We start from the raw sequence: 72,089 nt of genomic DNA, 5'->3' as shown, positions 1-72,089 counted from the left end.
TGTGTACGGGGTGTGTACGGGGTGTGTATGCGGTGTGTACGGGGTATGTACGGGGATTGTACGGGGTGTGTACGGGTGTGTACGCGATGTGTACGGGGTGTTTACGGGGTGTTTATGGTGTGTGTACGGGGTGTGTACGGGGTGCGTACGGGGTGCGTACGGGGTCTGTACGCTGTGTGTACGGGCTGTGTACGGGGTGTGTTCGGGGTGTGTTCATGGTGTGTATGGGGTGTGTACGGGGATTGTACGCGATGTGCACGGGGTGTGCACGGGGTGTGCACGGGGTGTGCATGGGGTGTGCACAGGGTGTGTACGGGTGTGTACGGGGTGTGTACCGGGTGTGTACGAGGTGTGTATGGGGTGTGTACGGGGTGTGTACGGGGTATGAACCGGGTGTATACGGGGTGTGTATGTGGTGTGTACGGGGTGTGTACGGAGTGTGTATTGGGTTTGTACGGAATGTGTACAGGGTGTGTATGGAGTGTGTATAGAGTTTGTGCGGGGTGCGTACGGAGTGTTTATGGGATTTGTATGGGTGTGTACGAGGTGTGTACGAAGTGTGTACGGGGTGTGTACGGGGTGTGTGCAGGGTGTGTGCGGAGTGTGTACGGGGTGTACGGAGTGTGTACGGGGTGTGTACGGAGAGTGTACGGGGTGTGTATGCAGTGTGTACGGGCTGTGTACGTTTGTGTCCGCGGTGTTTACGTGGTGTGTACCGGGTGTGTATGGGGTGTGTATGGGGTGTGTAAGCAGTATGTACGGTGTGTATACGGGGTGTGTACGGAGTCTGTGCGGGGTGCGTACGGCGTGTTTACGAGATGTGTACGGGGTGTGTACGCGGTGTGTACGGGGTGTATACGCGGGGTGTACGCTGTGTGTACGGGGTGTGTACCGGGTGTGTACGAGGTGTGTATGGGGTGTGTACGGGATGTGTACGGGGTGTGTACAGGGTATGTACAGGGTGTGTACAGGGTGTGTATGTGGTGTGTACGGGTTGTGTATGGGGTTTGTACAGGATGTGTGCGGGGTGTGTACGGAGTGTGTACGGGGTGTGTACGGTGTGTGTACAGAGTTTGTGCGGGGTGCGTACGGAGTGTTTAAGGGATTTGTACGGGTGTGTACGGGGTGTGTACGAAGTGTGCACGGGATGTGTACGCGGTGTGTACGGGGTGTGTACGCGATGTGTACGGGGTGTGTACGGGGTGTGTACAGGTCTGTACGCGGTGTGTACGCGATGTGTACGGGGTGTGTACGGGGTGTGTACGGGTGTGTACGCGGTGTGTACGGGGTGTGTACGGATGTGTATGGGTTGCATACGGGGTGTGTACCGGGTATGTACGAGATGTGTACGGGGTGTGTACGCGGTCTGTACGGATGTGTACGGGATGTGCACGGGGTGTGTACGGGATGTGTACGGAGTGTGTACAGGGTGTGTACGCGGTGTGTACGGGGTGTATACGCGGTGTGTACGGGGTGTGTACGCGGTGTGTACCGGGTGTGTACGGTGTGTGTACGTGGTGTGTACCGGGTGTGTACGCGGGGTCTACGGGGTGTGTACGGGGTGTGTACGCGGTGTGTACGCGGTGTGTACAGGGTTTGTACGGGGTGTGTACGGGGTGTGTACGGAGTGTGTACGCGTGGTGTACGGGGTGTGTACGCGGTGTGTACGGGGTGTGTATGGGATGTGTACGCGGTGTGTACAGGGTGTGTACGGAGTGTGTACGGCGTGTACGGGGTGTGTACGGGTTGTGTACTGGTGTGTATGCGATGTGTACGGGGTGTTTACGGGGTGTTTACGGGGTGTGTACGGTGTGTGTATGGGATGTGTACGGGGTATGTACGGGGTGTGGACGGGTGTGTACGCGATGTGTACAGGGTGTTTACAGGGTGTATACGGTGTGTGTACACGATGTGTACGGGGTATGTATGGCGTGTGTACGGGGTGTGTATGAGATGTGTACGGGGTGTGTACGGGGTGTGTACGGAGTGTGTACGAGTTGTGTACGGAGTTTGTGCGGGGTGCGTACGGGGTGTGTATGGGGTGTGTACGAGTTGTGTACGGGATGTGTACATGGGGTCTGCGTGATGTGTACGGGGTGTGTACGCGGCGTGTAAGGGGTGTGTACGCGGTGTGTTCAGGGTGTGTACGCAGTGTGTACGGGTGTACAGAGTGTGTACAGTGTGTGTACGGGGTGTGTACGGAGTGTGTACGTGAGGTGAACGGGGTGTGTACGCAGTGTGTACAGGGTGTGTACGGGATGTGTACACGGAGTGTGTACGGGGTGTGTACGGGGTGTGTACGGATGTGTACGGGGTGCATACGGGGTGTGTACGGGGTATGTACGAGATGTGTATGAGGTGTGTACGCGGTCTGTATGGAATTTGTATGGGGTGCGTACGGGGTGCGTGCGGGCTGCGTACGGGGTGCGTTCGGGGTGTGTACGGGGATTGTGCGCGGTGTGCACAGGATGTGTACAGAGTGTGTACGGGGTGTGTACGCGGTGTGTACGGGGTGTATACGTGGGGTGTACGAGGCGTGTACAGGCTGTGTATGGGGTGTGTACGCGGTGTGTACGGTGTGTGTACGGGGTGTGTACCGGGTGTGTACGGGGTGTGTACGCAGGGTCTACGTGGTGTGTACGGGGTGTGTACACGGTGTGTACGGGGTGTGTACGCGGTGTGTACCGGGTTTGTACGGCGTGTATACGGGTGCACAGAGTGTGTACGGGGTGTGTACGGAGTGTGTACGCGGGGTGTACGGGGTGTGTACTCGGTGTTTACGGGGTGTGTACATAATGTGTACGGGGTATGTACGGGGTGTGGACGGGTGTGTACGCGATGTGTACGGTGTGTTTACGGGGTGTATACGGTGTGTGTACACGATGTGTACGGGGTATGTACGGGGTGTGTACGGGGTGTGTACGAGATGTGTACGGGGTGTGTACGGGGTGTGTACGGGGTGTGTACGGAATGTGTACGAGGTGTGTACGGGATGTGTACAGAGTGTTTGCGAGGTGTGTACAGTGTGTGTACGGGGTGTGTACGGGGTGTGTATGCGGTGTGTACGGGGTATGTACGGGGATTGTACGGGGTGTGTACGGGTGTGTACGCGATGTGTACGGGGTGTTTACGGGGTGTTTATGGTGTGTGTACGGGGTGTGTACGGGGTGTGTACGGGGTGTGTACGGTGTGTGTACGGAGTTTTTACGGTGTGCGTACGGGGTGCGTACGGGGTGCGTACGGGGTCTGTACGCTGTGTGTACGGGCTGTGTACGGGCTGTGTACGGGGTGTGTTCGGGGTGTGTTCATGGTGTGTATGGGGTGTGTACGGGGATTGTACGCGATGTGCACGGGGTGTGCACGGGGTGTGCACGGGGTGTGCACAGGGTGTGTACGGGTGTGTACGCTGTGTGTACGGGGTGTGTACCGGGTGTGTACGAGGTGTATATGTGGTGTGTACGGGGTGTGTACGGGGTATGAACCGGGTGTATACGGGGTGTGTATGTGGTGTGTACGGGGTGTGTACGGGGTGTGTATTGGGTTTGTACGGAATGTGTACAGGGTGTGTATGGAGTGTGTATAGAGTTTGTGCGGGGTGCGTACGGAGTGTTTATGGGATTTGTATGGGTGTGTACGAGGTGTGTACGAAGTGTGTACGGGGTGTGTACGGGGTGTGTACAGGGTGTGTGCAGAGTGTGTACGGGGTGTACGGAGTGTGTACGGGGTGTGTACGGGTGCATACGGGCTGTGTACTGGGTGTGTACGGAGAGTGTACGGGGTGTGTATGCAGTGTGTACGGTGTGTATACGGGGTGTGTACGGAGTTTGTGCGGGGTGCGTACGGCGTGTTTACGAGATGTGTACGGGGTGTGTACGCGGTATGTACGGGGTGTATACGCGGGGTGTACGCTGTGTGTACGGGGTGTGTACCGGGTGTGTACGAGGTGTGTATGGGGTGTGTACGGGATGTGTACGGGGTGTGTACAGGGTATGTACAGGGTGTGTACAGGGTGTGTATGTGGTGTGTACGGGTTGTGTATGGGGTTTGTACAGGATGTGTGCGGGGTGTGTACGGAGTGTGTACGGGGTGTGTACGGTGTGTGTACAGAGTTTGTGCGGGGTGCGTACGGAGTGTTTACGGGATTTGTACGGGTGTGTACGGGGTGTGTACGAAGTGTGCACGGGATGTGTACGCGGTGTGTACGGGGTGTGTACGCGATGTGTACGGGGTGTGTACGGGGTGTGTACAGGTCTGTACGCGGTGTGTACGGGGTGTGTATCGGGTGTGTATGTGGTATATACGGGGTGTGTACGGGTGTGTACGCGGTGTGTACGGGGTGTGTACGGATGTGTATGGGTTGCATACGGGGTGTGTACCGGGTATGTACGAGATGTGTACGGCGTGTGTACGCGGTCTGTACGGATGAGTACGGGATGTGCACGGGGTGTGTACGGGATGTGTACGGAGTGTGTACAGGGTGTGTACGCGGTGTGTACGGGGTGTATATGCGGTGTGTACGGGGTGTGTACCGGGTGTGTACGGTGTGTGTACGTGGTGTGTACCGGGTGTGTACGGCATGTGCCGGGTGTGTACGCGGGGTCTACGGGGTGTGTACGGGGTGTGTACGCGGTGTGTACAGGGTTTGTACGGGGTGTGTACGGGGTGTGTACGGAGTGTGTACGCGGGGTGTACGGGGTGTGTACGCGGTGTGTACGGGGTGTGTATGGGATGTTTACGCAGTGTGTACAGGGTGTGTACGGAGTGTGTACGGCGTGTACGGGGTGTGTACGGGGTGTGTACGGAGTGTGTACGCGGTGTGTACGGGGTGTGTATGGGATGTTTACGCGGTGTGTACAGGGTGTGTACGGAGTGTGTACGGCGTGTACGGGGTGTGTACGGGTTGTGTACTGGTGTGTATGCGATGTGTACGGGGTGTTTACGGGGTGTTTACGGGGTGTGTACGGTGTGTGTATGGGATGTGTACGGGGTATGTACGAGGTGTGGACGGGTGTGTACGCGATGTGTACAGGGTGTTTACAGGGTGTATACGGTGTGTGTACACGATGTGTACGGGGTATGTATGGCGTGTGTACGGGGTGTGTATGAGATGTGTACGGGGTGTGTACGGGGTGTGTACGGAGTGTGTACGAGTTGTGTACGGAGTTTGTGCGGGGTGCGTACGGGGTGTGTATGGGGTGTGTACGGGTTGTGTACGGGATGTGTACACGGGGTCTGCGTGATGTGTACGGGGTGTGTACGCGGCGTGTAAGGGGTGTGTACGCGGTGTGTTCAGGGTGTGTACGCAGTGTGTACGGGTGTACAGAGTGTGTACAGTGTGTGTACGGGGTGTGTACGGAGTGTGTACGTGAGGTGAACGGGGTGTGTACGCAGTGTGTACAGGGTGTGTACGGGATGTGTACACGGAGTGTGTACGGGGTGTGTACGGGGTGTGTACGGGGTGTGTACGGGGTGTGTACGGGTTGTGTACGGGGTGTGTACGGGATGTATACGGGGTGTGTACGGAAATTGTACGGGGTGTGTACGGGTGTGTACGCGATGTGTACGGGGTGTGTACGGAGTTTGTACGGGGTGCATACGGAGTTTGTACGGGGTGCGTACGGGCTGTGTACGGGGTGTATTCGGGGTGTGTACAGAGTGTGTACGGTGTGTCTACGGAGTTTGTGCGGGGTGCGAACGGAGTGTTTACAGGGTGTGTACGGATGTGTACGGGGTGTGTATGGGATGTGTGCGCGGTGTGTACACGGGGTGTATGGGGTGTGTACGGTGTGTGTACAGGGTGGGTACAGATTGTGTTCACGGGGTGTGTACGTGGTGTGTACGCGGTGTGTACGGGGTGTGTACGGGATGTGTACGCGGGGTGTACGGAGTGTGTACACGGTGTGTACAGGGTGTGTATGGAGTGTGTACGGGGTGTACAGAGTGTGTACAGTGTGTGTACGTGGTGTGTACAGGTGTGTACGCGGTGTGTACGGGGTTTGTATCGGGTGTGTACGCGGTGTGTACGGGTTGTGTACGGGTTGTGTAGGCGGTGTGTACGGGATGTGTACGAAGTGTGTACGGGGTGTGTACGGGGATTGTATGCGGTGTGCACGGGGTGTGTACGGATGAGTACGCGGTGTGTACAGGGTATGTACCGGGTGTGCATGGGGTGTGTACGGGGTGTGTACGCGGTGTGTACAGGCTGTGTACAGGGTGTGTACGGGGTGTGTACGCGGTGTGTACGGGGTGTGTACGGTGATTGTACGCGGTGTGTAAAGGGTGTGTACGCGGTGTGTACGGGATGTGTACGGGGTGTGTACGGAGTGTGTACGGGGTGTGTACGGGGTGTGTACGGGGTGTGTACGGTGTGTGTACGGGCTGTGTACGGGATGTGCTCAGGGGGCGTACAAGGTTTATATGGGGATTGTACACGGTGTGCAAGGGGTGTGTGCGGGGTGTGTACGGGGTGTGTATGGATGTGTACGGGGTGCATACGGGGTGTGTACGGGGTGTGTAGGAGATGTGTATGGGGTGTGTACGCGGTCTGTATGGAATTTGTATGGGGTGCGTACGGGGTGCGTGCGGGCTGCGTACGGGGTGCGTTCGGGGTGTGTACGGGGATTGTGCGCGGTGTGCACAGGATGTGTACATAGTGTGTACGGGGTGTGTACGCGGTGTGTACGGGGTGTATACGTGGGGTGTACGAGGTGTGTACAGGCTGTGTATGGGGTGTGTACGCGGTGTGTAGCGGGTGTGTACGGTGTGTGTACGTGGTGTGTACCGGGTGTGTACGGCATGTGCCGGGTGTGTACGGTGTGTGTACACGATGTGTACGGGGTATGTACGGGGTGTGTACGGGGTGTGTACGAGATGTGTACGGGGTGTGTACGGGGTGTGTACGAAGTGTGTACGAGGTGTGTACGGGATGTGTACAGAGTGTTTGCGAGGTGTGTACAGTGTGTGTACGGGGTGTGTGTACGGGGTATGTACGGGGTGTGTACGGGGATTGTACGGGGTGTGTACGGGTGTGTACGCGATGTGTACGGGGTGTTTACGGGGTGTTTATGGTGTGTGTACGGGGTGTGTACGGGGTGTGTACGGGGTGTGTACGGGGTGTGTACGGTGTGTGTACGGAGTTTTTACGGTGTGCGTATGGGGTGCGTACGGGGTCTGTACGCTGTGTGTACGGGCTGTGTACGGGGTGTGTTCGGGGTGTGTTCATGGTGTGTATGGGGTGTGTACGGGGATTGTACGCGATGTGCACAGGGTGTGTACGCTGTGTGTACGGGGTGTGTACCGGGTGTGTACGAGGTGTGTACGGGATGTGTACGGGGTATGTACCGGGTGTGTACGGGGTGTGTACGGTGTGTGTACGGGCTGTGTACGGGATGTGCTCAGGGGGCGTACAGGGTTTATATGGGGATTGTACACGGTGTGCAAGGGGTGTGTACGGGGTGTGTACTGGGTGTGTCCGGGGTGTGTATGCGGTATATACGGGGTGTGTACGGGTGTGTACGCGGTCTGTGCGGGGTGTGTACGGGGTGTGTACGCGGTGTGTACGGATGTGTACGGGGTGTGTACGGATGTGTACGGGGTGCATACGGGGTGTGTACGGGGTATGTACGAGATGTGTATGAGGTGTGTACGCGGTCTGTATGGAATTTGTATGGGGTGCGTACGGGGTGCGTGCGGGCTGCGTACGGGGTGCGTTCGGGGTGTGTACCGGGATTGTGCGCGGTGTGCACAGGATGTGTACAGAGTGTGTACGGGGTGTGTACGCGGTGTGTACGGGGTGTATACGTGGGGTGTACGAGGTGTGTACAGGCTGTGTATGGGGTGTGTACGCGGTGTGTAGCGGGTGTGTACGGTGTGTGTACGTGGTGTGTACCGGGTGTGTACGGGGTGTGTACGCAGGGTCTACGTGGTGTGTACGGGGTGTGTACACGGTGTGTACGGGGTGTGTACGCGGTGTGTACCGGGTTTGTACGGCGTGTATACGGGTGCACAGAGTGTGTACGGGGTGTGTACGGAGTGTGTACGCGGGGTGTACGGGGTGTGTACTCGGTGTGTACGGGGTGTGTATGGGATGTGCACAGGGTGTGTACGGAGTGTGTACGGGGTGTACGGGGTGTGTACTGGTTGTGTACGGGTGTGTATGCGATGTGTACGGGGTGTTTACGGGGTGTGTACGGAATGTGTACGGGGTATGTACGGGGTGTGGACGGGTGTGTACGTGATGTGTACGGTGTGTTTACGGGGTGTATACGGTGTGTGTACACGATGTGTACGGGGTATGTACGGGGTGTGTACGGGGTGTGTACGAGATGTGTACGGGGTGTGTACGAGGTGTGTACGGGATGTGTACAGAGTGTTTGCGAGGTGTGTACAGTGTGTGTACGGGGTGTGTACGGGGTGTGTATGCGGTGTGTACGGGGTATGTACGGGGATTGTACGGGGTGTGTACGGGTGTGTACGCGATGTGTACGGGGTGTTTACGGGGTGTTTATGGTGTGTGTACGGGATGTGTACGGGGTGTGTACGGGGTGTGTACGGGGTGTGTACGGTGTGTGTACGGAGTTTTTACGGTGTGCGTACGGGGTGCGTACGGGGTGCGTACGGGGTCTGTACGCTGTGTGTACGGGCTGTGTACGGGCTGTGTACGGGGTGTGTTCGGGGTGTGTTCATGGTGTGTATGGGGTGTGTACGGGGATTGTACGCGATGTGCACGGGGTGTGCACGGGGTGTGCACAGGGTGTGTACGGGTGTGTACGCTGTGTGTACGGGGTGTGTACCGGGTGTGTACGAGGTGTGTATGGGGTGTGTACGGGGTGTGTACGGGGTATGAACCGGGTGTGTACGGGGTGTGTATTCGGTTTGTACGGAATGTGTACAGGGTGTGTATGGAGTGTGTACAGAGTTTGTGCGGGGTGCGTACGGAGTGTTTATGGGATTTGTATGGGTGTGTACGAGGTGTGTACGGGGTGTGTACGGGGTGTGTACAGGGTGTGTGCAGAGTGTGTACGGTGTGTGTACGGGGTGTGTACGGGTGCATACGGGCTGTGTACTGGGTGTGTACGGAGAGTGTACGGGGTGTGTATGCAGTGTGTACGGGCTGTGTACGTTTGTGTCCGCGGTGTTTACGTGGTGTGTACCGGGTGTGTATGGGGTGTGTAAGCAGTATGTACGGTGTGTATACGGGGTGTGTACGGAGTTTGTGCGGGGTGCGTACGGCGTGTTTATGAGATGTGTACGGGGTGTGTACGCGGTGTGTACGGGGTGTATACGCGGGGTGTACGCTGTGTGTACGGGGTGTGTACCGGGTGTGTACGAGGTGTGTATGGGGTGTGTACGGGATGTGTACGGGGTGTGTACAGGGTATGTACAGGGTGTGTACAGGGTGTGTATGTGGTGTGTACGGGGTGTGTACGGGTTGTGTATGGGGTTTGTACAGGATGTGTGCGGGGTGTGTACGGAGTGTGTACGGGGTGTGTACGGTGTGTGTACAGAGTTTGTGCGGGGTGCGTACGGAGTGTTTACGGGATTTGTACGGGTGTGTACGGGGTGTGTACGAAGTGTGTACGGGATGTATACGGGGTGTGTACAGGGTGTGTGCAGAGTGTGTACGGGGTGTACGGAGTGTGTACGGGGTGTGTACGGGTGCATACGGGCTGTGTACTGGGTGTGTACGGAGAGTGTACGGGGTGTGTATGCAGTGTGTACGGGCTGTGTACGTTTGTGTATGCGGTGTTTACGGGGTGTGTACCGGGTGTGTATGGGGTGTGTATGGGGTGTGTATGCAGTATGTACGGTGTGTATACGGAGTGTATACGGGGTGTGTACGGAGTTTGTGCGGGGTGCGTACGGCGTGTTTACGAGATGTGTACGGGGTGTGTACGGGGTGTGTACGTGGGGTGTATACATGGGGTGTGTACGCGGTGTGTACGCGGTGTGTACCAGGTGTGTGCGGTGTGTACCCGGTGTATACGGCATGTGCCGGGTGTGTACGGGGTGTGTACGCGGTGTCTACGTGGTGTGTACGGGGTGTGTACGGGGTGTGTACGCGGTGTGTGCGGGGTGTGTACGTGGTGTGTACAGGGTTTGTACGGAGTGTGTACGGGTGCACGGAGTGTGTACGGGGTGTGTACGGAGTGTGTACGCGGGGTGTACGGGGTGTGTACAGGGTGTGTATGGGATGTGTACGCGGTGTGTACAGGGTGTGTACAGAGTGTGTACGGTGTGTATGGGGTGTGTACGGGTGTGTACGCGATGTGTACGGGGTATGTACGGGGTGTGTACGGGTGTGGACGGGTGTGTACGCGATGTGTACGGGGTGATTACGGGGTGTATACGGTGTGTGTACACGATGTGTACGGGGTATGTACGGGGTGTGTATGGGGTGTGTACGGGGTGAAACGGGGTGTGTACGGGGTGTGTACAGGGTGTGTACATAGTGTGTACGGGTTGTATGGAGTGTGTACGGGGTGTGTACGGGGTGTGTACGGGATGTTTACTCGGGGTGTATGGGGTGTTTACGAGTTGTGTACGCGGTGTGTACAGGGTGTGTACGGAGTGTGTATGGGGTGTACGGAGTGTGTACGGTGTGTGCACGGGATGTGTACGGGTTGTGTACGGAGTGTGTACGTGATGTGTACACGGTGTGTACAGGGTGTGTACAGAGTGTGTACGGGTTGTACGGAGTGTGTACGGGGTGTGTACGCGGTGTTTACGGGGTGTGTACGGGATGTTTACTCGGGGTGAACGGGGTGTGTACAGGTTGTGCACGCGGTGTGTACAGGATGTGTATGGGGTGTACGGAGTGTGTACGGTGTGTGTACGGGTTGTGTACAGAGTGTGTACGGGGTGTGTACGGGATGTGTACGGGGTGTGTACGGGGATTGTACACGGTGTGCACGGGGTGTGTACGGGGTGTGTACGGGTGTGTACAGGTGTCTACGCGGTATATACGGGCTGTGTACGGGGTGTGTACGGTGTATGTTCGGGGTGTGCTCGGAGTGTGTATGGGGTGTGTACGGGGATTGTACGCAGTGTGTATGCGGTGTATACGGGGTGTGTACGAGTGTGTACGGGGTGTGTACGCGGTGTGTACGGGGTGTGTACGTGGTGTGTATGGGTTGTGTAGGGGTGTGTACACGGTGTGTACGGGGTGTGTACGGAGTGTGTACGGGGTGTGTACGGTATGTGTGCGGAGTTTGTGCGGGGTGCGTACGGAGTGTTTACGGGATGTGTACGGATGTGTATGGGGTTTATACGCGGGGTGTACGGGGTGTGTACGGACTGTGTACGGTGCGTGTATGGGGTGTGTACAGTGTGTGCATGCGGTGTGTACGGGATGTGTACAAGGTGTGTACGGGGTGTGTACGCGGTGTGTATGGGGTGTGTACGGAGTGTGTACGGAGTTTATGCGGGGTATGTACTGGGTGCGTACGGAGTGTTTACGGGATGTGTACAGGTGTGTACGGGGTGTCTACTGGGTGTGTACGGGGTATGTACATTGTGTGTACGGGGTGTGTATGCGGTGTGTACGGGATGTGTACGGGGTGTGTAAGGAGTGTGTACGGAGTTTGTGCGGGGTGCGTACTGGGTGCGTACGGACTGTTTACGGGATGTGTAGGGGTGCGTACGGAGTGTGTACGGGGTGTGTACGGGGTGTGTACGTGGTGTGTACGGGGTGTGTACGCGGGGTGTACGGGGTGTGTACGCAGTGTGTACTGGGTGTGTACGGCGAGTACGTGGTGTGTACGGGGTGTGTACGGGTGAGTACGGGGTGTGTACGGAGAGTGTACGGAGTGTGTACGCGGTGTGTACCGGGCGTGTACGGGGTGTGTACGGATGTGTACGGGGTGTATATGCGGGGTGTACGAGGTGTGTACGGGATGTGTACAGGGTGTGTACGGAGAGTGTACGGGGTGTGTGCGGGATGTGTACGGGATTTGTACGGGTGTGTACGGGGTGTGTACGGGGTGTATACGGGGTGTGTACAGGGTGTGTGCAGAGTGTGTACGGGGTGTACGGAGTGTGTACGGGGTGTGTACGGGTGCATACGGGCTGTGTACTGGGTGTGTACGGAGAGTGTACGGGGTGTGTATGCAGTGTGTACGGGCTGTGTACGTTTGTGTACGCGGTGTTTACGGGGTGTGTACCGGGTGTGTATGGGGTGTGTATGGGGTGTGTATGCAGTATGTACGGTGTGTATACGGAGTGTATACGGGGTGTGTACGGAGTTTGTGCGGGGTGCGTACGGCGTGTTTACGAGATGTGTACGGGGTGTGAACGGAGTGTGTACGGGGTGTGTACGTGGGGTGTATACATGGGGTGTGTACGCGGTGTGTACGCGGTGTGTACCAGGTGTGTGCGGTGTGTACCCGGTGTATACGGCATGTGCCGGGTGTGTACGGGGTGTGTACGCGGGGTCTACGTGGTGTGTACGGGGTGTGTACGCGGTGTGTGTGGGGTGTGTACGTGGTGTGTACAGGGTTTGTACGGAGTGTGTACGGGTGCACGGAGTGTGTACGGGGTGTGTACGGAGTGTGTACGCGGGGTGTACGGGGTGTGTACAGGGTGTGTATGGGATGTGTACGCGGTGTGTACAGGGTGTGTACAGAGTGTGGACGGTTGTGTACGCGATGTGTACGGGGTGATTACGGGGTGTATACGGTGTGTGTACACGATGTGTACGGGGTATGTACGGGGTGTGTATGGGGTGTGTACGGGGTATGTACGGGGTGAAACGGGGTGTGTACGGGGTGTGTACAGGGTGTGTACATAGTGTGTACGGGTTGTATGGAGTGTGTACGGGGTGTGTACGGGGTGTGTACGGGATGTTTACTCGGGGTGTATGGGGTGTTTACGAGTTGTGTACGCGGTGTGTACAGGGTGTGTACGGAGTGTGTATGGGGTGTACGGAGTGTGTACGGTGTGTGCACGGGGTGTGTACGGGATGTGTACGGGTTGTGTACGGAGTGTGTACGTGATGTGTACACGGTGTGTACAGGGTGTGTACAGAGTGTGTACGGGTTGTACGGAGTGAGTACGGGGTGTGTACGCGGTGTTTACGGGGTGTGTACGGGATGTTTACTCGGGGTGAACGGGGTGTGTAGAGGTTGTGCACGCGGTGTGTACAGGATGTGTATGGGGTGTACGGAGTGTGTACGGTGTGTGTACGGGTTGTGTACAGAGTGTGTGCGCGGTGTGTACGGGATGTGTATGGGGTGTGTACGGGGATTGTGCACGGGGTGTGTACGGGGTGTGTACGGGTGTGTACAGGTGTCTACGCGGTATATACGGGCTGTGTACGGGGTGTGTACGGTGTATGTTTGGGGTGTGCTCGGAGTGTGTATGGGGTGTGTACGGGGATTGTACGCAGTGTGTATGCGGTGTATACGGGGTGTGTACGGGGTGTGTACGGGGTGTGTACGGTGTGAGTACTGGGTGTGTACGTGGTGTGTATGGGTTGTGTAGGGGTGTGTACACGGTGTGTACGGGGTGTGTACTGGATGTGTACGGGGTGTGTACGGAGTGTGTACGGGGTGTGTACGGTATGTATGCGGAGTTTGTGCGGGGTGCGTACGGAGTGTTTACGGGATGTGTACGGATGTGTATGGGGTTTATACGCGGGGTGTACGAGGTGTGTACGGGGTGTGTACGGACTGTGTACGGTGCGTGTATGGGGTGTGTACAGTGTGTGCATGCGGTGTGTACGGGATGTGTACAAGGTGTGTACGCGGTGTGTATGGGGTGTGTACGGAGTGTGTACGGAGTTTATGCGGGGTGTGTACTGGGTGCGTACGGAGTGTTTACGGGATGTGTACAGGTGTGTACGGGGTGTCTACTGGGTGTGTACGGGGTATGTACATTGTGTGTACGGGGTGTGTATGCGGTGTGTACGGGATGTGTACGGGGTGTGTAAGGAGTGTGTACGGAGTTTGTGCGGGGTGCGTACTGGGTGCGTACGGACTGTTTACGGGATGTGTAGGGGTGTGTACGGAGTGTGTACGGGGTGTGTACGTGGTGTGTACGGGGTGTGTACGCGGGGTGTACCGGGTGTGTACGGGGTGTGTACGCAGTGTGTACTGGGTGTGTACGGCGAGTACGTGGTGTGTACGGGGTGTGTACGGGTGAGTACGGGGTGTGTACGGAGAGTGTACGGAGTGTGTACGCTGTGTGTATGGGCGGTGTACGCGGTGTGTACCGGGCGTGTACGGGGTGTGTACGGATGTGTACGGGGTGTATACGCGGGGTGTGTACGGGGTGTGTACGGAGAGTGTACGGGGTGTGTGCGGGATGTGTACGGGGTGTGTACGGAGTGTGAACGGGGTGTGTACGCGGGGTGTACGGGGTGTGTACGCGGTGTGTACGCGGTTTGTACCGGGTGTGTACGGCGTGTACGGGGTGTCTACGGGGTGTGTACGGATGTGTACGGGGTGTGTACGGAGTGTGTACGGGGTGTGTGCAGGATGTGTACGGGGTGTGTACGTGGGGTGTACGGGGTGTGTACGCAGTGTGTACCGGGTGTGTACGACGTGTACGGGGTGTGTACGGGGTGTGTACGGAGTTTTTGTGGGGTACATACGGAGTGTTTACGGGATGTGTACGGGTGTGTACGGGGTGTGTACGGGGTGTGTACGTGGTGTGTACGGGGTGTGTACGTGGTGTGTACAGGGAGTGTACGCGGTGTGTACGGGGTGTGTAGGCGTGTGTACGGGGTGGGTACGGAGTGTGTACGGAGTTTTTGTGGGGTACATACGGAGTGTTTACGGGATGTGTACGGGTGTGTACGGGGTGTGTACGGGGTGTGTACGTGGTGTGTACGGGGTGTGTACGTGGTGTGTACAGGGAGTGTACGCGGTGTGTACGGGGTGTGTAGGCGTGTGTACGGGGTGGGTACGGAGTGTGTATGGAGTGTGTACTGAGTGTGTACGAGGTGTGTACGGAGTTTGTGCGGGATGCGTACGGCGTGTTTACGGGATGTGTACGGGGTGTGTACGGGGTGTGTACGTGGTGTGTACCGGGTGTGTACGGGGTGTGTACGGGTTGTGTACGGGATGTGTACGCGGGATCTGCGTGATGTGTACGGGGTGTGTACGCGGCGTGTAAGAGGTGTGTACGCGGTGTGTTCAGGGTGTGTACGCAGTGTGTACGGGTGTACAGAGTGTGTACGGGGTGTGTACGGAGTGTGTACGTGAGGTGAACGGGGTGTGTACGCAGTGTGTACAGGGTGTGTACGGGGTGTGTACGGGGTGTGCACGGGGTGTGTACGGGGTGTGTATGGGTGTGTACGGGATGTATACGGGGTGTGTACGGGAATTGTACGGGGTGTGTACGGGTGTGTACGCGATGTGTACGGGGTGTTTACGGGGTGTTTATGGTGTGTGTACGGGGTGTGTACGGGGTGTGTATGGGGTGTGTACGGGCTGTGTATGGGGTGTGTGCGGGGTGTGTACGCGGTGTGTACGCGGTGTGTACGGGGTGTGTACGCGTTGTGTACGGGGTGTGTACGGGGTGTGTACGGAGTTTGTATGGGGTGCATACGGAGTTTGTACGGGGTGCGTACGGGCTGTGTACGGGGTGTATTCGGGGTGTGTATGGGGTGTGTACTTGATGTGTACGCGGTGTGTACGGGGTGTGTACAGAGTGTGTACGGTGTGTCTACGGAGTTTGTGCGGGGTGCGAACGGAGTGTTTATAGGGTGTGTACGGATGTGTACGGGGTGTGTATGGGATGTGTGCGCGGTGTGTACGCGGGGTGTACGCGGGGTTTGTATGGGGTGTGTACGGTGTGTGTACGGGGTGGGTACAGATTGTGTTCACGGGGTGTGTACGCGGTGTGTACGGGGTGTGTACGGGATGTGTATGAAGGGTGTACGGAGTGTGTACGCAGTGTGTACAGGGTGTGTATGGAGTGTGTACGGGGTGTACAGAGTGTGTACAGTGTGTGTACGGGGTGTGTACAGAGTGTGTGCGCGGTGTGTACGTGGTGTGTACAGGTGTGTACGCGGTGTGTACGGGGTTTGTATCGGGTGTGTACGCGGTGTGTACGGGGTGTGTACGGGTCGTGTACGGAGTGTGCACGGATGTGTACGGGTTGTGTAGGCGGTGTGTACGGGATGTGTACGAAGTGTGTACGGGGTGTGTACGGGGATTGTTTGCGGTGTGCACGGGGTGTGTACGGGTGAGTACGCGGTGTTTACAGGGTATGTACCGGGTGTGTACGGGGTGTGTACAGGGTGTGTACGCGGTGTGTACGGGGTGTGTACCGGGTGTGTACGGGGATTGTACGCGGTGTGTAAAGGGTGTGTACGCGGTGTGTACGGGATGTGTACAAGGTGTGTACGGGGTGTGTACGGGGTGTGTACGGGGTGTGTACGGTGTGTGTACGGGCTGTGTACGGGATGTGCTCGGGGCGTACAAGGTTTATATGGGGATTGTACACGGTGTGCAAGGGGTGTGTACGGGGTGTGTACTGGGTGTGTACGGGGTGTGTATGCGGTATATACGGGGTGTGTACGGGTGTGTACGGGGTGTGTACGCGGTGTGTACGGGGTGTGTACAGATGTGTACGGGGTGCATACGGGGTGTGTACGGGGTGTGTACGGGGTATGTACGAGATGTGTACGGGGTGTGTACGCGGTCTGTATGGAGTTTGTATGGGGTGCGTACGGGGTGCATGCGGGCTGCGTACGGGGTGCGTTCGGGGTGTGTACGGGGATTGTGCGCGGTGTGCACAGGATGTGTACGAGGTGTGTACAGGCTGTGTATGGGGTGTGTACGCGTTGTGTAGCGGGTGTGTACGGTGTGTGTACGTGGTGTGTACCGGGTGTGTACGGCATGTGCCGGGTGTGTACGGGGTGTGTACGCAGGGTCTACGTGGTGTGTACGGAGTGTGTACGGGGTGTGTACGCGGTGTGTACCGGGTTTGTACGGCGTGTATACGGGTGCACGGAGTGTGTACGGTGTGTGTACGGGGTGTGTACGGAGTGTGTACGCGGGGTGTACGGGGTGTGTATGGGATGTGTACGCGGTGTGTACAGGGTGTGTACGGAGTGTGTACGGGGTGTACGGGGTGTGTACTGGTTGTGTACGGGTGTGTATGCGATGTTTACGGGGTGTGTACGGAATGTGTACGGGGTATGTACGGGGTGTGTATGGGTGTGGACGGGTGTGTACGCGATGTGTACGGTGTGTTTACGGGGTGTATACGGTGTGTGTACACGATGTGTACGGGGTATGTACGGGGTGTGTACGGGGTGTGTACGAGATGTGTACGGGGTGTGTACGGAGTGTGTACGAGGTGTGTACTGGATGTGTACAGAGTGTTTGCGAGGTGTGTACAGTGTGTGTACGGGGTGTGTATGCGGTGTGTACGGGGTATGTACGGGGTGTGTACGGGGATTGTACGGGGTGTGTACGGGTGTGTACGCGATGTGTACGGGGTGTTTACAGGGTGTTTATGGTGTGTGTACGGGATGTGTACGGGGTGTGTACGGGGTGTGTACGGTGTGTGTACGGAGTTTTTACGGTGTGCGTACGGGGTGCGTACGGGGTCTGTACGCTGTGTGTACGGGGTGTGTTCGGGGTGTGTACGGGGTGTGTACGGAGTTTGTACGGGGTGCATACGGGTTGTGTACAGGGTGCATACGGGCTGTGTACGGGGTGTGTACAGAGTGTGTACAGTGTGTGTACGGTCTGTCTACGGAGTTTGTGCGGGGTGCGAACGGAGTGTTTACGGGGTGTGTACGGAGTGTGTACGGGTGTGTATGGGGTGTGTACGGGGTGTGTACGCGGTGTGTACGGGGTGTGGACGCGGGGTGTGTACGGGGTGTGTACGCGGGGTGTATGGGGTGTGTACGGGGTGGGTACAGATTGTGTTCACGGGGTGTGTACGGGGTGTGCACGGGATGTGTACGCGGTGTGTACAGGGTGTGTATGGACTGTTTACGGGGTGTACGGAGTGTGTACAGTGTGTGTACGGGGTGTGTACAGAGTGTGTGCGCGGTGTGTATGGGGTGTGTACAGGTGTGTACGCGGTGTGTACGGGGTGTGTATCGGGTGTGTATGTGGTATATACGGGGTGTGTACGGGGTGTGTACGGATGTGTACGGGTTGCATACGGGGTGTGTACGGGGTATGTACGAGATGTGTACGGGATGTGTATGCGGTCTGTACGGGATGTGCACGGGGTGTGTACGGGATGTGTACGGAGTGTGTACAGGGTGTGTACGCTGTGTGTACGGGGTGTATACGCGGGGTGTACGAGGTGTGTACGGGGTGTGTACGGGGTGTGTACGCGGTGTGTACCGGGTGTGTACGGTGTGTGTACGTGGTGTGTACCGGGTGTGTACGGCATGTGCCGGGTGTGTACGGGGTGTGTACGCGGGGTCTACGGGGTGTGTACGGGGTGTGTACGCGGTGTGTACAGGGTTTGTACGGCGTGTGTACGGGTGCACGGAGTGTTTACGGGGTGTGTACGGGGTGTGTACGGGGTGTGTACGCGGTGTGTACGGGGTGTGTATGGGATGTGTACGCGGTGTGTACAGGGTGTGTACGGCGTGTGTACGGCGTGTACGGAGTGTGTACGGGTTGTGTACGGGTGTGTATGCGGTGTGTACGGTGTGTTTACAGGGTGTATACGGTGTGTGTACACGATGTATACGGGGTATGTATGGCGTGTGTACGGGGTGTGTACGAGATGTGTACGGGGTGTGTACGGAGTGTGTACGAGGTGTGTACGGAGTTTGTGCGGGGTGCGTACGGCGTGTTTACGGGATGTGTACGGGGTGTGTACGGGGTGTGTACGTGGTGTGTACGGGGTGTGTATGGGGTGTGTACGGGGTGTGTACGGGGTGTGTACGGGATGTGTACGCGGGGTCTGCGTGATGTGTACGGGGTGTGTATGCAGCGTGTAAAGGGTGTGTACGCGGTGTGTTCAGGGTGTGTACGCAGTGTGTACGGGTGTACAGAGTGTGTACGGTGTGTGTACGGGGTGTGTACGGAGTGTGTACGTGAGGTGAACGGGGTGTGTACGCAGTGTGTACAGGGTGTGTACGGGATGTGTGTACGGGGTGTACGGAGTGTGTACGGGTTGTGTACGGGTTGTGTATGGGTGTGTACGGGATGTATACGGGGTGTGTACGGGAATTGTACGGGGTGTGTACGGGTGTGTACGCGATGTGTACGGGGTGTTTACGGGGTGTTTATGGTGTGTGTACGGGATGTGTACGGGGTGTGTACGGGGTGTGTACGGGCTGTGTACGGGCTGTGTACGGGGTGTGCGCGGGGTGTGTATGCGGGGTGTGTATGCGGGGTGTGTATGGGGTGTGTACGTGGTGTGTACGGGGTGTGTACGGGTTGTGTACGGGTTGTGTACGGGGTGTGTACGGATGTGTACGGGGTGTGTACGGGTTGTGTACGGGTTGTGTACGGGGTGTGTACTCGATGTGTACGGGGTGTGTACAGAGTGTGTACGGTGTGTCTACGGAGTTTGTGCGGGGTGCGAACGGAGTGTTTACAGGGTGTGTACGGATGTGTACGGGGTGTGTATGGGATGTGTGCGCGCTGTGTACGCGGGGTGTGTATGGGGTGTGTACGGTGTGTGTACGCAGTGTGTACAGGGTGTGTATGGAGTGTGTACAGGGTGTGTATGGAGTGTGAACGGGGTGTACAGAGTGTGTACAGTGTGTGTACGGGGTGTGTACAGAGTGTGTGCGCGGTGTGTACGTGGTGTGTACAGGTGTGTACGGGGTTTGTATCGGGTGTATACGCGGTGTGTACGGGGTGTGTACGGGTCGTGTATGGAGTGTGCACGGATGTGTACGGGTTGTGTAGGCGGTGTGTACGGGATGTGTACGAAGTGTGTACGGGGTGTGTACGGGGATTGTATGGGGTGTGTACGAGTGAGTACACGGTGTGTACAGGGTATGTACCGGGTGTGTACGGGGTGTGTATGGGTGTGTACGGGATGTATACGGGAATTGTACGGGGTGTGTACGGGTGTGTACGCGATGTGTACGGGGTGTTTACGGGGTGTTTATGGTGTGTGTACGGGATGTGTACGGGGTGTGTACGGGCTGTGTACGGGCTGTGTACGGGGTGTGCACGGGGTGTGTATGCGGGGTGTGTATGCGGGGTGTGTATGGGGTGTGTACGTGGTGTGTACGGGGTGTGTACGGGTTGTGTACGGGTTGTGTACGGGGTGTGTACGGATGTGTACGGGGTGTGTACGGGTTGTGTACGGGGTATGTACGGATGTGTACGGGGTGTGTACGGAGTTTGTACGGGGTGTATATGGAGTTTGTACGGGCTGTGTACGGGCTGTGTACGGGCTGTGTACGGGGTGTGTACGGGGTGTGTACGGGGTGTGTATGGGGTGTGTACTCGATGTGTACGGGGTGTGTACAGAGTGTGTACGGTGTGTCTACGGAGTTTGTGCGGGGTGCGAACGGAGTGTTTACAGGGTGTGTACGGATGTGTACGGGGTGTGTATGGGATGTGTGCGCGCTGTGTACGCGGGGTGTGTATGGGGTGTGTACGGTGTGTGTACGCAGTGTGTACAGGGTGTGTATGGAGTGTGAACGGGGTGTACAGAGTGTGTACAGTGTGTGTACGGGGTGTGTACAGAGTGTGTGCGCGGTGTGTACAGGTGTGTACGCGGTGTGTACGGGGTTTGTATCGGGTGTGTACGCGGTGTGTACGGGGTGTGTACGGGTCGTGTATGGAGTGTGCACGGATGTGTACGGGTTGTGTAGGCGGTGTGTACGGGATGTGTACGAAGTGTGTACGGGGTGTGTACGGGGATTGTATGCGGTGTGCACGGGGTGTGTACGGGTGAGTACACGGTGTGTACAGGGTATGTACCGGGTGTGTACGGGGTGTGTACGCGGTGTGTACAGGCTGTGTACGGGGTGTGTACGCGATGTGTACGCGGTGTGTACGGGTGTGTACGGGGTGTGTACCGGGTGTGTACGGGGATTGTACGCGGTGTGTAAAGGGTGTGTACGCGGTGTGTACGGGGTGTGTACGGGGTGTGTACGGGGTGTGTACGGGGTGTGTACGGTGTGTGTACGGGCTGTGTACGGGATGTGCTCAGGGAGCGTACACGGTTTATATGGGGATTGTACACAGTGTGCAAGGGGTGTGTACGGGGTGTGTACGGGGTGTGTATGCGGTATATACGGGGTGTGTACGGGTGTGTGCGGGGTGTGTACGGGGTGTGTACGGATGTATACGGGGTGCATACGGGGTGTGTACGGGGTATGTACGAGATGTGTATGGGGTGTGTACGCGGTCTGTATGGAGTTTGTATGGGGTGCGTACGGGCTGCGTACGGGGTGCGTTCGGGGTGTGTACGGGGATTGTGCGCGGTATGCACAGGATGTGTACAGAGTTTGTACGGGGTGTGTATGCGGTGTGTACGTGGGGTGTACGAGGTGTGTACAGGCTGTGTATGGGGTGTACGAGGTGTGTACAGGCTGTGTATGGGGTGTGTACGCGGTGTGTAGCGGGTGTGTACGGTGTGTGTACATGGTGTGTACCGGGTGTGTACGGCATGTGCCGGGTGTGTACGCAGGGTCTACTTGGTGTGTACGGGGTGTGTACGCGGTGTGTACCGGGTTTGTACGGCGTGTATACGGGTGCACGGTGTGTGTACGGGGTGTGTACGGAGTGTGTACGCGGGGTGTACGGGGTGTGTACTCGGTGTGTACGGGGTGTGTATGGTATGTGTACGCGGTGTGTACAGGGTGTGTACTGAGTGTGTACGGGGTGTGTACTTGTTGTGTACGGGTGTGTATGCGATGTGTACGGGGTGTTTACGGGGTGTGTACGGAATGTGTACGGGGTATGTACGGGGTGTGGACGGGTGTGTACGCGATGTGTACGGTGTGTTTACGGGGTGTATACGGTGTGTGTACACAATGTGTACGGGGTGTGTACGAGATGTGTACGGGGTGTGTACGGGATGTGTACAGAGTGTTTGCGAGGTGTGTACAGTGTGTGTACGGGGTGTGTATGCGGTGTGTACGGGGTATGTACGGGGTGTGTACGGGGATTGTACGGGGTGTGTACGGGTGTGTACGCGATGTGTACGGGGTGTTTACGGGGTGTTTATGGTGTGTGTACGGGATGTGTACGGGGTGTGTACGGGGTGTGTACGGTGTGTGTACGGAGTTTTTACGGTGTGCGTACGGGGTGCGTACGGGGTGCGTACGGGGTCTGTACGCTGTGTGTTCGGGCTGTGTACGGGGTGTGTTCGGGGTGTGTTCATGGTGTGTATGGGGTGTGTACGGGGATTGTACGCGATGTGCACGGGGTGTGTACGGGATGTGTACGGGGTGTGTACGGAGTGTGTATGAAGTTTGTGCGGGGTGCGTACTGGGTGCGTACGGAGTGTTTACGGGATGTGTAGGGGTGTGTACGGGGTGTGTACGTGGTGTGTACGCGGGGTGTATGGGATGTGTACGCGGTGTGTACGCGGTGTGTACCGGGTGTGTACGGGGTGTGTACGTGGTGTGTACGGGGTGTCTACGGGGTGTGTAAGGGTATGTACGGGGTGTGTACGGAGTGTGTACGGAGTATGTAAGGGATGTGTACGGGGTGTGTACGCGGGTTGTACGGGGTGTGTACGTGGTGTGTACCGGGTGTGTACGGGGTGTGTACGGGGTGTATACGCGGGGTGTACGAGGTGTGTACGGGATGTGTACAGGGTGTGTACGGAGTATGTACGGTGCGTGTACGGGGCGTGTACGGGGTGTGTACGGGGTGTGTATGCGGTGTGAACGGGATGCGTACGGGGTGTGTACGGGGTGTGTATGCGGTGTGAACTGGATGTGTACGGAGTGTGTACGGTATGTGTGCGGAGTTTGTGCAGGGTGAGTCCGGAGTGTTTACGGGATATGTACGGATGTGTATGGGGTTTATACGTGGGGTGAACGGGTGTGTACGCGGGGTATACGGTGTTTGTGCGGGGTGCGTACAGATTGTTTACGGGATGTGTGCGGATGTGTACGGGGTGTATACGCGGGGTGTACGAGGTGTGTACGGGATGTGTACGGGGTGTGTTCGGGGTGTGTATGCGGTGTGTACGGGATGTGTACGGAGTGTGTATGGGATGTGTGCGCGGTGTGTACAGGGTGTGTACGGGATGTTTACTCGGGGTGGACGGGGTGTGTACAGGTTGTGCACGCGGTGTGTACAGGGTGTGTATGGGGTGTACGGAGTGTGTACGGTGTGTGTACGGGGTGTGTACAGAGTGTGTGCGCGGTTTGTACGGGGTGTGTACGGGTGTGTACGGGGTGTGTACGGGGTGTGTACGGGGATTGTACGCGGTGTGCACGGGGTGTGTACGGGTGTGTACAGGTGTGTACGCGGTGTGCACGGGGTGTGTACGGGGTGTGTACGGTGTATGTTCGGGGTGTGTTCGTAATGTGTATGGGGTGTGTACGGGGATTGTACGCGGTGTGTATGCGGTGTATACGGGGTGTGTACGGGGATTGTACGGGGTGTGTACTGGGTGTGTACGTGGTGTGTACGGGTTGTGTAGGGGTGTGTACGCGGTGTGTACGGGGTGTGAACTGGATGTGTATGGTGTGTGTATGGAGTGTGTACGTGGTGTGTACGGTGTTTGTGCGGGGTGCGCACGGAGTGTTTACGAGATGTGTGCGGATGTGTATGGGGTTTATACGTGCAGTGTACGAGGTATGTACGGGTGTGTACGGGTGTCTACGGGGTGTGTACGGGGTGTACGGGGTGTGTACGTGGTGTGTACGTGGTGTGTACGGAGTGTGTACGGGGTGTGTATGGGGTGTGCACGGGATGTGTACGGGGTGTGTACGGGGTGTGTACGGGGTGTGTACGGGGTGTGTATGCGGTGTGTACGGGATGTGTACGGGGTGTGTACGGAGTTTGTACGAAGTTTGTGCGGGGTGCGTACCGGGTGCGTACAGAGTGTGTACGGGATGTGTAGGGGTGTGTACGGGGTGTGTACGTGGTGTGTACGCGGTGTGTACCGGATGTGTATGGGGTGTGTACGTGGTGTGTACGGGGTGTCTACGGGGTGTGTAAGGGTGTGTACGGAGTGTGTACGGAGTATGTAAGGGATGTGTACTGGGTGTGTACGCGGGTTGTACGGGGTGTGTACGCGGTGTGTACGCGGTGTGTACCGGGTGTGTACGGGGTGTGTACAGGGTGTGTACGGGGTGTATACGCGGGGTGTACGAGGTGTGTATGGGATGTGTACGGGGTGTGTACGGAGTGTGTACGGTGCGTGTACGGTGCGTGTACGGGGTGTGTACGGGATGTGTACGGGGTGTGTATGCGGTGTGAACGGGATGTGTACGGGGTGTGTACGGGGTGTGTATGCGGTGTGAACTGGATGTGTACGGGGTGTGTACGGAGTGTGTACGGGGTGTGTACGGTATGTGTGCGGAGTTTGTGCAGGGTGCGTCCGGAGTGTTTACGGGATGTGTATGGGGTTTATACGTGGTGTGCACGGGGTGTGTACGGGGTGTGTACGTGGTGTGTACGGGGTGTGTACGCGGGGTGTACGGGGTGTGTACCGGGTGTGTACGGCGTGTACAGGATGTGTACGGGATGTGTACGCGGTGTGTACGGGATGTGTACGGGATGTGTACGGGGTGTGTATGCGGTGTGTACGGGATGTGTACGGGGTGTGTACGGGGTGTGTACGGAGTTTGTGCGGGGTGCGTACTGAGTGCGTACAGAGTGTTTACGGGATGTGTAGGAGTGTGTACGTGGTGTGTACGGGGTGTGTACGCGGGGTGTACGGGGTGTGTATGCGGTGGGTACGCGGTGTGTACCGGGTGTGTACGGCATGTACGGGGTGTGTACGTGGTGTCTACGGGTGTGTACGGAATGTGTACGAAGTATGTAAGGGGTGTGTACGCGGGGTGTACGGGGTGTGTACGCGGTGTGTACGGGGTGTGTACGAGGTGTGTAAGGAGTTTGTGCGGCGTGCGTACGGCGTGTTTACGGGATGTGTACGGGGTGTGTACGGGGTGTGTACGGGGTGTGTACGGGGTGTGTATGCGGTGTGTACGGGATGTGTACGGGGTGTGTACGGAGTTTGTACGAAGTTTGTGCGGGGTGCGTACCGGGTGCGTACAGAGTGTGTACGGGATGTGTAGGGGTGTGTACGGGGTGTGTACGTGGTGTGTACGCGGTGTGTACCGGATGTGTATGGGGTGTGTACGTGGTGTGTACGGGGTGTCTACGGGGTGTGTAAGGGTGTGTACGGAGTGTGTACGGAGTATGTAAGGGATGTGTACTGGGTGTGTACGCGGGTTGTACGGGGTGTGTACGCGGTGTGTACGCGGTGTGTACCGGGTGTGTACGGGGTGTGTACAGGGTGTGTACGGGGTGTATACGCGGGGTGTACGAGGTGTGTATGGGATGTGTACGGGGTGTGTACGGAGTGTGTACGGTGCGTGTACGGTGCGTGTACGGGGTGTGTACGGGATGTGTACGGGGTGTGTATGCGGTGTGAACGGGATGTGTACGGGGTGTGTACGGGGTGTGTATGCGGTGTGAACTGGATGTGTACGGGGTGTGTACGGAGTGTGTACGGGGTGTGTACGGTATGTGTGCGGAGTTTGTGCAGGGTGCGTCCGGAGTGTTTATGGGATGTGTATGGGGTTTATACGTGGTGTGCACGGGGTGTGTACGGGGTGTGTACGTGGTGTGTACGGGGTGTGTACGCGGGGTGTACGGGGTGTGTACCGGGTGTGTACGGCGTGTACAGGATGTGTACGGGGTGTGTACGCGGTGTGTACGGGATGTGTACGGGATGTGTACGGGGTGTGTATGCGGTGTGTACGGGATGTGTACGGGGTGTGTACGGGGTGTGTACGGAGTTTGTGCGGGGTGCGTACTGAGTGCGTACAGAGTGTTTACGGGATGTGTAGGAGTGTGTACGTGGTGTGTACGGGGTGTGTACGCGGGGTGTACGGGGTGTGTATGCGGTGGGTACGCGGTGTGTACCGGGTGTGTACGGCATGTACGGGGTGTGTACGTGGTGTCTACGGGTGTGTACGGAATGTGTACGAAGTATGTAAGGGGTGTGTACGCGGGGTGTACGGGGTGTGTACGCGGTGTGTACGGGGTGTGTACGAGGTGTGTACGGAGTTTGTGCGGCGTGCGTACGGCGTGTTTACGGGATGTGTACGGTGTGTGTACGGGGTGTGTACGGGTTGTGTACGGGATGTGTACGCGGGGTCTGCGTGATGTGTACGGGGTGTGCACGCGGTGTGTTCAGGTTGTGTACGCAGTGTGTACGGGTGTACTGAGTGTGTACGGTGTGTGTACGGAGTGTGTACGTGAGGTGAACGGGGTGTGTACACAGTGTGTACAGGGTGTGTACGGATTGTGTACGGGTGTGTACGGGATGTACACGGGGATTGTACGGGGTGTGTACGGGTGTGTACGGGGTGTTTACGGGGTGTTTATGGTGTGTGTACGGGGCTGTGTACGGGGTGTGTACGGAGTTTGTACGGGGTGCATACGGGTTGTGTACGGGGTGCATACGGGCTGTGTACGGGGTGCGTTCGGGGTGTGTACAGTGTGTGTACGGTGTGTGTACGGTGTGTCTACGGAGTTTGTGCGGGGTGCGAACGGAGTGTTTACAGGGTGTGTACGGGGTGTGTACGGAGTGTGTACGGGTATGTACGGGGTGTGTACGGAGTGTGTACGGAGTGTGTACGGGGTGTGTACGGGGTGTGGACGCGGGGTGTGTACGGGGTGTGTACGCGGGGTGTATGGGGTGTGTACGGTGTGTGTACGGGGTGGGTACAGATTGTGTTCACGGGGTGTGCACGGGGTGTGTACGCGGTGTGTACGGGGTGTGCACGGGATGTGTACGCGGTGTGTACAGGGTGTGTATGGACTGTGTACGGAGTGTGTACAGTGTGTGTACGGGGTGTGTACAGAGTGTGTGCGCGGTGTGTATGGGGTGTGTACAGGTGTGTACGCGGTGTGTATCGGGTGTGTATGTGGTATATACGGGGTGTGTACGGGTGTGTACGCGGTGTGTACGGGGTGTGTACGGATGTGTACGGGTTGCATACGGGGTGTGTACGGGGTATGTACGAGATGTGTACGGGGTGTGTACGGGATGTGTACGGGATGTGTACGGAGTGTGTACAGGGTTTGTACGTGGTGTGTACGGGGTGTATACGCGGGGTGTACGAGGTGTGTACGGGGTGTGTACGCGGTGTGTACGCGGTGTGTACCGGGTGTGTACGGGGTGTGTACGTGGTGTGTACCGGGTGTGTACGGCATGTGCCGGGTGTGTACGCGGTGTGTACGCGGTGTGTACAGGGTTTGTACGGGTGCACGGAGTGTGTACGGGGTGTGTACGGGGTGTGTACGGAGTGTGTACGCGGGGTGTGTATGCGGTGTGTACGGGGTGTGTATGGGATGTGTACGCGGTGTGTACAGGGTGTATACGGAGTGTGTACGGCGTGTACGGAGTGTGTACGGGGTGTGTACGGGTTGTGTACGGGGTGTGTACTGGGTGTGTACGTGGTGTGTACGGGTTGTGTAGGGGTGTGTACGCGGTGTGTACGGGGTGTGAACTGGATGTGTATGGGGTGTGTATGGAGTGTGTACGTGGTGTGTACGGTGTTTGTGCGGGGTGCGTACGGAGTGTTTACGGGATGTGTGCGGATGTGTATGGGGTTTATACGTGCAGTGTACGAGGTATGTACGGGTGTGTACGGGTGTGTACGGGGTGTGTACGTGGTGTGTACGGAGTGTGTACGGGGTGTGTATGGGGTGTGCACGGGGTGTGCACGGGGTGTGTACGGGGTGTGTACGGGGTGTGTATGTGGTGTGTACGGGATGTGTACGGGGTGTGTACGGAGTTTGTGCGGGGTGCGTACCGGGTGCGTACAGAGTGTTTACGGGATGTGTAGGGGTGTGTACGGGGTGTGTACGTGGTGTGTACACGGTGTGTACCGGATGTGTATGGGGTGTGTACGTGGTGTGTACGGGGTGTCTACGGGGTGTGTAAGGGTGTGTACGGAGTGTGTACGGAGTATGTAAGGGATGTGTACTGGGTGTGTACGCAGGTTGTACGGGGTGTGTACGCGGTGTGTACCGGGTGTGTACGGGGTGTGTACGGGTTGTGTACGGATGTGTACGGGGTGTATACGCGGGGTGTACGAGGTGTGTATGGGATGTGTACGGGGTGTGTACGGAGCGTGTACGGTGCGTGTACGGGGTGTGTACGGGATGTGTACGGGGTGTGTATGGGGTGTGTATGCGATGTGTACGGGGTGTGTACGGGGTGTGTATGCGGTGTGAACTGGATGTGTACGGGGTGTGTACGGAGTGTGTACGGGGTGTGTACGGTATGTGTGCGGAGTTTGTGCAGGGTGCGTCCGGAGTGTTTACGGGATGTGTATGGATGTGTATGGGGTTTATACGTGGGGTGAATGGGTGTGCACGGGGTGTGTACGGGGTGTGTACGGGGTGTGTACGCGGGGTGTACGGGGTGTGTACCGGGTGTGTACGGCGTGTACAGGATGTGTACGCGGTGTGTACGGGATGTGTACGGGATGTGTACGGGGTGTGTACGGGGTGTGTACGGAGTTTGTGCGGGGTGCGTACTGAGTGCGTACAGAGTGTTTACGGGATGTGTAGGAGTGTGTACGGGGTGTGTACGTGGTGTGTACGGGGTGTGTACGCGGGGTGTACGGGGTGTGTATGCAGTGTGTACGCGGTGTGTACCGGGTGTGTACGGCATGTACAGGGTGTGTACGTGGTGTCTACGGGGTGTCTACGGGGTGTGCACGGGTGTGTACGGGTGTGTACGGAATGTGTACGAAGTATGTAAGGGGTGTGTACGCGGGGTGTACGGGGTGTGTACGCGGTGTGTACGGGGTGTGTACGAGGTGTGTACGGAGTTTGTGCGGCGTGCGTACGGCGTGTTTACGGGATGTGTACGGTGTGTGTACGGGGTGTGTACGGCGTGTACGGGGTGTGTACGGGTTGTGTACGGGATGTGTACGCGGGGTCTGCGTGATGTGTACGGGGTGTGTACGCGGCGTGTACGGGGTGTGCACGCGGTGTGTTCAGGTTGTGTACGCAGTGTGTACGGGTGTACTGAGTGTGTACGGTGTGTGTACGGGGTGTGTACGGAGTGTGTACGTGAGGTGAACGGGGTGTGTATGCAGTGTGTACAGGGTGTGTACGGGATGTACACGGGGTGTGTACGGGGATTGTACGGGGTGTGTACGGGTGTGTACGCGATGTGTACGGGGTGTTTACGGGGTGTTTATGGTGTGTGTACGGGGCTGTGTACGGGTTGTGTACGGGGTGTGTACGGAGTTTGTACGGGGTGCATACGGGTTGTGTACGGGGTGCATACGGGGTGCATTCGGGGTGTGTACGGGGTGTGTACGGGGTGTGTACGGGATGTGTACGGGGTGTGTACAGTGTGTGTACGGTGTGTGTACGGTGTGTCTACGGAGTTTGTGCGGGGTGCGAACGGAGTGTTTACAGGGTGTGTACGGGGTGTGTACGGAGTGTGTACGGAGTGTGTACGGGTGTGTACGGGGTGTGTACGGAGTGTGTACGGGGTGTGTACGCGGTGTGTACGGGGTGTGTATGGACTGTGTATGGGGTGTGTACGGTGTGTGTACGGAGTGGGTACAGATTTTGTTCACGGGGTGTGCACGGGGTGTGTACGCGGTGTGTACGGGGTGTGCACGGGATGTGTACGCGGTGTGTACAGGGTGTGTATGGACTGTGTACGGGTGTACGGAGTGTGTACAGTGTGTGTACGGGGTGTGTACAGAGTGTGTGCGCGGTGTGTATGGGGTGTGTACAGGTGTGTACGCGGTGTGTATCGGGTGTGTATGTGGTATATACGGGGTGTGTACGGGTGTGTACGGGGTGTGTACGGATGTGTACGGGTTGCATACGGGGTGTGTACGGGGTATGTACGAGATGTGTACGGGATGTGTACGGGATGTGTACGGAGTGTGTACAGGGTTTTTTACGTGATGTGTACGGGGTGTATACGCGGGGTGTATGAGGTGTGTACGGGGTGTGTACGGGGTGTGTACGCGGTGTGTACCGGGTGTGTACGGTGTGTGTACGTGGTGTGTACCGGGTGTGTACGGCATGTGCCGGGTGTGTACGGGGTGTGTACGCGGGGTCTACGGGGTGTGTACGGGGTGTGTACGCGGTGTGTACAGGGTTTGTACGGGTGCACGGAGTGTGTACGGGGTGTGTACGGGGTGTGTACGGAGTGTGTACGCGGGGTGTGTACGCGGTGTGTACGGGATGTGTATGGGATGTGTATGCGGTGTGTACAGGGTGTATACGGAGTGTGTACGGGGTGTGTACGGGTTGTGTACGGGGATTGTACGGGGTGTGTACTGGGTGTGTACGTGGTGTGTACGGGTTGTGTAGGGGTGTGTACGGGGTGTGAACTGGATGTGTATGGGGTGTGTATGGAGTGTGTACGTGGTGTGTACGGTGTTTGTGCGGGGTGCGTACAGAGTATTTATGGGATGTGTGCGGATGTGTATGGGGTTTATATGTGCAGTGTACGAGGTATGTACGGGTGTGTACGGGTGTGTACGGGGTGTGTACGTGGTGTGTACGGGGTGTACGGGGTGTGTACGTGGTGTGTACGGAGTGTGTACGGGGTGTGTATGGGGTGTGCACGGGGTGTGTACGGGGTGTGTACGGGGTGTGTATGCGGTGTGTACGGTATGTGTACGGTGTGTGTACGGAGTTTGTGCGGGGTGCGTACCGGGTGCGTACAGAGTGTTTACTGGATGTGTAGGGGTGTGTACGTGGTGTGTACGCGGTGTGTACCGGATGTGTATGGGGTGTGTACGTGGTGTGTACGGGGTGTCTACGGGGTGTGTAAGGGTGTGTACGGAGTGTGTACGGAGTATGTAAGGGATGTGTACTGGGTGTGTACGCGGGTTGTACGGGGTGTGTACGCGGTGTGTACGCGGTGTGTACCGGGTGTGTACGGGGTGTGTACAGGGTGTGTACGGGGTGTATACGCGGGGTGTACGAGGTGTGTATGGGATGTGTACGGGGTGTGTACGGAGTGTGTACGGTGCGTGTACGGTGCGTGTACGGGGTGTGTACGGGATGTGTACGGGGTGTGTATGCGGTGTGAACGGGATGTGTACGGGGTGTGTACGGGGTGTGTATGCGGTGTGAACTGGATGTGTACGGGGTGTGTACGGAGTGTGTACGGGGTGTGTACGGTATGTGTGCGGAGTTTGTGCAGGGTGCGTCCGGAGTGTTTACGGGATGTGTATGGGGTTTATATGTGGTGTGCACGGGGTGTGTACGGGGTGTGTACGTGGTGTGTACGGGGTGTGTACGCGGGGTGTACGGGGTGTGTACCGGGTGTGTACGGCGTGTACAGGATGTGTACGGGGTGTGTACGCGGTGTGTACGGGATGTGTACGGGATGTGTACGGGGTGTGTATGCGGTGTGTACGGGATGTGTACGGGGTGTGTACGGGGTGTGTACGGAGTTTGTGCGGGGTGCGTACTGAGTGCGTACAGAGTGTTTACGGGATGTGTAGGAGTGTGTACGTGGTGTGTACGGGGTGTGTACGCGGGGTGTACGGGGTGTGTATGCGGTAGGTACGCGGTGTGTACCGGGTGTGTACGGCATGTACGGGGTGTGTACGTGGTGTCTACGGGTGTGTACGGAATGTGTACGAAGTATGTAAGGGGTGTGTACGCGGGGTGTACGGGGTGTGTACGCGGTGTGTACGGGGTGTATACGAGGTGTGTACGGAGTTTGTGCGGCGTGCGTACGGCGTGTTTACGGGATGTGTACGGTGTGTGTACGGGGTGTGTACGGGTTGTGTACGGGATGTGTACGCGGGGTCTGCGTGATGTGTACGGGGTGTGCACGTGGTGTGTTCAGGTTGTGTACGCAGTGTGTACGGGTGCACTGAGTGTATACGGTGTGTGTACGGAGTGTGTACGTGAGGTGAACGGGGTGTGTACGCAGTGTGTACAGGGTTTGTACGGGTTGTGTACGGGTGTGTACGGGATGTACACGGGGATTGTACGGGGTGTGTACGGGTGTGTACGGGGTGTTTACGGGGTGTTTATGGTGTGTGTACGGGGCTGTGTACGGGGTGTGTACGGAGTTTGTACGGGGTGCATACGGGTTGTGTACGGGGTGCATACGGGCTGTGTACGGGGTGCGTTCGGGGTGTGTACAGTGTGTGTACGGTGTGTGTACGGTGTGTCTACGGAGTTTGTGCGGGGTGCGAACGGAGTGTTTACAGCGTGTGTACGGGGTGTGTACGGAGTGTGTACGGAGTGTGTACGGGTATGTACGGGGTGTGTACGGAGTGTGTACGGGGTGTGGACGGGGTGTGGACGCGGGGTGTGTACGGGGTGTGTACGCGGGGTGTATGGGGTGTGTACGGTGTGTGTACGGGGTGGGTACAGATTGTGTTCACGGGGTGTGCACGGGGTGTGTACGCGGTGTGTACGGGGTGTGCACGGGATGTGTACGCGGTGTGTACAGGGTGTGTATGGACTGTGTACGGAGTGTGTACAGTGTGTGTACGGGGTGTGTACAGAGTGTGTGCGCGGTGTGTATGGGGTGTGTACAGGTGTGTACGCGGTGTGTATCGGGTGTGTATGTGGTATATACGGGGTGTGTACGGGTGTGTACGCGGTGTGTACGGGGTGTGTACGGATGTGTACGGGTTGCATACGGGGTGTGTACGGGGTATGTACGAGATGTGTACGGGGTGTGTACGGGATGTGTACGGGATGTGTACGGAGTGTGTACAGGGTTTGTACGTGGTGTGTACGGGGTGTATACGCGGGGTGTACGAGGTGTGTACGGGGTGTGTACGCGGTGTGTACGCGGTGTGTACCGGGTGTGTACGGGGTGTGTACGTGGTGTGTACCGGGTGTGTACGGCATGTGCCGGGTGTGTACGCGGTGTGTACGCGGTGTGTACAGGGTTTGTACGGGTGCACGGAGTGTGTACGGGGTGTGTACGGGGTGTGTACGGAGTGTGTACGCGGGGTGTGTATGCGGTGTGTACGGGGTGTGTATGGGATGTGTACGCGGTGTGTACAGGGTGTATACGGAGTGTGTACGGCGTGTACGGAGTGTGTACGGGGTGTGTACGGGTTGTGTACGGGGTGTGTACTGGGTGTGTACGTGGTGTGTACGGGTTGTGTAGGGGTGTGTACGCGGTGTGTACGGGGTGTGAACTGGATGTGTATGGGGTGTGTATGGAGTGTGTACGTGGTGTGTACGGTGTTTGTGCGGGGTGCGTACGGAGTGTTTACGGGATGTGTGCGGATGTGTATGGGGTTTATACGTGCAGTGTACGAGGTATGTACGGGTGTGTACGGGTGTGTACGGGGTGTGTACGTGGTGTGTACGGAGTGTGTACGGGGTGTGTACGGGGTGTCTTTGTGGTGTGTACGGGATGTGTACGGGGTGTGTACGGAGTTTGTGCGGGGTGCGTACCGGGTGCGTACAGAGTGTTTACGGGATGTGTAGGGGTGTGTACGGGGTGTGTACGTGGTGTGTACACGGTGTGTACCGGATGTGTATGGGGTGTGTACGTGGTGTGTACGGGGTGTCTACGGGGTGTGTAAGGGTGTGTACGGAGTGTGTACGGAGTATGTAAGGGATGTGTACTGGGTGTGTACGCATGTTGTACGGGGTGTGTACGCGGTGTGTACCGGGTGTGTACGGGGTGTGTACGGGTTGTGTACGGATGTGTACGGGGTGTATACGCGGGGTGTACGAGGTGTGTATGGGATGTGTACGGGGTGTGTACGGAGCGTGTACGGTGCGTGTACGGGGTGTGTACGGGATGTGTACGGGGTGTGTATGGGGTGTGTATGCGATGTGTACGGGGTGTGTACGGGGTGTGTATGCGGTGTGAACTGGATGTGTACGGGGTGTGTACGGAGTGTGTACGGGGTGTGTACAGAGTGTGTGCGCGGTGTGTATGGGGTGTGTACAGGTGTGTACGCGGTGTGTATCGGGTGTGTATGTGGTATATACGGGGTGTCTACGGGTGTGTACGCGGTGTTTACGGGGTGTGTACGGATGTGTACGGGTTGCATACGGGGTGTGTACGGGGTATGTACGAGATGTGTACGGGATGTGTACGGGATGTGTACGGAGTGTGTACAGGGTTTTTTACGTGATGTGTACGGGGTGTATACGCGGGGTGTATGAGGTGTGTACGGGGTGTGTACGGGGTGTGTACGCGGTGTGTACCGGGTGTGTACGGTGTGTGTACGTGGTGTGTACCGGGTGTGTACGGCATGTGCCGGGTGTGTACGGGGTGTGTACGCGGGGTCTACGGGGTGTGTACGGGGTGTGTACGCGGTGTGTACAGGGTTTGTACGGGTGCACGGAGTGTGTACAGGGTGTGTACGGGGTGTGTACGGAGTGTGTACGCGGGGTGTGTACGCGGTGTGTACGGGATGTGTATGGGATGTGTACGCGGTGTGTACAGGGTGTATACGGAGTGTGTACGGGGTGTGTACGGGTTGTGTACGGGGATTGTACGGGGTGTGTACTGGGTGTGTACGTGGTGTGTACGGGTTGTGTAGGGGTGTGTACGGGGTGTGAACTGGATGTGTATGGGGTGTGTATGGAGTGTGTACGTGGTGTGTACGGTGTTTGTGCGGGGTGCGTACAGAGTATTTACGGGATGTGTGCGGATGTGTATGGGGTTTATACGTGCAGTGTACGAGGTATGTACGGGTGTGTACGGGTGTGTACGGGGTGTGTACGTGGTGTGTACGGGGTGTACGGGGTGTGTACGTGGTGTGTACGGAGTGTGTACGGGGTGTGTATGGGGTGTGCACGGGGTGTGTACGGGGTGTGTACGGGGTGTGTATGCGGTGTGTACGGTATGTGTACGGGGTGTGTACGGAGTTTGTGCGGGGTGCGTACCGGGTGCGTACAGAGTGTTTACTGGATGTGTAGGGGTGTGTACGTGGTGTGTACGCGGTGTGTACCGGATGTGTATGGGGTGTGTACGTGGTGTGTACGGGGTGTCTACGGGGTGTGTAAGGGTGTGTACGGAGTGTGTACGGAGTATGTAAGGGATGTGTACTGGGTGTGTACGCGGGTTGTACAGGGTGTGTACGCGGTGTGTACGCGGTGTGTACCGGGTGTGTACGGGTGTGTACGGATGTGTACGGGGTGTATACGCGGGGTGTACGAGGTGTGTATGGGATGTGTACGGGGTGTGTACGGAGTGTGTACGGTGCGTGTACGGTGCGTGTACGGGGTGTGTACGGGGTGTGTACGGGGTGTGTATGCGGTGTGAACGGGATGTGTACAGGGTGTGTACGGAGTTTGTACGAAGTTTGTGCGGGGTGCGTACCGGGTGCGTACGGAGTGTGTACGGGATGTGTAGGGGTGTGTACGGGGTGTGTACGTGGTGTGTACGCGGTGTGTACCGGATGTGTATGGGGTGTGTACGTGGTGTGTACGGGGTGTCTACGGGGTGTGTAAGGGTGTGTACGGAGTGTGTACGGAGTATGTAAGGGATGTGTACTGGGTGTGTACGCGGGTTGTACGGGGTGTGTACGCGGTGTGTACGCGGTGTGTACCGGGTGTGTACGGGGTGTGTACAGGGTGTGTACGGGGTGTATACGCGGGGTGTACGAGGTGTGTATGGGATGTGTACGGGGTGTGTACGGAGTGTGTACGGTGCGTGTACGGTGCGTGTACGGGGTGTGTACGGGATGTGTACGGGGTGTGTATGCGGTGTGAACTGGATGTGTACGGGGTGTGTACGGAGTGTGTACGGGGTGTGTACGGTATGTGTGCGGAGTTTGTGCAGGGTGCGTCCGGAGTGTTTACGGGATGTGTATGGGGTTTATACGTGGTGTGCACGGGGTGTGTACGGGGTGTGTACGTGGTGTGTACGGGGTGTGTACGCGGGGTGTACGGGGTGTTTACCGGGTGTGTATGGCGTGTACAGGATGTGTACGGGGTGTGTACGCGGTGTGTACGGGATGTGTACGGGATGTGTACGGGGTGTGTATGCGGTGTGTACGGGATGTGTACGGGGTGTGTACGGGGTGTGTACGGAGTTTGTGCGGGGTGCGTACTGAGTGCGTACAGAGTGTTTACGGGATGTGTAGGAGTGTGTACGTGGTGTGTACGGGGTGTGTACGCGGGGTGCACGGGGTGTGTATGCGGTGGGTACGCGGTGTGTACCGGGTGTGTACGGCATGTACGGGGTGTGTACGTGGTGTCTACGGGTGTGTACGGAATGTGTACGAAGTATGTAAGGGGTGTGTACGCGGGGTGTACGGGGTGTGTACGCGGTGTGTACGGGGTGTGTACGAGGTGTGTAAGGAGTTTGTGCGGCGTGCGTACGGCGTGTTTACGGGATGTGTACGGGGTGTGTACGGGGTGTGTACGGGGTGTGTACGGGGTGTGTATGCGGTGTGTACGGGATGTGTACGGGGTGTGTACGGGGTGTGTACGGGTTGTGTACGGGATGTGTACGCGGGGTCTGCGTGATGTGTACGGGGTGTGCACGCGGTGTGTTCAGGTTGTGTACGCAGTGTGTACGGGTGCACTGAGTGTGTACGGTGTGTGTACGGAGTGTGTACGTGAGGTGAACGGGGTGTGTACGCAGTGTGTACAGGGTGTGTACGGGTTGTGTACGGGTGTGTACGGGATGTACACGGGGATTGTACGGGGTGTGTACGGGTGTGTACGGGGTGTTTACGGGGTGTTTATGGTGTGTGTACGGGGCTGTGTACGGGGTGTGTACGGAGTTTGTACGGGGTGCATACGGGTTGTGTACGGGGTGCATACGGGCTGTGTACGGGGTGCGTTCGGGGTGTGTACAGTGTGTGTACGGTGTGTGTACGGTGTGTCTACGGAGTTTGTGCGGGGTGCGAACGGAGTGTTTACAGGGTGTGTACGGGGTGTGTACGGAGTGTGTACGGAGTGTGTACGGGTATGTACGGGGTGTGTACGGAGTGTGTACGGAGTGTGTACGGGGTGTGTACGGGGTGTGGACGCGGGGTGTGTACGGGGTGTGTACGCGGGGTGTATGGGGTGTGTACGGTGTGTGTATGGGGTGGGTACAGATTGTGTTCACGGGGTGTGCACGGGGTGTGTACGCGGTGTGTACGGGGTGTGCACGGGATGTGTACGCGGTGTGTACAGGGTGTGTATGGACTGTGTACGGAGTGTGTACAGTGTGTGTACGGGGTGTGTACAGAGTGTGTGCGCGGTGTGTATCGGGTGTGTATGTGGTATATACGGGGTGTGTACGGGTGTGTACGCGGTGTGTACGGGGTGTGTACGGATGTGTACGGGTTGCATACGGGGTGTGTACGGGGTATGTACGAGATGTGTACGGGGTGTGTACGGGATGTGTACGGGATGTGTACGGAGTGTGTACGTGGTGTGTACGGGGTGTATACGCGGGGTGTACGAGGTGTGTACGGGGTGTGTATGGGGTGTGTACGCGGTGTGTACGCGGTGTGTACCGGGTGTGTACGGGGTGTGTACGTGGTGTGTACCGGGTGTGTACGGCATGTGCCGGGTGTGTACGCGGTGTGTACGCGGTGTGTACAGGGTTTGTACGGGTGCACGGAGTGTGTACGGGGTGTGTACGGAGTGTGTACGCGGGGTGTGTACGCGGTGTGTACGGGGTGTGTATGGGATGTGTACGCGGTGTGTACAGGGTGTATACGGAGTGTGTACGGCGTGTACGGAGTGTGTACGGGGTGTGTACGGGTTGTGTACGGGGTGTGTACTGGGTGTGTACGTGGTGTGTACGGGTTGTGTAGGGGTGTGTACGCGGTGTGTACGGGGTGTGAACTGGATGTGTATGGGGTGTGTATGGAGTGTGTACGTGGTGTGTACGGTGTTTGTGCGGGGTGCGTACGGAGTGTTTACGGGATGTGTGCGGATGTGTATGGGGTTTATACGTGCAGTGTACGAGGTATGTACGGGTGTGTACGGGTGTGTACGGGGTGTGTACGTGGTGTGTACGGAGTGTGTACGGGGTGTGTATGGGGTGTGCACGGGGTGTGCACGGGGTGTGTACGGGGTGTGTACGGGGTGTGTATGTGGTGTGTACGGGATGTGTACGGGGTGTGTACGGAGTTTGTGCGGGGTGCGTACCGGGTGCGTACAGAGTGTTTACGGGATGTGTAGGGGTGTGTACGGGGTGTGTACGTGGTGTGTACACGGTGTGTACCGGATGTGTATGGGGTGTGTACGTGGTGTGTACGGGGTGTCTACGGGGTGTGTAAGGGTGTGTACGGAGTGTGTACGGAGTATGTAAGGGATGTGTACTGGGTGTGTACGCGGGTTGTACGGGGTGTGTACGCGGTGTGTACCGGGTGTGTACGGGGTGTGTACGGGTTGTGTACGGATGTGTACGGGGTGTATACGCGGGGTGTACGAGGTGTGTATGGGATGTGTACGGGGTGTGTACGGAGCGTGTACGGTGCGTGTACGGGGTGTGTACGGGATGTGTACGGGGTGTGTATGGCGTGTGTATGCGGTGTGAATGGGATGTGTACGGGGTGTGTACGGGGTGTGTATGCGGTGTGAACTGGATGTGTACGGGGTGTGTACGGAGTGTGTACGGGGTGTGTACGGTATGTGTGCGGAGTTTGTGCAGGGTGCGTCCGGAGTGTTTACGGGATGTGTATGGATGTGTATGGGGTTTATACGTGGGGTGAATGGGTGTGCACGGGGTGTGTACGGGGTGTGTACGGGGTGTGTACGCGGGGTGTACGGGGTGTGTACCGGGTGTGTACGGCGTGTACAGGATGTGTACGCGGTGTGTACGGGATGTGTACGGGATGTGTACGGGGTGTGTACGGGGTGTGTACGGAGTTTGTGCGGGGTGCATACTGAGTGCGTACAGAGTGTTTACGGGATGTGTAGGAGTGTGTACGGGGTGTGTACGTGGTGTGTACGGGGTGTGTACGCGGGGTGTACGGGGTGTGTATGCGGTGTGTACGCGGTGTGTACCGGGTGTGTACGGCATGTACGGGGTGTGTACGTGGTGTCTACGGGGTGTCTACGGGGTGTGCACGGGTGTGTACGGGTGTGTACGGAATGTGTACGAAGTATGTAAGGGGTGTGTATGCGGGGTGTACGGGGTGTGTACGCGGTGTGTACGGGGTGTGTACGAGGTGTGTACGGAGTTTGTGCGGCGTGCGTACGGCGTGTTTACGGGATGTGTACGGTGTGTGTACGGGGTGTGTACGGCGTGTACGGGGTGTGTACGGGTTGTGTACGGGATGTGTACGCGGGGTCTGCGTGATGTGTACGGGGTGTGTACGCGGCGTTTACGGGGTGTGCACGCGGTGTGTTCAGGTTGTGTACGCAGTGTGTACGGGTGTACTGAGTGTGTACGGTGTGTGTACGGGGTGTGTACGGAGTGTGTACGTGAGGTGAACGGGGTGTGTATGCAGTGTGTACAGGGTGTGTACGGGATGTACACGGGGTGTGTACGGGGATTGTACGGGGTGTGTACGGGTGTGTACGCGATGTGTACGGGGTGTTTACGGGGTGTTTATGGTGTGTGTACGGGGCTGTGTACGGGTTGTGTACGGGGTGTGTACGGAGTTTGTACGGGGTGCATACGGGTTGTGTACGGGGTGCATACGGGGTGCGTTCGGGGTGTGTACGGGGTGTGTACGGGGTGTGTACGGGATGTGTACGGGGTGTGTACAGTGTGTGTACGGTGTGTGTACGGTGTGTCTACGGAGTTTGTGCGGGGTGCGAACGGAGTGTTTACAGGGTGTGTACGGGGTGTGTACGGAGTGTGTACGGAGTGTGTACGGGTGTGTACGGGGTGTGTACGGAGTGTGTACGGGGTGTGTACGCGGTGTGTACGGGGTGTGTATGGACTGTGTATGGGGTGTGTACGGTGTGTGTACGGAGTGGGTACAGATTTTGTTCACGGGGTGTGTACGCGGTGTGCACGGGATGTGTACGCGGTGTGTACAGGGTGTGTATGGACTGTGTACGGGGTGTACGGAGTGTGTACAGTGTGTGTACGGGGTGTGTACAGAGTGTGTGCGCGGTGTGTATGGGGTGTGTACAGGTGTGTACGCGGTGTGTATCGGGTGTGTATGTGGTATATACGGGGTGTGTACGGGTGTGTACGCGGTGTGTACGGGGTGTGTACGGATGTGTACGGGTTGCATACGGGGTGTGTACGGGGTATGTACGAGATGTGTACGGGATGTGTACGGGATGTGTACGGAGTGTGTACAGGGTTTTTTACGTGATGTGTACGGGGTGTATACGCGGGGTGTATGAGGTGTGTACGGGGTGTGTACGGGGTGTGTACGCGGTGTGTACCGGGTGTGTACGGTGTGTGTACGTGGTGTGTACCGGGTGTGTACGGCATGTGCCGGGTGTGTACGGGGTGTGTACGCGGGGTCTACGGGGTGTGTACGGGGTGTGTACGCGGTGTGTACAGGGTTTGTACGGGTGCACGGGGTGTGTACGGGGTGTGTACGGAGTGTGTACGCGGGGTGTGTACGCGGTGTGTACGGGATGTGTATGGGATGTGTACGCGGTGTGTACAGGGTGTATACGGAGTGTGTACGGGGTGTGTACGGGTTGTGTACGGGGATTGTACGGGGTGTGTACTGGGTGTGTACGTGGTGTGTACGGGTTGTGTAGGGGTGTGTACGGGGTGTGAACTGGATGTGTATGGGGTGTGTATGGAGTGTGTACGTGGTGTGTACGGTGTTTGTGCTGGGTGCGTACAGAGTATTTACGGGATGTGTGCGGATGTGTATGGGGTTTATACGTGCAGTGTACGAGGTATGTACGGGTGTGTACGGGTGTGTATGGGGTGTGTACGTGGTGTGTACGGGGTGTGTACGTGGTGTGTACGGAGTGTGTACGGGGTGTGTATGGGGTGTGCACGGGGTGTGTACGGGGTGTGTACGGGGTGTGTATGCGGTGTGTACGGTATGTGTACGGGGTGTGTACGGAGTTTGTGCGGGGTGCGTACCGGGTGCGTACAGAGTGTTTACTGGATGTGTAGGGGTGTGTACGTGGTGTGTACGCGGTGTGTACCGGATGTGTATGGGGTGTGTACGTGGTGTGTACGGGGTGTCTACGGGGTGTGTAAGGGTGTGTACGGAGTGTGTACGGAGTATGTAAGGGATGTGTACTGGGTGTGTACGCGGGTTGTACGGGGTGTGTACGCGGTGTGTATGCGGTGTGTACCGGGTGTGTACGGGGTGTGTACGGATGTGTACGGGGTGTATACGCGGGGTGTACGAGGTGTGTATGGGATGTGTACGGGGTGTGTACGGAGTATGTACGGTGCGTGTACGGTGCGTGTACGGGGTGTGTACGGGGTGTGTATGCGGTGTGAACGGGATGTGCACGGGGTGTGTACGGGGTGTGAACTGGATGTGTACGGGGTGTGTACGGGGTGTGTATGGTATGTGTGCGGAGTTTGTGCAGGGTGCGTCCGGAGTGTTTACGGGATGTGTATGGATGTGTATGGGGTTTATACGTGGGGTGAATGGGTGTGCACGGGGTATGTACGGGGTGTGTACGTGGTGTGTACGAGGTGTGTACCGGGTGTGTGCGGTGTGTACGCGGTGTGTACGGGATGTGTACGGGATGTGTACAGGGTGTGTACGCGGTGTGTACGGGATGTGTACGGGGTGTGTACGGAGTTTGTGCGTGGTGCGTACTGAGTGTGTACACAGTGTTTACGGGATGTGTAGGAGTGTGTACGGGGTGTGTACGGGGTGTGTACGCGGGGTGTACGGGGTGTGTATGCGGTGTGTACGCGGTGTGTACCGGGTGTGTACGGCATGTACGGGGTGTGTACGTGGTGTCTACGGGGTGTGCACGGGTGTGTACGGAATGTGTACGAAGTGTGTACGGGGTGTGTACGCGGTGTGTACGGGGTGTGTACGGGGTGTGTACGAGGTGTGTACGGAGTTTGTGCGGCGTGCGTACGGCGTGTTTACGGGATGTGTACGGTGTGTGTACGGGGTGTGTACGCGGCGTGTACGGGGTGTGAACGGGTTGTGTACGGGATGTGTACGCGGGGTCTGCGTGATGTGTACGGGGTGTGTACGCGGCGTGTACGGGGTGTGCACGCGGTGTGTTCAGGTTGTGTACGCAGTGTGTACGGGTGTACTGAGTGTGTACGGGGTGTGTACGGAGTGTGTACGTGAGGTGAACGGGGTGTGTACGCAGTGTGTACAGGGTGTGTACGGGTTGTGTGCGGGTGTGTACGGGATGTACACGGGGTGTGTACGGGGATTGTACGGGGTGTGTACGGATGTGTACGGGGTGTTTACGGGGTGTTTATGGTGTGTGTACGGGGCTGTTTACGGGGTGTGTACGGAGTTTGTACGGGGTGCAGACGGGTTGTGTACGGGGTGCATACGGGCTGTGTACGGGGTGCGTACGGAGTGTGTACGGAGTGTATACGGGGTGTGTACGGGGTGTGGACGCGAGGTGTGTACGGGGTGTGTACGCGGGGTGTATGGGGTGTGTACGGTGTGTGTACGGGGTGGGTACAGATTGTGTTCACGGGGTGTGTATCGGGTGTGTATGTGGTATATACGGGGTGTGTACGGGGTGTGTACAGTGTGTGTACGGTGTGTGTATGGTGTGTCTACGGAGTTTGTGCGGGGTGCGAACGGAGTGTTTACAGGGTGTGTACGGGGTGTGTACGGAGTGTGTACGGAGTGTGTACGGGGTGTGTACGGAGTGTGTACGGGGTGTGTACGGGGTGTGGACGCGGGGTGTGTATGGGGTGTGTACGCGGGGTGTATGGGGTGTGTACGGTGTGTGTACGGGGTGGGTACAGATTGTGTTCATGGGGTGTGTATCGGGTGTGTATGTGGTATATACGGGGTGTGTACAGGTGTGTACGCGGTGTGTACGGGGTGTGTACGGATGTGTACGGGTTGCATACGGGGTGTGTACGGGGTATGTACGAGATGTGTACGGGGTGTGTACGGGATGTGTACTTGATGTGTACGGAGTGTGTACAGGGTTTGTACGTGGTGTGTACGGGGTGTATACGCGGAGTGTACGAGGTGTGTACGGGGTGTGTACGCGGTGTGTACGGGGTGTGTACGGTGTGTGTACGTGGTGTGTACCGGGTGTGTACGGCATGTGCCGGGTGTCTACGGGGTGTGTACGTGGTGTGTACGCGGTGTGTACAGGGTTTGTACGGGTGCACAGAGTGTGTACGGAATGTGTACGGGGTGTGTACGGAGTGTGTACGCGGGGTGTACGGGGTGTGTACGCGGTGTGTACGGGGTGTGTATGGGATGTGTACGCGGTGTGTACATGGTGTATACGGAGTGTGTACGGAGTGTGTACGGGGTGTGTACGGGTTGTGTACGGGTGTGTATGCGATGTGTACGGGGTGTTTACGGGGTGTGTACGGTGTGTGTATGGGATGTGTACGGGGTATGTACCGGGTGTGGACGGGTGTGTACGCGATGTGTACGGGGTGTTTACAGAGTGTATACGGTGTGTGTACACGATGTGTACGGGGTATGGATGGCGTGTGTACGGGGTGTGTACGAGATCTGTACGGGGTGTGTACGGAGTGTGTACGAGGTGTGTACGGAGTTTGTGCGGGGTGCGTACGGGATGTGTACGGGGTGTGTACGGGGTGTGTACGTGGTGTGTACCGGGTGTGTATAGAGTTTGTGCGGGGTGCGTACGGGATGTGTACGGGGTGTGTACGGGGTGTGTACGGGGTGTGTACGTGGTGTGTACCGGGTGTGTATGGGGTGTGTACGGGATGTGTACGCGGGGTCTGCGTGATGTGTACGGGGTGTGTACGCGGCGTGTAAGGGGTGTGTACGCGGTGTGTTCAGGGTGTGTACGCAGTGTGTACGGGTGTACAGAGTGTGTACGGTGTGTGTACGGGGTGTGTACGGAGTGTGTACGTGAGGTGAACGGGGTGTGTACGCAGTGTGTACAGGGTGTGTACATGATGTGTACGGGGTGTGTACGTGGTGTGTACGGGGTGTGCACGGGATGTGTACGGGGTGTGTACGGGGTGTGTACGGGGTGTGTATGCGGTGTGTACGGGGTGTGTACGGAGTTTGTGCGGGGTGCGTACTGGGTGCGTACAGAGTGTTTACGGGATGTGTAGGGGTGTGTACGTGGTGTGTACGTGGTGTGTACCGGATGTGTATGGGGTGTGTACGTGGTGTGTACGGGGTGTCTACGGGGTGTGTAAGGGTGTGTACGGAGTGTGTACGGAGTATGTAAGGGATGTGTACTGGGTGTGTACGCGGGTTGTACGGGGTGTGTACGCGGTGTGTACGCGGTGTGTACCGGGTGTGTACGGGGTGTGTACGGATGTGTACGGGGTGTATACGCGGGGTGTACGAGGTGTGTATGGGATGTGTACGGGGTGTGTACGGAGTGTGTACGGTGCGTGTACGGTGCGTGTACGGGGTGTGTACGGGGTGTGTATGCGGTGTGAACGGGATGTGTACGGGGTGTGTACGGGGTGTGTATGCGGTGTGAACTGGATGTGTACGGGGTGTGTACGGAGTGTGTACGGGGTGTGTACGGTATGTGTGCAGAGTTTGTGCAGGGTGCGTCCGGAGTGTTTACGGGATTTTTATGGATGTGTATGGGGTTTATACGTGGGGTGAATGGGTGTGCACGGGGTATGTACGGGGTGTGTACGTGGTGTGTACGAGGTGTGTACCGGGTGTGTACGGCGTGTACAGGATGTGTACGCGGTGTGTACGGGATGTGTACGGGATGTGTACGGGGTGTGTATGCGGTGTGTACGGGGTGTGTACGGAGTTTGTGCGGGGTGCGTACTGAGTGCGTACACAGTGTTTACGGGATGTGTAGGAGTGTGTACGGGGTGTGTACGTGGTGTGTACGGGGTGTGTACGCGGGGTGTACGGGGTGTGTATGCGGTGTGTACGCGGTGTGTACCGGGTGTGTACGGCATGTACGGGGTGTGTACGTGGTGTCTACGGGGTGTCTACGGGGTGTGCACGGGTGTTTACGGAATGTGTACGAAGTGTGTATGCGGGGTGTACGGGGTGTGTACGCGGTGTGTACGCGGTGTGTACGGGGTGTGTACGAGGTGTGTACGAGGTGTGTACGGAGTTTGTGCGGCGTGCGTACGGCGTGTGTACGGGGTGTGTACGCGGTGTGTACCGGGTGTGTACGGCGTGTACGGGGTGTGTACGGGTTGTGTACGGGATGTGTACGCGGGGTCTGCGTGATGTGTACGGGGTGTGTACGCGGCGTGTACGGGGTGTGCACGCGGTGTGTTCAGGTTGTGTACGCAGTGTGTACGGGTGTACGTGAGGTGAACGGGGTGTGTACAGGGTGTGTACGGGTTGTGTACGGGTGTGTACGGGATGTACACGGGGTGTGTACGGGGATTGTACAGGGTGTGTACGGGTGTGTACGCGATGTGTACGGGGTGTTTACGGGGTGTTTATGGTGTGTGTACGGGGCTGTGTACGGGGTGTGTACGGGTTGTGTACGGGGTGTGTACGGAGTTTGTACGGGGTGCAGACGGGTTGTGTACGGAGTGTGTACGGGGTGCGTTCGGGGTGTGTACGGGGTGTGTACGGGGTGTGTACGGGGTGTGTACAGTGTGTGTACGGTGTGTGTACGGTGTGTCTACGGAGTTTGTGCGGGGTGCAAACGGAGTGTTTACAGGGTGTGTACGGGGTGTGTACGGAGTGTGTACGGAGTGTGTACGGGTTGTGTACGGAGCGTGTACGGAGTGTGTACGGGGTGTGTACGGGGTGTGGACGCGGGGTGTGTACGGGGTGTGTATGCGGGGTGTATTGGGTGTGTACGGTGTGTGTACGGGGTGGGTACAGATTGTGTTCACGGGGTGTGAACGGGGTGTGTACGCGGTGTGTACGGGGTGTGCACGGGATGTGTACGCGGTGTGTACAGGGTGTGTATGGACTGTGTAATGAGTGTGTACAGTGTGTGTACGGGGTGTGTACAGAGTGTGTGCGCGGTGTGTATGGGGTGTGTACAGGTGTGTACGCGGTGTGTATCGGGTGTGTATGTGGTATATACGGGGTGTGTACGGGTGTGTACGCGGTGTGTACGGGGTGTGTACGGGTTGCATACGGGGTGTGTACGGGGTATGTATGAGATGTGTACGGGGTGTGTACGGGATGTGTACTTGATGTGTACGGAGTGTGTACAGGGTTTGTACGTGGTGTGTACTGGGTGTATACGCGGAGTGTACGAGGTGTGTATGGGGTGTGTACGCGGTGTGTACGCGGTGTGTACCGGGTGTGTACGGGGTGTGTACGGTGTGTGTACGTGGTGTGTACCGGGTGTGTACGGCATGTGCCGGGTGTCTACGGGGTGTGTACGGGGTGTGTACGCGGTGTGTACGCGGTGTGTACCGGGTGTGTACGCGGGGTGTACGGGGTGTGTACGCGGTGTGTACGGGGTGTGTATGGGATGTGTACGCGGTGTGTACATGGTGTATACGGAGTGTGTACGGCGTGTACGGAGTGTGTACGGGGTGTGTACGGGTTGTGTACGGGTGTGTATGCGATGTGTATGGGGTGTTTACGGGGTGTGTACGGTGTGTGTATGGGATGTGTACGGGGTATGTACCGGGTGTGGACGGGTGTGTACGCGATGTGTACGGGGTGTTTACAGGGTGTATACGGTGTGTGTACACGATGTGTACGGGGTATGGATGGCGTGTGTACGGGGTGTGTACGAGATCTGTACGGGGTGTGTACGGAGTGTGTACGAGGTGTGTACGGAGTTTGTGCGGGGTGCGTACGGGATGTGTACGGGGTGTGTACGGGGTGTGTACCGGGTGTGTATGGAGTTTGTGCGGGGTGCGTACGGGATGTGTACGGGGTGTGTACGGGGTGTGTACGGGGTGTGTACCGGGTGTGTATGGGGTGTGTACGGGATGTGTACGCGGGGTCTGCGTGATGTGTACGGGGTGTGTACGCGGCGTGTAAGGGGTGTGTACGCGGTGTGTTCAGGGTGTGTACGCAGTGTGTACGGGTGTACAGAGTGTGTACGGTGTGTGTACGGGGTGTGTACGGAGTGTGTACGTGAGGTGAACGGGGTGTGTACGCAGTGTGTACAGGGTGTGTACATGATGTGTACGGGGTGTGTACGGGGTGTGTACGGGGTGTGTACGGGGTGTGTATGGGTGTGTACGGGATGTATACGGGGTGTGTACGGGAATTGTACGGGGTGTGTACGGGTGTGTACGCGATGTGTACAGGGTGTTTACGGGGTGTTTATGGTGTGTGTACGGGGTGTGTACGGGGTGTGTACGGGCTGTGTACGGGGTGTGTACGGGGTGTGTACGGGTTGTGTACGGGGTATGTACGGAGTTTGTACGGGGTGCATACGGAGTTTGTGCGGGGTGCGTACGGGCTGTGTACGGGGTGTATTCGGGGTTTGTACGGGGTGTGTATGGGGTGTGTACTTGATGTGTACGCAGTGTGTACGGGGTGTGTACAGAGTGTGTACGGTGTGTCTACGGAGTTTGTGCGGGGTGCGAACGGAGTGTTTACAGGGTGTGTACGGATGTGTACGGGGTGTGTATGGGATGTGTGCGCGGTGTGTACGCCGGGTGTATGGGGTGTGTACGTTGTGTGTACGGGGTGGGTACAGATTGTGTTCACGGGGTGTGTACGGGGTGTGTACGCGGTGTGTACGGGGTGTGTACGGGATGTGTACGCGGGGTGTACGGAGTGTGTACGCGGTGTGTACAGGGTGTGTATGGAGTGTGTACGGGGTGTACAGAGTGTGTACAGTGTGTATACGGGGTGTGTACAAAGTGTGTGCGCGGTGTGTACGTGGTGTGTACAGATGTGTACGGGGTGTGTACGGGGATTGTACGCGGTGTGCACGGGGTGTGTACGGGTGTGTACAAGTGTGTGCGGGGTGTGTACGGGGTGTGTACGGTGTATGTTCGGGGTGTGTTCGTAATGTGTATGGGGTGTGTACGGGGATTGTACGCGGTGTGTATGCGGTGTATACGGGGTGTGTACGGGGATTGTACGGGGTGTGTACTGGGTGTGTACGTGGTGTGTACGGGTTGTGTAGGGGTGTGTACGCGGTGTGTACGGGGTGTGAACTGGATGTGTATGGGGTGTGTATGTAGTGTGTACGTGGTGTGTACGGTGTTTGTGCGGGGTGCGTACGGAGTGTTTACGGGATGTGTGCGGATGTGTATGGGGTTTATACGTGCAGTGTACGAGGTATGTACGGGTGTGTACGGGTGTGTACGGGGGGTGTACGGGGTGTGTACGTGGTGTGTACGGAGTGTGTACGGGGTGTGTATGGGGTGTGCACGGGATGTGTACGCGGGGTGTACGGGGTGTGTACGGGGTGTGTATGCGGTGTGTACGGGATGTGTACGGGGTGTGTACGGAGTTTGTACGAAGTTTGTGCGGGGTGCGTACAAAGTGTTTACGGGATGTGTAGGGGTGTGTACGGGGTGCGTACGCGGTGTGTACCGGATGTGCATGGGGTGTGTACGTGGTGTGTACGCGGTGTCTACGGGGTGTGTAAGGGTGTGCACGGAGTGTGTACGGAGTATGTAAGGGATGTGTACTGGGTGTGTACGCGGGTTGTACGGGGTGTGTATGCGGTGTGTGCCGGGTGTGTACGGGGTGTGTACGGATGTGTACGGGGTGTATACGCGGGGTGTACGAAGTGTGTATGGGATGTGTACGGGGTGTGCACAGAGTGTGTACGGTGCGTGTACGGTGCGTGTACGGTGCGTGTACGGGGTGTGTACGGGGTGTGTACGGGGTGTGTATGCGGTGTGAACGGGATGCGTACGGGGTGTGTACGGGGTGTGTATGCGGTGTGAACTGGATGTGTACTGTGTGTGTACGGAGTGTGTACGGGGTGTGTACGGTATGTGTGCGGAGTTTGTGCAGGGTGCGTCCGGAGTGTTTACGGGATGTGTATGGATGTGTATGGGGTTTATACGTGGGGTGAATGGGTGTGTACGGGGTGTGTACGGGGTGTGTACGTGGTGTGTACGGGGTGTGTACGCGGGGTGTACGGGGTGTGTACCGGGTGTGTACGGCGTGTACAGGATGTGTACGGGGTGTGTACGCGGTGTGCACGGGGTGCGTACGGGGTGTGTATGCGGTGTGTACGGGATGTGTATGGGGTGTGTACGGGGTGTGTACGGAGTTTGTGCGGGGTGCATACTGAGTGCGTACAGAGTGTTTACGGGATGTGTAGGAGTGTGTACGGGGTGTGTACGGGGTGTGTATGCGGTGTGTACGCGGTGTGTACGGCATGTACGGGGTGTGTACGTGGTGTCTACGGCATGTACGGGGTGTGCACGGGTGTGTACGGGTGTGTACGGAATGTGTACGAAGTATGTAAGGGGTGTGTACGCGGGGTGTACGGGGTGTGTACGCGGTGTGTACGGGGTGTGTACGGGGTGTGTACGAGGTGTGTACGGAGTTTGTGCGGCGTGCATACGGCGTGTTTACGGGATGTGTACGGTGCCTTTACGGGGTGTGTACGCGGTGTGTACCGGGTGTGTACGGCGTGTACGGGGTGTGTACGGGTTGTGTACGGGATGTGTACGCGGGGTCTGCGTGATGTGTACGGGGTGTGTACGCGGCGTGTACGGGGTGTGCACGCGGTGTGTTCAGGGTGTGTACGCAGTGTGTACGGGTGTACTGAGTGTGTACGGTGTGTGTATGGGTTGTGTACGGAGTGTGTACGTGAGGTGAACGGGGTGTGTACGCAGTGTGTACAGGTTGTGTACGGGTGTGTACGGGGATTGTACGGGTGTGTACGCGATGTGTACGGGGTGTTTACGGGGTGTTTATGGTGTGTGTACGGGGCTGTGTACGGGGTGTGTACGGGTTGTGTACGGGGTGTGTACGGAGTTTGTACGGGGTGCATACGGGTTGTGTACGGGGTGCATACGGGCTGTGTATGGGGTGTGTACGGGGTGTGTACGGGGTGTGTACAGTGTGTGTATGGTGTGTGTACGGTGTGTCTACGGAGTTTGTGCGGGGTGCGAACGGAGTGTTTACAGGGTGTGTACGGAGTGTGTACGGAGTGTGTACGGGTGTGTACGGGGTGTGTACGGAGTGTGTATGGAGTGTGTACGGGGTGTGTACGGGGTGTGGACGCGGGGTGTGTACGGGGTGTGTACGCGGGGTGTATGGGGTGTGTACGGTGTGTGTACGGGGTGGGTACAGATTGTGTTCACGGGGTGTGTACGCGGTGTGTACGGGGTGTGCACGGGATGTGTACGCGGTGTGTACGGGGTGTGTACGGTGTGTGTACGTGGTGTGTACCGGGTGTGTACGGCATGTGCGGGGTGTGTACGCGGGGTCTACGGGGTGTGTACGAGGTGTGTACCTGGTGTGTACGCGGTGTGTACAGGGTTTGTACGGGTGCACGGAGTGTGTACGGAGTGTGTACGGGGTGTGTACGGAGTGTGTACGCGGGGTGTATGGGGTGTGTACGCGGTGTGTACGGGGTGTGTATGGGATGTGTACGCGGTGTGTACAGGGTGTATACGGAGTGTGTGGTGTATACGGAGTGTGTACGGCGTGTACGGAGTGTGTACGGGGTGTGTACGGGTTGTGTACGGGCGTGTATGCGATGTGTACGGGGTGTTTAAGGGGTGTGTATGGTGTGTGTATGGGATGTGTACGGGGTATGTACCGGGTGTGGACGGGTGTGTACGCGATGTGTACGGGGTGTTTACAGGGTGTATACGGTGTGTGTACACGATGTGTACGGGGTATGGATGGCGTGTGTACGGGGTGTGTACGAGATCTGTACGGGGTGTGTACGGGGTGTGTACGGAGTGTGTACGAGGTGTGTACGGAGTTTGTGCGGGGTGCGTACGGCGTGTTTACCCGATGTGTACGGGGTGTGTACGGGGTGTGTACGTGGTGTGTACCGGGTGTGTATGGGGTGTGTACGGGGTGTGTACGGGTTGTGTACGGGATGTGTACGCGGGGTCTGCGTGATGTGTACGGGGTGTGTACGCGGCGTGTAAGGGGTGTGTACGCGGTGTGTTCAGGGTGTGTACGCAGTGTGTACGGGTGTACAGAGTGTGTACGTGAGGTGAACGGGGTGTGTACGCAGTGTGTACAGGGTGTGTACGGGATGTGTACGCGGTGTGTACGGGGTGTACGGAGTGTGTACGGGGTATGTACGGGGTGTGTACGGGGTGTGTACGGGGTGTGTATGGGTGTGTACGGGATGTATACGGGGTGTGTATGGGGTGTGTACGGGGTGTGTACGGGTTGTGTACGGGATGTGTACGCGGGGTCTGCGTGATGTGTACGGGGTGTGTACGCGGCGTGTAAGGGGTGTGTACGCAGTGTGTTCAGGGTGTGTACGCAGTGTGTACGGGTGTACTGAGTGTGTACGGTGTGTGTATGGGTTGTGTACGGAGTGTGTACGTGAGGTGAACGGGGTGTGTACGCAGTGTGTACAGGTTGTGTACGGGTGTGTACGGGGATTGTACGGGTGTGTACGCGATGTGTACGGGGTGTTTACGGGGTGTTTATGGTGTGTGTACGGGGCTGTGTACGGGGTGTGTACGGGTTGTGTACGGGGTGTGTACGGAGTTTGTACGGGGTGCATACGGGTTGTGTACGGGGTGCATACGGGCTGTGTATGGGGTGTGTACGGGGTGTGTACGGGGTGTGTACAGTGTGTGTATGGTGTGTGTACGGTGTGTCTACGGAGTTTGTGCGGGGTGCGAACGGAGTGTTTACAGGGTGTGTACGGAGTGTGTACGGAGTGTGTACGGGTGTGTACGGGGTGTGTACGGAGTGTGTATGGAGTGTGTACGGGGTGTGTACGGGGTGTGGACGCGGGGTGTGTACGGGGTGTGTACGCGGGGTGTATGGGGTGTGTACGGTGTGTGTACGGGGTGGGTACAGATTGTGTTCACGGGGTGTGTACGCGGTGTGTACGGGGTGTGCACGGGATGTGTACGTGGTGTGTACGGGGTGTGTACGGTGTGTGTACGTGGTGTGTACCGGGTGTGTACGGCATGTGCGGGGTGTGTACGCGGGGTCTACGGGGTGTGTACGAGGTGTGTACCTGGTGTGTACGCGGTGTGTACAGGGTTTGTACGGGTGCACGGAGTGTGTACGGAGTGTGTACGGGGTGTGTACGGAGTGTGTACGCGGGGTGTATGGGGTGTGTACGCGGTGTGTACGGGGTGTGTATGGGATGTGTACGCGGTGTGTACAGGGTGTATACGGAGTGTGTACGGCGTGTACGGAGTGTGTACGGGGTGTGTACGGGTTGTGTACGGGCGTGTATGCGATGTGTACGGGGTGTTTAAGGGGTGTGTATGGTGTGTGTATGGGATGTGTACGGGGTATGTACCGGGTGTGGACGGGTGTGTACGCGATGTGTACGGGGTGTTTACAGGGTGTATACGGTGTGTGTACACGATGTGTACGGGGTATGGATGGCGTGTGTATGGGGTGTGTACGAGATCTGTACGGGGTGTGTACGGGGTGTGTACGGAGTGTGTACGAGGTGTGTACGGAGTTTGTGCGGGGTGCGTACGGCGTGTTTACCCGATGTGTACGGGGTGTGTACGGGGTGTGTACGTGGTGTGTACCGGGTGTGTATGGGGTGTGTACGGGGTGTGTACGGGTTGTGTACGGGATGTGTACGCGGGGTCTGCGTGATGTGTACGGGGTGTGTACGCGGCGTGTAAGGGGTGTGTACGCGGTGTGTTCAGGGTGTGTACGCAGTGTGTACGGGTGTACAGAGTGTGTACGTGAGGTGAACGGGGTGTGTACGCAGTGTGTACAGGGTGTGTACGGGATGTGTACGCGGTGTGTACGGGGTGTACGGAGTGTGTACGGGGTATGTACGGGGTGTGTACGGGGTGTGTACGGGGTGTGTATGGGTGTGTACGGGATGTATACGGGGTGTGTACGGGAATTGTACGGGGTGTGTACGGGTGTGTACGCGATGTGTACGGGGTGTTTACGGGATGTGTACAGGGTGTGTACGGGGTGTGTACTGGCTGTGTACGGGGTGTGTGCGGGGTGTGTATGCGGGTTGTGTACGCGGTGTGTACGCGGTGTGTACGTGGTGTATACGGGTTGTGTACGGGGTGTGTACGGATGTGTACGGGGTGTGTACGGGTTGTGTACGGGGTATGTACGGGTGTGTACGGAGTTTGTACGGGGTGCATACGGAGTTTGTGCGGGGTGCGTACGGGCTGTGTACGGGATGTGTACGCGGGGTGTACGGAGTGTGTAGGCGGTGTGTACGGGATGTGTACGAAATGTGTACGGGGTGTGTACGGGGATTGTATGCGGTGTGCACGGGGTGTGTACGCGGTGTGTACGCGATGTGTACGGTGTGTGTACGGGGTGGGTACAGATTGTGTTCACGGGGTGTGTACGGGGTGTGTACGCGGTGTGTACGGAGTGTGTACGGGATGTGTACGCGGGGTGTACGAAGTGTGTACGCGGTGTGTACAGGGTGTGTATGGAGTGTGTACGGGGTGTACAGAGTGTGTACAGTGTGTATACGGGGTGTGTACAGAGTGTGTGCGCGGTGTGTACGTGGTGTGTACAGGTGTGTACGGGGTGTGTACGGGTCGTGTACGGAGTGTGCACGGATGTGTACGGGTTGTGTAGGCGGTGTGTACGGGATGTGTACGAAATGTGTACGGGGTGTGTACGGGGATTGTATGCGGTGTGCACGGGGTGTGTACGCGGTGTGTACGCGATGTGTACGTGGTGTGTACGGGTGTGTACGGGGTGTGTACCGGGTGTGTACGGGGTGTGTACGGGGATTGTACGCGGTGTGTAAAGGGTGTGTACGCAGTGTGTACGGGATGTGTACGAGGTGTGTACGGGGTGTGTACGGGGTGTGTACGGTGTGTGTACGGGCTGTGTACGGGATGTGCTCAGGGGGCGTACAAGGTTTATATGGGGATTGTACACGGTGTGCAAGGGGTGTGTACAGGATGTGTACTGGGTGTGTATGCGGTATATACGGGGTGTGTATGCGGTATATACGGGGTGTGTACGGGTGTGTACGGGGTGCATACGGGGTGTGTACGGGGTATGTACGAGATGTGTATGGGGTGTGTACGCGGTCTGTATGGAGTTTGTATGGGGTGCGTACGGGGTGCGTGCGGGCTGCGTACGGGGTGCGTTCGGGGTGTGTACGGGGATTGTGTACGGGGTGTGTACAGAGTGTGTACGGGGTGTGTACGCGGTGTGTACGGGGTGTATACGTGGGGTGTACGAGGTGTGTACAGGCTGTGTATGGGGTGTGTACGCGGTGTGTAGCGGGTGTGTACGGTGTGTGTACGTGGTGTGTACCGGGTGTGTACGGCATGTGCCGGGTGTGTACGGGGTGTGTACGCAGGGTCTACGTGGTGTGTACGGGGTGTGTACACGGTGTGTACGGGGTGTGTATGCGGTGTGTACCGGGTTTGTACGGCGTGTATACGGGTGCACGGAGTGTGTACGGTGTGTGTACGGGGTGTGTACGGAGTGTGTGTACGGGGTGTGTACTCAGTGTGTACGGGGTGTGTATGGGATGTGTACGCGGTGTGTACGGAGTGTGTACAGGGTGTACAGGGTGTGTACTGGTTGTGTACGGGTGTGTATGCGATGTTTACGGGGTGTGTACGGAATGTGTACCGGGTGTGGACGGGTGTGTACGGTGTGTTTACGGGGTGTATACGGTGTGTGTACACGATGTGTATGGGGTATGTACGGGGTGTGTACGAGATGTGTACGGGGTGTGTACGGGGTGTGTACGGAGTGTGTACGAGGTGTGTATGGGATGTGTACAGAGTGTTTGCGAGGTGTGTTCAGTGTGTGTACGGGGTGTGTACGGGGTGTGTATGCGGTGTGTACGGGGTATGTACGGGGTGTGTACGGGGATTGTACGGGGTGTGTACGCGATGTGTACGGGGTGTTTACGGGTTGTTTATGGTGTGTGTACGGGGTGTGTACGGGGTGTGTACGGTGTGTGTACGGAGTTTTTATGGTGTGCGTACGGGGTGCGTACGGGGTCTGTACGCTGTGTGTACGGGCTGTTTACAGGGTGTGTTCGGGGTGTGTTCATGGTGTGTATGGGGTGTGTACGGGGATTGTACGCAATGTGTACGGGTGTGTACGCTGTGTGTACGGGGTGTGTACCGGGTGTGTACGAGGTGTGTATGGGGTGTGTACGGGATGTGTACGGGGTATGTACCGGGTGTATACGGGGTGTGTATGTGGTGTGTACGGAGTGTGTATTGGGTTTGTACGGAATGTGTACAGGGTGTGTACGGAGTGTGTACAGAGTTTGTGCGGGGTGCGTAAGGAGTGTTTATGGGATTTGTATGGGTGTGTACGAGGTGTGTACGGGGTGTGTATGGGGTGTGTACAGGGTGTGTGCAGAGTGTGTACGGGGTGTACGGAGTGTGTACGGGGTGTGTACGGGTGCATACGGGCTGTGTACTGGGTGTGTACGGAGAGTGTACGGGGTGTGTATGCAGTGTGTACGGGCTGTGTACGTTTGTGTCCGCGGTGTTTATGTGGTGTGTACCAGGTGTGTATGGGGCGTGTAAGCAGTATGTACGGTGTGTATACGGGGTGTGTACGGAGTTTGTGCGGGGTGCGTACGGCGTGTTTACGAGATGTGTACGGGGTGTGTACGCGGTGTGTACGGGGTGTATACGCGGGGTGTACGCTGTGTGTACGGGGTGTGTACCGGGTGTGTACGAGGTGTGTATGGGGTGTGTACGGGGTATGTACAGGGTGTGTACAGGGTGTGTATGTGGTGTGTACGGAGTGTGTACGGGTTGTGTATGGGGTTTGTACAGGATGTGTGCGGGGTGTGTACGGAGTGTGTACGGGGTGTGTACGGTGTGTGTACAGAGTTTGTGCGGGGTGCGTACGGAGTGTTTACGGGATTTGTACGGGTGTGTACGAAGTGTGTATGGGGTGTGTACGGGGTGTATACGGGGTGTGTACAGGGTTTGTGCAGAGGGTGTACGGAGTGTGTACGGGGTGTGTACGGGTGCATACGGGCTGTGTACTGGGTGTGTACGGAGAGTGTCCGGGGTGTGTATGCAGTGTGTACGGGCTGTGTACGTTTGTGTACGCGGTGTTTACGGGGTGTGTACCGGGTGTGTATGGGGTGTGTATGGGGTGTGTATGCAGTTTGTACGGTGTGTATACGGAGTGTATACGGGGTGTGTACGGAGTTTGTGCGGGGTGCGTACGGCGTGTTTACGAGATGTGTACGGGGTGTGTACGGAGTGTGTACGGGGTGTGTACGCGGGGTGTATACATGGGGTGTGTACGCGGTGTGTACGCGGTGTGTACCAGGTGTGCGCGGTGTGTACCCGGTGTATACGGCATGTGCCGGGTGTGTACGGGGTGTGTACGCGAGGTCTACGTGGTGTGTACGGGGTGTGTACGTGGTGTATACGGGGTGTGTACGGGGTGTGTACGGGGTGTGTATGTGGTGTGTACAGGGTTTGTACGGAGTGTGTACGGGTGCACGGAGTGTGTACGGTGTGTGTACGGGGTGTGTATGCGGGGTGTACGGGGTGTGTACAGGGTGTGTATGGGATGTGTACGCGGTGTGTACAGGGTCTGTACAGAGTGTGTACGGTGTGTATGGGGTGTGTACGGGGTATGTACGGGGTGTGTACGGGTGTGGACGGGTGTGTACGCAATGTGTACGGGGTGATTACGGGGTGTATACGGTGTGTGTACACGATGTGTACGGGGTATGTACGGGGTGTGTACGGGGTATGTACGGGGTATGTACGGGGTGTGTACGGGGTGTGTACGGGGTGTGTACGGGGTGTGTACAGGGTGTGTACATAGTGTGTACGGGTTGTATGGAGTGTGTACGGGGTGTGTACGGGATGTTTACTCGGGGTGTATGGGGTGTGTACGGGTTGTGTACGCGGTGTGTACAGGGTGTGTACGGAGTGTGTATGGGGTGTACGGAGTGTGTACGGGGTGTGTACGGGGTGTGTATGCAGTGTGTACGGGATGTGTATGGAGTGTGTACGCGATGTGTACGCGGTGTGTACAGGGTGTGTACAGAGTGTGTACGGGTTGTACGGAGTGTGTACGGGGTGTGTACGCGGTGTTTACGGGGTGTGTACGGGATGTTTACTCGGGGTGAACGGGGTGTGTACAGGTTGTGCACGCGGTGTGTACAGGATGTGTATGGGGTGTACGGAGTGTGTACGGGTGTGTACAGAGTGTGTACGGGTGTGTACAGGGTGTGTACGGGATGTGTACGGGGTGTGTACGGGGATTGTACACGGTGTGCACGGGGTGTGTACGGGGTGTGTACGGGTGTGTACGGGTGTTTACAGGTGTCTACGCGGTATATACGGGCTGTGTATGGGGTGTGTACGGTGTATGTTCGGGGTGTGCTTGGAGTGTGTATGGGGTGTGTACGGGGATTGTACGCAGTGTGTATGCGGTGTATACGGGGTGTGTACGGGGTGTGTACGGGGTGAGTACTGGGTGTGTACGTGGTGTGTATGGGTTGTGTAGGGGTGTGTACGGGGTGTGTACTGGATGTGTACGGGGTGTGTACGGAGTGTGTACGGGGTGTGTACGTTATGTGTGCGGAGTTTGTGCGGGGTGCGTACGGAGCGTTTACGGGATGTGTACGGATGTGTATGGGGTTTATACGCGGGGTGTACGAGGTGTGTACGGGGTGTGTACGGACTGTGTACGGTGCGTGTACGGGGTGTGTACAGTGTGTGCATGCGGTGTGTACGGGATGTGTACAAGGTGTGTACGGGGTGTGTACGCGGTGTGTATGGGGTGTGTACAGAGTGTGTACAGAGTTTATGCGGGGTGCGTACTGGGTGCGTACGGAGTGTTTACGGGATGTGCACGGGTGTGTACGGGTGTCTACTGGGTGTGTACGGGGTATGTACGTTGTGTGTACGGGGTGTGTATGCGGTGTGTACGGGATGTGTACGGGGTGTGTACGGAGTGTGTACGGGGTGTGTACGGAGTGTGTACGGAGTTTGTGCGGGGTGCGTACTGGGTGCGTACGGAGTGTTTACGGGATGTGTAGGGGTGTGTACGGAGTGTGTACGGGGTGTGTACGGGGTGTGTACGCAGTGTGTACCAGGTGTGTACGGCGAGTACGGGGTGTGTACGGAGAGTGCACGGAGTGTGTACGCGGTGTGTATGGGCGGTGTACGCGGTGTGTACGGGGTATATACGCGGTGTACGAGGTGTGTACGGGATGTGTACAGGGTGTGTACGGAGAGTGTACGGTGCGTGTACGGGGTGTGTACGGAGTGTGTACAGGGTGTGTACGGGGTGTGTACGCGGGGTGTACGGGGTGTGTACGCGGTTTGTACCGGGTGTGTACGGGGTGTCTACAGGGTGTGTACGGATGTGTACGGGGTGTGTACGGAGTGTGTACGGGGTGTGTGCGGGGTGTGTACGTGGGGTGTACGGGGTGTGTACGCTGTGTGTACCGGGTGTGTACGACGTGTACGGGGTGTGTACGGGGTGTGTACGGAGTTTTTGTGGGGTGCATACGGAGTGTTTACGGGATGTGTACGGGTGTGTACGGGGTATGTATGGGGTGTGTACGTGGTGTGTACAGGGAGTGTACGCGGTGTGTACGCGATGTGTACGGTGTATGTACGGAGTTTGTGCGGGGTGCGTACGGGGTGTGTACAGGGTGTGTACATAGTGTGTACGGGTTGTATGGAGTGTGTACGGGGTGTGTACGGGATGTTTACTCGGGGTGTATGGGGTGTGTACGGGTTGTGTACGCGGTGTGTACAGGGTGTGTACGGAGTGTGTATGGGGTGTACGGAGTGTGTACGGTGTGTGTACGGGGTGTGTACGGGGTGTGTATGCGGTGTGTACGGGATGTGTACGGAGTGTGTACGCGATGTGTACGCGGTGTGTACAGGATGTGTACAGAGTGTGTACGGGTTGTACGGAGTGTGTACGGGGTGTGTACGCGGTGTTTACGGGGTGTGTACGGGATGTTTACTCGGGGTGAACGGGGTGTGTACAGGTTGTGCACGCGGTGTGTACAGGATGTGTATGGGGTGTACGGAGTGTGTACGGTATGTGTACAGGGTGTGTACGGGGATTGTACACGGTGTGCACAGGGTGTGTACGGGGTGTGTACGGGTGTGTACAGGTGTCTACGCGGTATGTACGGGGTGTGTACGGTGTATGTTCGGGGTGTGCTCGGAGTGTGTATGGGGTGTGTACGGGGATTGTACGCAGTGTGTATGCGGTGTATACGGGGTGTGTACGCGGTGTGTACGGGGTGTGTACGGGGTGAGTACTGGGTGTGTACGTGGTGTGTATGGGTTGTGTAGGGGTGTGTACACGGTGTGTACGGGGTGTGTACTGGATGTGTACGGGGTGTGTACGGAGTGTGTACGGGGTGTGTACGGTATGTGTGCGGAGTTTGTGCGGGGTGCGTACGGAGTGTTTACGGGATGTGTACGGATGTGTATGGGGTTTATACGCGGGGTGTACGGACTGTGTACGGTGCGTGTACGGGGTGTGTACAGTGCGTGCATGCGGTGTGTACGGGATGTGTACAAGGTGTGTACGGGGTGTGTACGCGGTGTGTATGGGGTGTGTACGGAGTGTGTACAGAGTTTATGCGGGGTGCGTACTGGGTGCGTACGGAGTGTTTACGGGATGTGTACGGGTGTGTATGGGGTGTCTACTGGGTGTGTACGGGGTATGTACGTTGTGTGTACGGGGTGTGTATGCGGTGTGCACGGGATGTGTACGGGGTGTGTACGGAGTGTGTACGGAGTTTGTGCGGGGTGCGTACTGGGTGCGTACGGACTGTTTACGGGATGTGTAGGGGTGTGTATGGAGTGTGTACGTAGTGTGTACGGGGTGTGTACGCGGGGTGTACCGGGTGTGTATGGGGTGTGTACGCAGTGTGTACCGGGTGTGTACGGCGAGTACGTGGTGTGTACGGGGTGTGTACGGGTGAGTACGGGGTGTGTACGGAGAGTGTACGGAGTGTGTACGCGGTGTGTATGGGCGGTGTACGCGGTGTGTACCGGGCGTGTACGGGGTGTGTACGGATGTGTACGGGGTGTATACGCGGGGTGTACAAGGTGTGTACGGGATGTGTACAGGGTGTGTACGGAGAGTGTACGGTGCGTGTACGGGGTGTGTGCGGGATGTGTACGGGGTGTGTACAGGGTGTGTACGGGGTGTGTACGCGGTTTGTACCGGGTGTGTACGGCGTCTACGGGGTGTGTACGGAGTGTGTACGGGGTGTGTGCAGGGTGTGTACGGGGTGTGTACGTGGGGTGTACGGGGTGTGTACGCAGTGTGTACCGGGTGTGTACGACGTGTACGGGGTGTGTACGGGGTGTGTACGGAGTTTTTGTGGGGTGCATACGGAGTGTTTACGGGATGTGTACGGGTGTGTACGTGGTGTGTACAGGGAGTGTACGCGGTGTGTACGGTATGTGTACGGAGTTTGTGCGGGGTGCGTACTGGGTGTGTATGGAGTGTTTACGGGATGTGTACGGGTGTGTACGGGGTGTGTACTGGGTGTGTACGGGGTGTGTACGTTGTGTGTACGGGGTGTGCACGCGGGGTGTACGGGGTGTGTACGGGGTGTGTAGGCGTGTGTACGGGGTGGGTACGGAGTGTGTACGGAGTGTGTACGCGGTGTGTACGCGGTGTGTACTGGGCGTGTACGGGGTGTGTACGGATGTGTACGGGGTGTATACGCGGGGTGCACGAGGTGTGTACGGGGTGTGTACGGAGAGTGTACCGTGCATGTACGGGGTGTGTGCGGGATGTGTACTGGGTGCGTACGGAGTGTTTACGGGATGCGTACGGGTGTGTACGGAATGTGTACAGGGTGTGTACGGGGTGTGTACGCGGGGTGTACGGGGTGTGTACGCGGTTTGTACCGGGTGTGTATGGCGTGTACGGGGTGTCTACAGGGTGTGTACGGGTGTGTACAGGGAGTGTACTGGGTGTGTACGGAGTATGTACGTTGTATGTACGGGGTGTGTACGGGGTGTGTACGGGGTGTGTACGGGGTGTGTACGGAGTTTGTGCGGGGTGCGTACGGAGAGTTTACGGGATGTGTAGGAGTGTGTACGGAGTGTGTACAAGGTGTGTACGGGGGGTGTATGGGGTTTGTACACGGTGAGTACGCGGTTTGTACCGGGTGTGTACGGGGTGTCTACGGGGTGTTACGGGGTGTGTACGGAGTGTGTACGGGGTGTGTACGGGGTGTGTACGGGGTGTGTCCGCGGGGTGTACAGGGTGTGTACGTGGGGTGTACGGGGTGTGTACGGGATGTGTACGGGGTGTGTACGGTGTTTGTGCGGGGTGTGTACGGAGTGTTTACGGGATGTGTACGGGCTGTGTGCGGAATGTGTACGGGGTGTGTTCGGGGTGTGTTCGTGGAGTGTACGCGGTGTGTACGCGGTGTGTACGGGGTGTGTACGGGGTGTGTACGGGGTGTGTACGGTGTTTGTGCGGGGTGCGTACTGGGTGTGTACGGAGTGTTTACGGGATGTGTACGTGCTGTGCGCGGAATGTGTTCGTGGAGTGTACGGGGTGTGCACGCGGGGTGTGCGGGGTGTGTACGCGGTGTGTACGCGGTGATTACCGGGTGTGTACGGCGTGTACGGGGTGTGTACGTGGTGTGTACGGGGTGTGTACGGAATGTGTACGGGGTGTGTACGGGTTGTGCACGTGGTGTGTACAGGGTGTGTGCGGAGGGTGTATGGGGTGTACTGAGTGTGTACGGTGTGTGTTCGGGGTGTGTTCGGAGTGTGTATGTGGTGTGTAAGCGATGTGTACGGGATTTGTACGGATGTGTACGGGCTGTGTACGGAATATGTACGGGGTGTGTACGGGGTGTATTCGTGGAGTGTACGGGGTGTGTACGGGATGTTTACTCGGGGTGTATGGGGTGTGTACGGGTTGTGTACGCGGTGTGTACAGGGTGTGTACGGATGTGTACGGGGTGTATATGTATACACTGGGTGTACGAGGTGTGTACGGGGTGTGTACGGAGAGTGTACGGGGTGTGTATGCGGTGTGTACGGGATGTGTACGGAGTGTGTACGCGATGTGTACGCGGTGTGTACAGGATGTGTACAGAGTGTGTACGGGTTGTACGGAGTGTGTACGGGGTGTGTACGCGGTGTTTACGGGGTGTGTACGGGATGTTTACTCGGGGTGAACGGGGTGTGTACAGGTTGTGCACGCGGTGTGTACAGGATGTGTATGGGGTGTACGGAGTGTGTACGGTATGTGTACAGGGTGTGTACGGGGATTGTACACGGTGTGCACGGGGTGTGTACGGGGTGTGTACGGGTGTGTACGGGTGTGTACAGGTGTCTACGCGGTATGTACGGGGTGTGTACGGTGTATGTTCGGGGTGTGCTCGGAGTGTGTATGGGGTGTGTACGGGGATTGTACGCAGTGTGTATGCGGTGTATACGGGGTGTGTACGCGGTGTGTACGGGGTGTGTACGGGGTGAGTACTGGGTGTGTACGTGGTGTGTATGGGTTGTGTAGGGGTGTGTACACGGTGTGTACGGGGTGTGTACTGGATGTGTACGGGGTGTGTACGGAGTGTGTACGGGGTGTGTACGGTATGTGTGCGGAGTTTGTGCGGGGTGCGTACGGAGTGTTTACGGGATGTGTACGGATGTGTATGGGGTTTATACGCGGGGTGTATGGGATGTGTACGGACTGTGTACGATGCGTGTACGGGGTGTGTACAGTGCGTGCATGCGGTGTGTATGGGATGTGTACAAGGTGTGTACGGGGTGTGTACGCGGTGTGTATGGGGTGTGTACGGAGTGTGTACAGAGTTTATGCGGGGTGCGTACTGGGTGCGTACGGAGTGTTTACGGGATGTGTACGGGTGTGTACGGGGTGTCTACTGGGTGTGTACGGGGTATGTACGTTGTGTGTACGGGGTGTGTATGCGGTGTGTACGGGATGTGTACGGGGTGTGTACGGAGTGTGTACGGAGTTTGTGCGGGGTGCGTACTGGGTGCGTACGGACTGTTTACGGGATGTGTAGGGGTGTGTATGGAGTGTGTACGGGGTGTGTACGTAGTGTGTACGGGGTGTGTACGCGGGGTGTACCGGGTGTGTACGGGGTGTGTACGCAGTGTGTACCGGGTGTGTACGGCGAGTACGTGGTGTGTACGGGGTGTGTACGGGGTGTGTACGGGTGAGTACGGGGTGTATACGGAGAGTGTACGGAGTGTGTACGCGGTGTGTATGGGCGGTGTACGCGGTGTGTACCGGGCGTGTACGGGGTGTGTACGGATGTGTACAGGGTGTATACGCGGGGTGTACGAGGTGTGTACGGGATGTGTACAGGGTGTGTACGGAGAGTGTACGGTGCGTGTACGGGGTGTGTGCGGGATGTGTACGGGGTGTGTACAGGGTGTGTACGGGGTGTGTACGCGGTTTGTACCGGGTGTGTACGGCGTCTACGGGGTGTGTACGGAGTGTGTACGGGGTGTGTGCAGGTTGTGTACGGGGTGTGTACGTGGGGTGTACGGGGTGTGTACGCAGTGTACCGGGTGTGTACGACGTGTACGGGGTGTGTACGGGGTGTGTACGGAGTTTTTGTGGGGTGCATACGGAGTGTTTACGGGATGTGTACGGGTGTGTACGGGGTGTGTACGTGGTGTGTACAGGGAGTGTACGCGGTGTGTACGATGTGTGTACGGAGTTTGTGCGGGGTGCGTACTGGGTGTGTATGGAGTGTTTACGGGATGTGTACGGGTGTGTACGGGGTGTGTACTGGGTGTGTACGGGGTGTGTACGTTGTGTGTACGGGGTGTGCACGCGGGGTGTACGGGGTGTGTACGGGTGTGTAGGCGTGTGTACGGGGTGGGTACGGAGTGTGTACGGAGTGTGTACGCGGTGTGTACGCGGTGTGTACTGGGCGTGTACGGGGTGTGTACGGATGTGTACGGGGTGTATACGCGGGGTGTACGAGGTGTGTACGGGATGTGTACGGGGTGTGTACGGAGAGTGTACCGTGCATGTGCGGGATGTGTACTGGGTGCGTACGGAGTGCTTACGGGATGCGTACGGGTGTGTACGGAATGTGTACAGGGTGTGTACGGGGTGTGTACGCGGGGTGTACGGGGTGTGTACGCGGTTTGTACCGGGTGTGTATGGCGTGTACGGGGTGTCTACGGGGTGTGTACGGGTGTGTACAGGGAGTGTACTGGGTGTGTACGGAGTATGTACGTTGTATGTACGGGGTGTGTACGGGGTGTGTACGGGGTGTGTACGGGGTGTGTACGGAGTTTGTGCGGGGTGCGTACGGAGAGTTTACGGGATGTGTAGGAGTGTGTACGGAGTGTGTACAAGGTGTGTAGGGGGGTGTATGGGGTTTGTACACGGTGAGTACGCGGTTTGTACCGGGTGTGTACGGGGTGTCTACGGGATGTGTACGGGGTGTGTACGGAGTGTGTACGGGGTGTGTACGGGGTGTGTACGGGGTGTGTCCGCGGGGTGTACAGGGTGTGTACGTGGGGTGTACGGGGTGTGTACGGGATGTGTACGGGGTGTGTGCGGGGTGTGTACGGAGTGTTTACGGGATGTGTACGGGCTGTGTGCGGAATGTGTTCGGGGTGTGTTCGTGGAGTGTACGCGGTGTGTACGCGGTGTGTACGGGGTGTGTACGGGGTGTGTCCGCGGGGTGTGTACGGGGCATGTACGGGGTGTGTACGTGGTGTGTACGGGGTGTGTACGGAATGTGTACGGGGTGTGTACGGGCTGTGCACGTGGTGTGTACAGGGTGTGTGCGGAGGGTGTATGGGGTGTACTGAGTGTGTACGGTGTGTGTTCGGGGTGTGTTCGGAGTGTGTATGTGGTGTGTAAGCGATGTGTACGGGCTGTGTACGGAATGTGTACGGGGTGTGTACGGGGTGTATTCGTGGAGTGTACGGGGTGTGTGTGCGGGGTGTGTACGCGGTGTCTACGCGGTGTGTACCGAGTGTGTACGGCGTGTACGGGGTGTGTACGTGGTGTCTACGGGGTGTGTACGGGGTGTGTACGGAGTGTGTACGCGGGGTGTATGGGGTGTGTACGCGTTTTTTACGCGGTGTGTACGGTGCGTGTACGGGGTGTGTACGGTGTGTGTACGGGGTGTGTACGGAGTGTGTACAGGGTGTGTACGGAGTTTGTGTGGGATGCGTACGGGTGTGTACGGGGTGTGTACGGGGTGTGTACGGGGTGTGTAGGCGGTGTGTACGGGATGTGTACGGGGTGTGTACGGAGTGTGTACGGAGTTTGTGCGGGGTGCGTACTGGGTGCATACGGAGTGTTTACGGGATGTGTACGGGTGTGTACGGGGTATGTACGTTGTGTGTACGGGGTGTGTATGCGGTGTGTACGGGGTGTGTACGGAGTGTGTACGGAGTTTGTGCGGGGTGCGTACTGGGTGCGTACGGAGTGTTTACGGGATGTGTAGGGGTGTGTACGGGGTGTGTACGGGGTGTGTACGGGGTGTGTACGCGGCGTGTACGGGGTGTGTACGGGGTGTGTACAGCTGTGTACGGGGTGTGTATGGAATGTGTACGGAGTGTGTACGCAGTGTGTACGGTCTTTGTACGCGGGGTGTATGGGGTGTGTACGCGGTGTGTACGGTGTGTACGGGGTGTGTACGGATGTGTACGGGGTGTATATGTATACACTGGGTGTACGGGATGTGTACGGGGTGTGTACGGAGAGTGTACGGTGTGTGTACGGGGTGTGTACGCGATGTGTACGGGGTGTGTACGGAGTGTTTACGGGGTGTGTACGGAGTTTGTGTGGTGTGCATACTGGGTGCGTACGGAGTGTTTATGGGATACGTACGGGTGTGTACGGGGTGTGTACGGAGTGTGTACGGAGTGTTTACGGGGTGTGTACGGAGTTTGTGTGGTGTGCATACTGGGTGCGTACGGAGTGTTTATGGGATACGTACGGGTGTGTACGGGGTGTGTACGGAGTGTGTACGGGGTGTGTACGGGATGTGTACGTGGTGTGTACGGGGTGTGTACGGAATGTGCACGGGGTGTGTACGGGCTGTGCACGTGGTGTGTACAGGGTGTGTGCGGAGGGTGTATGGGGTGTACTGAGTGTGTACGGTGTGTGTTCGGGGTGTGTTCGGAGTGTGTATGTGGTGTGTAAGCGATGTGTACGGGCTGTGTACGGAATGTGTACGGGGTGTGTACGGGGTGTATTCGTGGAGTGTACGGGGTGTGTGTGCGGGGTGTGTACGCGGTGTCTACGCGGTGTGTACCGAGTGTGTACGGCGTGTACGGGGTGTGTACGTGGTGTCTACGGGGTGTGTACGGGTGTGTACGGGGTGTGTACGGAGTGTGTACGCGGGGTGTATGGGGTGTGTACGCGTTTTTTACGCGGTGTGTACGGTGCGTGTACGGGGTGTGTACGGTGTGTGTACGGGGTGTGTACGGAGTGTGTACAGGGTGTGTACGGAGTTTGTGTGGGATGCGTACGGGTGTGTATGGGGTGTGTACGGGGTGTGTACGGGGTGTGTAGGCGGTGTGTACGGGATGTGTACGGGGTGTGTACGGAGTGTGTACGGAGTTTGTGCGGGGTGCGTACTGGGTGCATACGGAGTGTTTACGGGATGTGTACGGGTGTGTACGGGGTATGTACGTTGTGTGTACGGGGTGTGTATGCGGTGTGTACGGGGTGTGTACGGAGTGTGTACGGAGTTTGTGCGGGGTGCGTACTGGGTGCGTACGGAGTGTTTACGGGATGTGTAGGGGTGTGTACGGGGTGTGTACGGGGTGTGTACGGGGTGTGTACGCGGCGTGTACGGGGTGTGTACGGGGTGTGTACAGCTGTGTACGGGGTGTGTACGCAGTGTGTACGGTCTTTGTACGCGGGGTGTATGGGGTGTGTACGCGGTGTGTACGGTGTGTACGGGGTGTGTACGGATGTGTACGGGGTGTATATGTATACACTGGGTGTACGGGATGTGTACGGGGTGTGTACGGAGAGTGTACGGTGTGTGTACGGGGTGTGTACGCGATGTGTACGGGGTGTGTACGGAGTGTTTACGGGGTGTGTACGGAGTTTGTGTGGTGTGCATACTGGGTGCGTACGGAGTGTTTATGGGATACGTACGGGTGTGTACGGGGTGTGTACGGAGTGTGTACGGAGTGTTTACGGGGTGTGTACGGAGTTTGTGTGGTGTGCATACTGGGTGCGTACGGAGTGTTTATGGGATACGTACGGGTGTGTACGGGGTGTGTACGGAGTGTGTACGGGGTGTGTACGGGATGTGTACGTGGTGTGTACGGGGTGTGTACACGGGGTGTGCGGGCTGTGTACGCGGATTGTACCGGATGTGTACGGCGTGTACGGGGTGTGTACGGGGTGTGTACGGGTTGTGTACGCGGTGTGTACAGGGTGTGTGCGGAGTGTGTATGGGGTGTACTGAGTGTGTACGGTGTGTGTACGGGGTGTGTACAGAGTGTGTGCGTGGTGTGTACGGGGTGTGTATGGGCTGTGTATGGGGTGTGTACGGGGTGTGTATGGGCTGTGTATGGGGTGTGTATGGTGTGTGTTCGGGGTGTGTTCGGAGTGTGTATGAGGTGTGTAAGTGGTGTGTACTGGGTGTGTATGCGGTGTGTACGGGGTGTGTACGGGGTGTGTACGCGGTGTGTACGGGATGTGTACACGGGGTGTACGGGTTGTGTAACGGGTGTGTACGTGATGTGTACGGGGTGTGTACGGGATGTGTACGGGGTGTGTACGGTGTTTGTGCAGGGTGCGTACGGATTGTTTACGGGATGTGTGCGGATGTGTACGGAGTGTATACGCGGGGTGTACGAGGTGTGTACGGGATGTGTACGGGGTGTGTACGGTGCGTGTACGGGGTGTGTATGGTGCGTGTACGGGGTGTGTTCGGGGTGTGTATGCGGTGTGTACGGGGTGTGTACGGGGTGTGTGCGCGGTGTGTACAGGGTGTGTATGGGGTGTACGGAGTGTGTACGGTGTGTGTACGGGGTGTGTACAGAGTGTGTGCGCGGTTTGTACGTGGTGTGTACGGGGATTGTACGCGGTGTGCACGTGGTGTGTACGGGTGTGTACGCAGTGTGTACGGGGTGTGTACGGGGTGTGTATGGTGTATGTTTGGGGTGTGTTCGTAATGTGTATGGGGTGTGTACGGGGATTGTACGTGGTGTGTATGCGATGTATACGGGGTGTGTACGGGGTGTGTACGGGGTGTGTACTGGGTGTGTACGGAGTGTGTACGTGGTGTGTACGGTATGTGTGCGGAGTTTGTGCGGGATGCGTACGGAGTGTTTATGGGATGTGTACGGATGTGTATGGGGTTTATACGTGGGGTGTACGAGGTGTGTACGGGTGTGTACGGGGTGTGTACGTGGTGTGTATGGGGTGTGTACGCGGGGTGTCCGGGCTGTGTACGGAGTGTGTACGGGGTGTGTATGGGGTGTGCACGGGATGTGTACGCGGGGTGTACGGGGTGTGTACGGGGTGTGTATGCGGTGTGTACGGGATGTGTACGGGGTGTGTACGGAGTGTGTATGAAGTTTGTGCGGGGTGCGTACTGGGTGCGTACGGAGTGTTTACGGGATGTGTAGGGGTGTGTACGGGGTGTGTACGTGGTGTGTACACGGGGTGTACGGGATGTGTACGCGGTGTGTACCGGGTGTGTACGGGGTGTGTACGTGGTGTGTACGGGGTGTCTACGGGGTGTGTAAGGGTGTGTACGGGGTGTGTACGGAGTATGTAAGGGATGTGTACGGGTGCGTACGCGGTGTGTACGTGGTGTGTACCGGGTGTGTACGGGGTGTATACGCGGGGTGTACGAGGTGTGTATGGGATGTGTACGGAGTATGTACGGTGCGTGTACAGTGCGTGTACGGGGTGTGTATGCGGTGTGAACGGGATGCGTACGGGGTGTGTATGCGGTGTGAACTGGATCTGTACGGAGTGTGTACGGTATGTGTGCGGAGTTTGTGCAGGGTGCGTCCGGAGTGTTTACGGGATATGTACGGATGTGTATGGGGTTTATACGTGGGGTGAACGGGTGTGTACGGGGTGTGTACGTGGTGTGTACGCGGGGTGTACGGGGTGTGTACCGGGTGTGTACGGCGTGTACAGGATGTGTACGTGGTGTGTACGGGGTGTGTACGCGGTGTGTACGGGGTGTGTACGGGGTGTGTATGTGGTGTGTACGGGGTGTGTACGGAGTGCGTACGGGGTGTGTACGGGGTATGTACGGTGTTTGTGCGGGGTGCGTAGGGATTGTTTACGGGATGTGTGCGGATGTGTACGGGGTGTATACGCGGGGTGTACGAGGTGTGTACGGGATGTGTACGGGATGTGTACGGGGTGTGTACGGTGCGTGTACGGGGTGTGTTCGGGGTGTGTATGCGGTGTGTACGGGATGTGTACGGGGTGTGTACGGAGTGTGTACGGGGTGTGTGCACGGTGTGTACAGGGTGTGTACGGGATGTTTACTCGGGGTGGACGGGGTGTGTACAGGTTGTGCACGCGGTGTGTACAGGGTGTGTATGGGGTGTACGGAGTGTGTACGGGGTGTGTACAGAGTGTGTGCGCGGTTTGTACGGGGTGTGTACGGGGTGTGTACGGGGATTGTACGTGGTGTGCACGGGGTGTGTACGGGTGTGCACGCAGTGTGTACGGGGTGTGTATGGGGTTTTTACACGGTGTGTACGGGGTTTGTACACGGTGTGTACGCGGTTTGTACCGGGTGTGTACGGGGTGTGTACGGGTGTGTACGGGGTGTGTACGGAGTGTGTACGGGGTGTGTACGGGGTGTGTCCACGGGGTTTACAGGGTGTGTATGTGGGGTGTACGGGGTGTGTACGGAGTTTGTGCGGGGTGCGTACTGAGTGCGTACAGAGTGTTTACGGGATGTGTAGGAGTGTGTACGGAGTGTGTACGGGGTGTGTACGTGGTGTGTACGTGGTGTGTACGCGGGGTGTACGGGGTGTGTATGCGGTGTGTACCGGGTGTGTACGGCATGTACGGGGTGTGTACGTGGTGTCTACGGGGTGTGCACGGGTGTGTACGGGTGTGTACGGAATGTGTACGAAGTATGTAAGGGGTGTGTACGCGGTGTGTACGGGGTGGGTACGCAGTGTGTACCGGGTGTGTACCGGGTGTGTATGGGGTGTGTACGGGGTGTGTACGAGGTGTGTACGGAGTTTGTGCGGCGTGCGTACGGCGTGTTTACGGGATGTGTACGGGGTGTGTACGCGGTGTGTACTGGGTCTGTACGGCGTGTACGGGGTGTGTACGGGTTGTGTACGCGGGGTCTGCGTGATGTGTACGGGGTGTGTACGGGGTGTGCACGCGGTGTGTTCAGGGTGTGTACGCAGTGTGTACGGGTGTACTGAATGTGTACGGTGTGTGTACGGAGTGTGTACGTGAGGTGAACGGGGTGTGTACGCAGTGTGTACAGGGTGTGTACGGGTTGTGTACGGGTGTGTACGGGATGTGTACGGGGTGTGTACGGGTGTGTACACGATGTGTATGGGGTGTTTACGGGGTGTTTATGGTGTGTGTACGGGGTATGTACGGGCTGTGTACGGGGTGTGTACGGTGTGTGTACGGTGTGTGTACGGTGTGTCTACGGAGTTTGTGCGGGGTGCGAACGGAGTGTTTACAGGGTGTGTACGGAGTGTGTACGGAGTGTGTACAGGTGTGTACGGAGTGTGTACGGGGTGTGTACGGGGTGTGTACGCGGTGTGTACGGGGTGTGGACGCGGGGTGTGTACGGGGTGTGTACGCGGGGTGTATGGGGTGTGTACGGTGTGTGTACGGGGTGGGTACAGATTGTGTTCACGGGGTGTGCACGGGGTGTGTACGCGGTGTGTACGGGGTGTGCACGGGATGTGTACGTGGTGTGTACAGGGTGTGTATGGACTGTGTACGGGGTGTACGGAGTGTGTACAGTGTGTGTACGGGGTGTGTGCGCGGTGTGTATGGGGTGTGTACGCGGTGTGTACGGGGTGTGTATCGGGTGTGTATGTGGTATATACGGGGTGTGTACGGGTGTGTACGCGGTGTGTACGGGGTGTGTACGGATGTGTACGGGTTGCATACGGGGTATGTACGAGATGTGTACGGGGTGTGTACGCGGTCTGTACGGATGTGCACGGGATGTGTACGGAGTGTGTACAGGGTGTGTACGGGGTGTATACGCGGGGTGTACGAGGTGTGTACGGGGTGTGTACGGGGTGTGTACGGGGTGTGTCCGCGGGGTGTACGGGGTGTGTACGGGGTGTGTACGGGGTTTGTGCGGGGTGCGTACTGGGTGTGTACGGAGTGTTTACGGGATGTGTACGTGCTGTGCGCGAAATGTGTTCGTGGAGTGTACGGGGTGTGCACGCGGGGTGTGCGGGGTGTGTACGCGGTGTGTACGCGGTGATTACCGGGTGTGTACGGCGTGTACGGGGTGTGTACGGGGTGTCTACGGGGTGTGTACGGGGTGTGTACGGAATGTGTACGGGGTGTGTACGGGTTGTGCACGTGGTGTGTACAGGGTGTGTGCAGAGTGTGTATGGGGTGTACTGAGTGTGTACGGTGTGTGTTCGGGGTGTGTTCGGAGTGTGTATGTGGTGTGTAAGCGATGTGTACGGGATTTGTACGGGTGTGTACGGGCTGTGTACGGAATGTGTACGGGGTGTGTAGGGGGTGTATTCGTGGAGTGTACGGGGTGTGTATGCGGGGTGTGCGGGGTGTGTACGCGGTGTCTACGCGGTGTGTACCGAGTGTGTACGGCGTGTACGGGGTGTGTACGTGGTGTGTACGGGGTGTCTACGGGGTGTGTAGGGGTGTGTACGGAGTGTGTACGCGGGGTGTACGGGGTGTGTACGCGTTTTTTACGCGGTGTGTACGGTGCGTGTACGGGGTGTGTACGGTGTGTGTACGGGGTGTGTACGGAGTGTGTACAGGGTGTGTACGGAGTTTGTGTGGGATGCGTACGGGTGTGTACGGGGTGTGTACG

Source organism: Pristiophorus japonicus, chromosome 17 (assembly GCF_044704955.1).
Source record: "Pristiophorus japonicus isolate sPriJap1 chromosome 17, sPriJap1.hap1, whole genome shotgun sequence".
Classification (NCBI taxonomy): domain Eukaryota; kingdom Metazoa; phylum Chordata; class Chondrichthyes; family Pristiophoridae; genus Pristiophorus; species Pristiophorus japonicus.
This window is presented reverse-complemented; position numbering follows the sequence as displayed.